The 72,089-nt window shown below is 38.3% G+C and overlaps 2 protein-coding genes, 1 long non-coding RNA gene and 1 other non-coding gene across 4 annotated transcripts; 1 reads left to right on the top strand and 3 right to left on the bottom strand.

Annotated features, from left to right (window-relative positions):
• Positions 1 to 5,911: 5,911 nt before the first annotated feature.
• LOC141597791 (small nucleolar RNA R71) lies at positions 5,912 to 6,020 on the bottom strand. Its single transcript, XR_012523006.1, has one exon. It is a non-coding gene; the product is annotated as a small nucleolar RNA R71 (small nucleolar RNA).
• Positions 6,021 to 28,569: 22,549 nt separating this feature from the next.
• Positions 28,570 to 30,155, top strand: LOC141596796 (uncharacterized). The gene is made up of 2 exons (XR_012522593.1): positions 28,570 to 28,682; positions 29,459 to 30,155. It is a non-coding gene; the product is annotated as an uncharacterized LOC141596796 (long non-coding RNA).
• A 4,188-nt stretch (positions 30,156 to 34,343) lies between these two features.
• On the bottom strand, positions 34,344 to 36,059 carry LOC141594325 (uncharacterized). Its single transcript, XM_074414419.1, has 2 exons — positions 35,602 to 36,059; positions 34,344 to 35,063 (listed from the first exon to the last, which is right to left on the bottom strand). The coding sequence occupies exons 1-2, from the start codon at positions 35,944 to 35,946 to the stop codon at positions 34,617 to 34,619; spliced, it is 792 nt and encodes a 263-aa protein (XP_074270520.1). The 5' UTR covers positions 35,947 to 36,059; the 3' UTR covers positions 34,344 to 34,616.
• A 7,322-nt stretch (positions 36,060 to 43,381) lies between these two features.
• On the bottom strand, positions 43,382 to 43,966 carry LOC141595128 (putative mitochondrial protein AtMg00310). Its single transcript, XM_074415101.1, has one exon. The coding sequence runs from the start codon at positions 43,964 to 43,966 to the stop codon at positions 43,382 to 43,384; it is 585 nt and encodes a 194-aa protein (XP_074271202.1).
• Between the last annotated feature and the right edge of the window lie 28,123 nt (positions 43,967 to 72,089).

Here is a 72,089-nt window from a genome sequence, read left to right as displayed (position 1 = left end):
CTTATACCTGAGTGGTCCTGGTAAGGCACTTGGAGTATGGGGGTGTTACAAATGGTATCAGAGCGACGATCCTGAAACCTGTAACCAATGAATTTAATGAATATAGGGAGTCAATTAAAATGAACCCGGGGTAAAGGTTGTAGGAGCTAATGCAAAGGCTTGGGAGACGTCCTAAAGTCGCGAACTCGCCCTACAATTTTGAACCGGTCACCATGGGATATGAGTCGGGATCGCTATGTGTTTATCTTGTGAATTGTGTACATATATGGTGATGTGTGGCATGAATCGGTGGATGTATGTATGTGGAGAATGAGGAATGTGTTGAAAAGATGGTGATAATGTGATTTCGTATGTTGTTGATTGAAAGCATGTTGCATGATAGTTGGTTTACAATGTTGGTTGGAATTGTTAGAAAAGTGTATGAGAATGATGAGTACTGTGTTGGAAATGGATGAATTGATTGGAAAAGATGGAGTAGCAATTGCATGAGAATATGAATTTTGTGATTATGAATATGTTTAGGTCACGAAGTGTATTTGTAATGTTGTTGTATTAGTAACATGGAAATAGGATTTATAATGTATGTGAATGTTGTGTTACGAAAAGTTATAAAATTTAAAGTATGCGGTTAGTACATGACTAATGAGTTAAATAATATATGTGCATGATGGATGTTGTTGCTTGATTTTTGAAGATAGTAACATGAGATTAGCAATACTGGTTTTATGTGTACTGAGTCGTTTTGTCTACCTTGTTATTGTTTAAGTCGTTTGGGGAGTAAAAATCAATAGTTGTGTTTTTCGTTTATAAAGAGGTTGTCTTTCAACTGTTATAACTTGAGATGCATAAATGATTTTGATGTGATTCTAATTGAAGGTGATAGCTTGTCCTTTTACGATTCTAACGATAGGTCACACGCCCAAAACGACTAAGAAATGAGTGAGTTATGACTGCATTTCTGGCGGAAAATCTTTGAGAATTGGGGTACTCGATCGAGTATCCTTGGTACTCGATCGAGTAAGGGGGCACTCGATCGAGTACGTTAGTTACTTGATCGAGTAGCCCTGGTGATTTGTTTTACGTGCTTCTGATCTTCACCTACTCGATCGAGTAAGTCACTTACTCAATCGAGTGGCCGGTACTCGATCTAGTGACCCCTGTTTTGGGTCATATGCTTATCTTTTGACATTCGTTGCATATTATGTTTAATTCAAAGTTGTTATATTACTTCTTTATGCATTGTTTTACATGTAAGTTGGTCTTGATACGTAAGTTACCCAATCTTATGGGGTGGTGAGTGGCGCCTTATGGTGAGTATGAGTTTGGTGGGAGGAGATGAGCTATATGTGGTTGTGCTGAGAAGTGGAAAAAGTAAAAGAATATTGATGAGTTGATTGAGGCATGGTGCAAGTTTTGGTCAGACGTGGTGAGTGATTTATTCGCGAAATTGAGTGATGTGAAAGTAAGTGAAAGTGGGTAAGGGATGATGTGGGTCTAAGGAACGTGAGAATGAAAAGATTGAAAGGAAGGTTTGGATAGTGGCAACTTGAGATGTGTAAAGAATTATGGAGTGAGATGGTTAGGAGTCGTGTGGGTCAAGAATATATGTAGTGAAAGTTCGTTTTAAAGGGGTTGAGAAGAGTGGTATATAGTGAACTTTATGGAGACATGTTGCGAGGTGGATTTGTAGACAGTGAGTGAGTTTGGGAGATTTGGTTTATTAAGAGGTGAAACTACGTGTGATTTCTTTGGGCCTTTAACGGCATGAAATGAAGTTGTTTAAACAGTGAACGTTGATTTTATGGATAGGTTAGTGACAAGTGTGAGCGATAGCATAATAAGAGAAGATCCATGGTAAGAAAGAGTGAGATGATATCGACATGAAATAATGGGATTTGAGCTTTGGCGGAATGAGAAGGTAACCGGAGCACTAAAGTATTAGATAGAAGTAATAAGGAGTTGAACTATTAAATGGTATTGTTGAGTATAAAGAGAAAAGAAGGATAAAAGTAAGTTGAGAAAAATGTTCACCGGAGTTATGTGACATAAAAGTAAGGAATCGTCGAGATGTATGATCTTTGTTAAGAGTAAGTAAGTTAATGGTTATATACAGGAGTGTCAGGACAACATGATTAATCATGAGTTTAGAGGAATTAAGGGAGTATGAAGTTGGTGGAGTATTTGCACGATACGAGATTTTTGGTGGAGAGTTAGATGATGATACAATTAAGGATAGTATTGGAAAGAATGTTGAGGTAATTTTGTTGATGGGTTTGATGTTCGTTGTTTGGGATGTTAACCAAACATAGGAAAGAAATCGTGATGTTTAGAGATGGGTGTAAGAGGTTTGATGACCGGACAGTGGTAGTGTTATGATTTGTGACTAGTGGTTAAGGGTGATGATATATTAGAAAGGTAGCAATCCTAAAGATGTTGATTTCGTAGAGACCAGATTGATATGTATGGTTGTGAGAGAGAGCATAGGATGTGGTTATATGAGGCGGTTGTTAGTAGTTGAGTATTAATGGTATGGTTATATTTGGCATGAGGTGATGGTTATGCGAATGAGAGAATGTGTTATGAGGGGCATACGAATTAAGCTCGGGTGAGAGGTAACTTTTATCCGGTGGTAACTTACGTGATCAGGATTGACTGGTTGGATGTGATTATGGGTCTGTGATATATAAATGTTTGTGTGAGGTTTTGACCTCACAAGACGTGGTATGGTGTGATTATCATAAAGTTGTTATTTGAATGTTCTGTAATGCATGTTGAGTACGCTAATCTAATTGAATGATATTCAAAAAGGTAATAATTTGAGTGATCTGGCATGACTGGCTATACTTGTATGTATTCATGATACATGTCAAACTGTGATATGATAAGAGGATGATATTCACGAGGTTATTATCTATTTAATTCATATAATATGTTGCTTGTGATTTAGTAAAGTGGATTTGAGTAAGTTTTTCTTGTTCGAGAAGTTATGTTGAGCCAGTACTTATGGGATTGTGTAAGTTATGATGACTATCGATGTGGTTGTGGTGCCTCGGGTGGTGATCCGGGCACGATATTTAGTGTTGTGATGCGGGTATTTTCGCTTGTGCGGTGTGGTGTTGGTGGCGGTGTTGTGATGCGTCACCGGATGTGGTGGAGTAGGCGGGATGTTTATGATTCGAGTTTGAAAGTACATACCGATTATACATAGATTGTTGTTTTGTTTGATGTTGCTCCTGCGAGTTTCGGTTGGTGCGAGATAGACAGTTGTCTTGTTTATTGATGTTTCTTACCGATTCGATTTTGGTATGAGAGTAGAGTATGATATGAAGAGAGTTGTATATGTTTTCGTTGTTGTCATGGTATAGTGACATTATGTTGATGGGACACGATCGTCGAGGAAGTTATTCTGATACTTTTGATCTTGTTTTAAGATGAGGCTTTAGACATAGTCATGGTAAGTGATCGGTGGAACATGTGTTGTATTGATGATCGGGACGCTGCAGTGGTTCATAATCGATTTTGGGACGGTGAGTGTAGGGTGTTGGGAATTAGTGTCATGTTAAGTTTTGTATGAGTTTTGCGGTAATAAAGAAAAGAACTTTAGGATCTAGTGTGAGTGTACGTAACAAGTGTGGATCGTGAGTTATGCTTTTGACGATAAGAGTTTTATGTAGTTTATATAGAGAGGTGTGTCATGTTGCGGTAATAGGGAACAAGTGAAGTTTTGGATTAAGTTAAGGATTTTGTGGTATAGGTTAGGTGGTGTGACGAGTGAAGTGAAGTATGAGAGTTGTTTAAGTAAGAGAGCCTTGGATATGTGCATGGCGAGTGTTTAGGTTCTAGGTGGTTATCTTTGACATGCGGTGGTGATGAGGATAATGAAACGATATATCTAGGATTTAGTATTAGTGAGTTACGAGGACGTAACATTTATCTTAAGAGGAGTAGGATGCGATAAAACAGATTTTGATGGTTGTACATATGGTAGTATATTTGGAAGTAGAGTGTTGGTGTAGCATAAGATATGGATTTGTATATGTTGTGGTTGATAGTGTTAAAAGGTCATGGACGTGCTTGTAGTAGTTCGATGTTAGGAATGCGAGAATACTTCGATAGTGTTGACAGTTGGATGATGAGGTTATGAGTGTGAGTAAACTTCGAGGATGAAGTTCCTTTAAAGGGTGGTAGAATGTAACATTCCGTTTGATGTTTATGAAGTTGGTTATGTATGGAGTTAGTGTCGGGAGAGTTTATGATGTAGTTGATACGACATCGTGAGCGAGGTGTGGAGGTAGGAATAGTTGGTAGAGTTGGTGTTAAGAGTTCATGGTTTCATGTTCTGTAAGTTGGGGTTTTGTTTTGAGTTCTTAGTAGCTTTGTTGCGTCTTGACCGAGTTAGTATGTTTGTTTTTATGTATGGGTTGAACTTCGGGGACGAAGTTCTTTTTAAGGAGAGAAGACTGTAATACTCCGTATTTATGAGTCCTTGGGTACTCTATCGAGTAGGCCTTACTCTGTCGAGTAAGGGTGAGTTGCGTTTTAAAATAGTTTCTGACCTGTTGGGTACTCGATCGAGTAACTACGATACTCGATCGAGTAAGGGGGCACTCGATCGAGTACCTTAGCTACTCGATCGAGTAGCTCGGTTAGCGGGTGATAATTCGACGGGTTTTGTTAATAACACGGATTAATATATAAATCTTTCCGTCACTTTCATAATACACTTTTACAAACCTAATAACATTAAAAGGGAGATTCAAGTTACGTTCTTCGCATTCATCCGTGTTGTTGACAAATCCCGGAGCTTGAGAGGTCGGATTCCATCGTTCTTTATACCTTTGTGATCCTTGCGTCGAGGGTAAGATCTGCATACCAATTTTAAAGTATTTCGTCAAGTTTCGTTAAACCCTAATTTTGGGATTGGGGGTTTTGTTGTAGATAATGATTGGTAGTGATTATGTGTTTGTATGATAGGAGAAGGATTTGTAGAAGAGGCTTTTTTTATACAATTTGTTGAGACCGTCGATTGTGTTCTTTGTTCCGGTAGGATTTCCTACTCGTATTAGTCCCATAATGGGATGATTATTGATGTGTTGAGATTGATTGTTTGATATAGTAATTGTATTGTGACGGTTGTGATTGTGATTGTGATTGTGATTGTGGTCTCGGGTTCTCGAGGCGTGTCCCTCTACCGAGTGAGGTCACTTGCGGGGAGTGGCTTCACGGCCTAGTTTCGCCTCGTGGAACCCGCCACGAAGGGATGTGCACATTAATGGACAGGGTTATCGCTCATTATGAGGAGCGGGGATTTGGTGGGTACGGCTGCGGTCCCCCATTGGCAGGGCTGGTCCAGTGGACAGTCGGTGATTGAGATTGTTGGAATTGGTGTGATTGTGTGTGTGACGGTTAAACTGTTTGTTTATCTTATTGTTGATATATATTGAATTGTGTGATTAGTGCTGACCCCGTTTAAATGTTTTAAAAACTGTGGTGATCCATTCGGGGGTGGTGAGCAGTTATTGAGTAGGTATGATATGACGCGTATGGGATAGCTGGGATGAGTCATCACGTGGCAGTTAGAAGTCTTCCGCTGTGTCAGACGATGTTTTATAACTTTGATAGTTTTAGCAGTAGACCGTCTGAGAATCTTGTATTTCTTTTATCAGTTTGGAATTGCTATGTAATCACTTTAAACATTATATACTTTTAAGTATGTTTCGTTATTGTCTTATGATTATCATTGCCTCGGGGAACCGAGATGGTGGCATCCTTATACCTGAGTGGTCCTGGTAAGGCACTTGGAGTATGGGGGTGTTACACCGCTACCTTGATAGGGTAGCAGCTGGAGTCACAGATTGGACATCTCTAGCATTAGCCTTTTACAAGAAGTACTTCCCGCTTTCAAAGACTGATGCCTTGAGGAGTAAAATTACAAATTTCCAGCAAGAAGCTGATGAGGGTTTTTGTGAGGCATGGGGACGTTTCAAAAGTTTGGTCCGAGCTGTCCCTCACCATGGCTTCTAGCAGTGGTATCTTTGCAACTTATTCTACAATGCTTTATATGATGATTACAAGGTCATCCTGGACGCAGGTGCGAATAGTAGGTTCCAAAACAATACCGGTCAGAATAGAGGTTGGAACACTATTGAGGAGATGGCGGTCCATAGAGCTGATTTTGGGAGCTCACGTGGAAATTCACGAAAGCAAAGTGATGAAATGAGTACCGTTGTGACACTCATTACTTCTATTACTGCCCGTCTCGAGGCCTCTGAAGCTTCCAAGGAAAGAGTTGAAATTCCTGTCCATAATTCAGATGAGACCGCGAAGTTGAGAGAAATGGTCCAAACTCTTTTGGTTCAAGTGGCGAATATAGAAGCAGCCGGGATTGAGTCCTCAAAGAATTTTGTGAAGCAGTTGGAGAATATAGAGGCTAAGCAAGTCGCCAATTCTTTAAGCAAATTTGAAGGGCCAATTGAAACGATTAATGCCATTAATCTCAGAAGTGGCCTCTCTTATGAAGGTCCCCACAAGCCAAGAGGAGACTCGGGAAATGATGAAGAAGCTTGTTTAATTTCTGGTGCAAAAACGAGCTCAATTGCATCTTTGATCGGGTCGATCGACCACTACTATTAGTCGATCGACTGGAGCGTCAGATGAAAAAGTTTCTGATCAGAAACTATTCACGCCCAGCATAAGCAGCCGATCGACTGAGACTCCTGACGAAGAAATCACTGTCCAGGAACTGTTCACACCCAACCAGTTTGGTCGATCGACCACTCCTATCAGTCGATCGACTGGGTCTCCAGTGCAGGACGCAAATCCGTCAACTAGTTTGCATGATTCTTCACTCATTGATGATTTGACGGAAGTTTTAAACTTACGGAAGCCGAAGGTTGCTGATCCTACGGCCATTGTTGCAGTCCCGTATCCGGAGCGTTTAAAGAACACTAAGCTGGAGCGCAAGTTTGGTAAGTTTTTGGAGATGGTCCAAAATCTCGAGGTAACAATTCCGTTCACTAATCTAATTACCCAGGTACCCTCTTACGCTAAATTTATGAAGGACATTTTAAATCGTAAGAGAAATTTTCGTGATGATGGTAATGTTGCTTTTGTGGAAGAATGCAATGCTCTTTCACAAATTAATATACCACCTAAATTGAAGGACCCGGGTAGTTTCTCTATTCCCTGCACTATAGGTAACCATGAAATTGGGAAGGCCCTTTGTGATTTAGGGGCCAGTGTCAGTGTCATGCCGTATTCTGTTTGTGAAAGGTTAAATATTGGTAGACTTAAGGTGACCGATATCACCGTTCAGATGGCAAATAGATCGACTCAGAGACCTATAGGAGTTCTAGAGGATGTACCCGTTCGAGTGGGTAAGTTTTTTATTCCTGTCGATTTCGTTGTTTTGGACATTGCAGAGGGCAGTCAGATACCTATTATTTTAGGTAGACCATTTTTACATACAGCTGGGGCTGTAATAGATGTCAAACGCGGAATCATAACCTTAGAGGTAGGGGATGACACCATTGAGTTCAGTCTTGCTCGCAAGGCGACTGAATCTGCTGATGATGATATGTGTTATTCCATTGATATTGTTGACAGGGCTATTAGTCATAATTGGAGGGAATCCTTAGCCAAGGATCCCTTAGCTGATCTAACTGGTTCAGATGAGTGTGCAGGTAATACAGTGGAGGATGCTGAGGAGCCTGGCCAACGAGAATTTGGTAAACACCTGCTATTCCATTGAAGTTGATTCTGTCTGTGTTGTAGAGGTAAAGGTACCTGAGCGTAAGCCACTTCCTCCCAATCTTAAGTATGTTTTTCTAGATGATACGGAGCAGTACCTAGCTATTGTTAGTGCTAAGCTTAATGATGACCAGCTGTCTGCTTTGATGTGTCTGCTTAAGAAAAACAGGAAGGCTCTAGGTTACTCTTTGGATGACATTAAGGGCATCAGCCCTGATGTTTGTATGCACAGGATAGAGCTGGAGGAAGGCCACAAGCCTTACAGACAGGGTCAACGCAAGTTGAACCCGAAAATGCAGGAAGTTGTTATGGCTGAGGTGATGAAACTACTCGACGCAGGTATTATTTATACAGTTGGCAACTCCAAGTGGGTTAGCCCAGTTCAGGTAGTTCCGAAGAAAGGAGGGACTACTAGGGTTAAAAATGAGAAAAATCAATTAATACCAACACGAGTAGTGACAGGGTGGCGGATGTGCATTGATTAAAGACAGTTGAATGTCGCCACCAAGATAGACCACTTCCCTCTCTCTTTTGTTGACCAAATGACTGAAAGACTTGCTTCTAACAAATTTTTTTGTTTTCTGGACGGATATTCAGAGTTCTTTCAGATCCCTATTCATCCGGATGATCAGAGTAAGACCACTTTTACCTGTCCACAAGGTGTTTTTGCATACCGTAGGATGCTTTTCGGATTGTGTAACGCCCCTGCTACCTTTCAGAGGTGCATGATGGGGATTTTTTCTGATTATATAGAGAACATTATGGAGGTATTCATGGATGATTTCTCAGTTTATGGTAGTGACTTTGATCGTTGTTTAGCCAACCTTGATAAAGTCATGCAGCGTTGTATTGATGTTAATCTTGTTTTAAACTGGGAAAAGTGTCAGTTTATGGTCAATGAGGGAGTTGTGTTAGGGCATCTGATTTCTGATAAAGGTATACATGTTGACAAAGCAAAAGTGCAGGTGATTGAGCAATTGCCTCCTCCCGTGAATGTTAAAGGAGTGAGGAGTTTCCTTGGTCACGCTGGTTTCTATCGGCGTTTCATTAAGGATTTTTCAAAAATAGCTAAACCACTTACACAATTGCTCCTTAAGGATGTTGTCTTTGAGTTTACTGATGAATGCCTTTTAGCTTTTAACGGGTTGAAGGAGGCTCTAGTTTCTGCACCAATCATTCAAATTACCTTTGATTGGGATCTCCCATTTGAGATCATGTGTGATGCCAGCGATTATGCAATTGTTGCAATTTTGGGACAGCGAAAGAACAAAGCTTTGAATGCCATATACTATGCGAGCCGAACTCTGGATGAGGCTCAAGTCAATTATTATACCACTGAGAAAGAGTTTCTAGCTGTAGTTTTTGCCTTAGACAAATTTCGGTCTTATTTGTTAGGTTCTAAGGTTCTTGTTTTTATCTTGACCATGCATTTGAAGACTCTCTTTCTTAAGAAGCATGCGGCCGAGGCTTTTGAGGTGGATACTCCTTTTGCGGGAGTTTGATTTGGAGATCAAAGATAAGAAAGGAGCGAGAGAATGTGGTAGCGACCATTTATCTCGTCTCACACGGTGACGTAAAGGGAGGATTCGTTACCTATTAATGATTCCTTTCGATGAGAGTCTCGTTAGCTATTACTACTTCAGGGTCTTATCCACCTCCGTGGTTTTTCGATTTTGCTAACTTTGTGTGACGGGTAGGATACCACCCGAGCTTTCATGGCAACAGAAGAAGCGGTTTGCTTATGATGCTAGACAATACTTTTGGGATGATCCTTATGTTTTCAAGGAATGCGCAGACGGTCTCATCCGGAGATGCGTGCCTCAATGGGAGGTGAAGGATATCCTAGAAGCTTGCCACTCTTTCCGCTTATGGTGGTCACCACGGTCCGTCCCATCTGTAGCTAAGGTACTCAACTGGTTTTTATTGGCCAACTTTGCATGCAGATAGTCGCAATTTTGTTCTTTGAGTGCGATGCTTGTCAAAGATCGGGGAATATTTCAAGAAGACATGAGATGCCACAGGTAGGCATTCTTGAGGTTGAGATTTTCGATGTCTGGGGCATTGATTATCAAGGACCTTTTCCGAGCAGTCAAGGTAATAAATATATCCTCGTAGCTGTAGATTATGTGTCCAAATGGGTAGAAGCTATTGCTACTCCCCATTGCGATGCAAAAGCCGTGATTAAACTGTTTAAAAAGATTATTTTCCCTCGTTTTGGTGTCCCTAAGGTTGTCATTAGCGATGGTGGAATGCATTTTAAAGAGAAACAACTTAGTGCTTTATTGACTAAATTCGGTGTCCAACATCGTAGAGGTTTGGGGTATCATCCCCAAACTAGTGGTCAGGTTGAGATTTCTAACAGAGAATTGAAAGAAGTTTTAGCTAAAGTTGTTTCTAAATCACGGAAAGATTGGAGTCTTAAGATAGATGATGTCTTATGGGCTTATAGAACCGCGTTTAAAACGCCAATCGGGATGTCACCATACCGATTGATTTATGGTAAGACATGTCATTTACCTGTTGAGTTGGAGCGTAAGTCTTGGTGGGCTATTTGTGATTTGAATTTGGATCCTAACCTCTCTCGTGAGAAACGCATGACACAATTTGAATGAGTTTGGAGGAATTTAGGGCTGGCCTACGATAATGCTAGGATCTACAAAGAGAAAACGAAGCGCTGGCACGACAAGAGAATCATTAAGCGCGAGTTCCATATTGGCGATAAGGTACTCCTTTTTAATGCTCGTATCCGTTTATTTCCTGGTACGCTGAAATCCAGGTGGACCGGTCCCTATACGGTCACAGCAGTTACAAAGTTCGGATCAGTTGAATTGGAGACCTCTGTTGGAGAAAGGTTTAAAGTTAATGGCCAATATGTGAAACATTATCACGGATCAGATGAATTTGTTGGGAAAGTCGAGGTATTGTACTTCGACCCGTTATCGGATGATGCAAAGTGAGGTAAAAAGGTCGTGCGGGACCTCTTAAACCAGCGCTAACCGGGAGGCAACCCGGGTTGTAATTAATTGTAATTAGGATTTTTATTTTGTTATTTCATTTAATTTGCAATTTGAGTTTTTTTGTTTTATTTATTTTCTTTTAATTTGCAATTTCTTGGTTTGGAAAATATGTGCGCCTTTGATAATTTTTGCAGGAATTTATTTTATGCAAAGTGCGTAGGTGGTTTACTGGATGTTTGTGAGAGAAAGACGGGAAATTATGATGGCAAAATGAATTTCTGACGATATTAAGTTTAATTGTTAGTGTTGGCAGTCGATCGACTAAGTTACTCAGTCGATCGACTGAAAAGGAACAGGTCAGAGGCTACTGTGTACGGAGCTTGGTCGATCGACTGGGCAATATAGTCGATCGACTGAAGGGAAAAGTCCAGAAGCTGTCTTAAACGAAGACTAGTCGATCGACCGTGCCAGGTGGTCGATCGACCACAGCGCGGGTTCAGAATGCATTCTAATAAGGGGAGTTTTCTCTCCTATCTCATTCATTCATTCATATTCCTAAAATCAGAAAATCAAAGGCAAAACCCTATTTTCTTCCATTTTCTCGCGATTTCCCTGCAAATCCCGTCTTATTCTCGAATTTTCTTGCTTAAATCTTCAAGTTCTCGTCAAAGGAAACAACAATGTCAAAAGGAAAGGAGCACATGTTTGAAGGGCAGTCTAGCCAGGGCGCTGCAAAGCGGCCGCGAGGTCCGCCACTGATGATTGAGGCTACTACGGATAGTCTACCTGACTATCCGCAGGTTATTTTTTCAAACTCTACTCAGCGCGCAAAGTTCGCTCTTTTTGTCGCGAGAATGAAAGTAACAGCCACCCGGTTTCTTCACAAACCTACTTTAGAAAAATTGGGTTGTTATGAGTCTGTTATGTCCCTGCTAAATGGGACGGGAATGATGGGTCTTGTGGACATGGCTGAGTTCACCTATTACATTTTGACCCTCGAGTTCTTTTCGTCTTATGCTTTTGACTCGGCCTCTTTCGAGGATGATAAGACTAGTGCTTACATCTCTTTTCGGCTATTCAATGTCAACTACTCCCTGACATTAGCCGACTTTGCTGGATTTTTGGGTCTTTATTTCGAGGGTAGAACCTCGGACACTTCTGATATTCACCGAGTCATGTGGTCATGTATTAGTGATTTTTACGGGTTTAAGAGGACGGGCACTTCCGTCCACTTGCCCTCTCTTCATTATTTTCTACGGCTAATGGGTAATACCATTTTCGGCCGTAAGGAGTCGAATAATGTGAATACTATTGAATTGTCGATTTTAGCGGGCTATCTGAACATTGAAAGTCGGGTAGCCCGTATTTATAATATAGCTTATTTGACTGCCGCTCACTTTCAGACTGTAAGTGAGGGCACTTTGACCACTATTGCTTGTGGCGGGTTGGTGACGCGTATCGCCAACCACATTGTTCTACTTTTTCCTCGAGAGGAGGCCCTTATAGACCCTGACCTACGCTTCATGGATTTTGCCTACGCGCAGTCCGTGAAGTGGATCGATAGTAGGAGGCGATGGAAGATCGATTCTTTCATCTGCGACCCCATCCCCGTCCTTAGCTACCCTCCTATCCTTCCCCTCACCACTGTTTCGGGGGCAACTCGCCCGCCCTTGCCTAGTTACAGGCTCCCTATTAGGGCGGGTACTGCTACTGCTAGCACTTCGAGGAGAGCTCGTGCCTCCTCTTCACAGGCACCCTCTTCCTCCACTCCTGCTCTCACCGGCTTCCCGGTCACTTTCCGTCCCCCTCCACCTACTGTTATCCCTCCGGTCATGGATCAAAGGGGGATGTCACGTGTGTTGACTGAGTTGTGCAGAAGCTTTGGCCAGCACCGACTTGACACGGCCTTGGCCCTGTACCCGGTTTACGAGGAGTACGCCCGGGGAGGGATGCTTCCACAGGGTGCCTGGACTCACCCGTCCTTCTTTGTCCCTCCGGTGGGCGGTTACCCTCGACCTGCCAGGAGACCTCCTACTACTACTACTACTACTGCCGTTGCTGCTGCGGAGGAGGGGGAGGAGAGCGACTCGGGGTCTAGAGAGTCTAGTGGTGAGGAGTACGACGGTGGCGATTAGAAGCTGGTGACCTCTCCGTTTTTGGCTGGTTTGGGGAGGTTTTCTTTTGTGAGTTTCCGATCCTTCTTTATTAGTTTCTTTTTATTTTGTTTTGCTTTTATTCTTCCCTATTTCTGCTGGTGATTTGCTGCTGAGCACAATGAGGACATTGTGCGTTTTGGTTTGGGGAGGGTATTTGCATATGTCTTTTACTTCTGCATTTGTTTTTATTGCATTTCAGTCACACGTTTACTGCATTTTAGCTTGCATTTGTGTTATTTCAAGAACAAAGGAAAAAAAAAATTGAAAAAATTCATAGAAAATCAAAAATATCACGTTTATTTTTGCATATAGTTGAGTGGGATTGGAGTTTATTAATGATGATTTTGCACTATTAGTCAAATATGCCATTCCTTGCCTTTTCATAGCTGCTTAGCAGAATTAAAAGTGATTTCTCAAATTTTGTTATGGAATTCATTTCGGGTAATTAGACTTGATTCATTACTTTTGGCAAACTACTTATACTTTCTGAGATATAGAGCCTATAACTGGTGACATTCATGACCGGTTAATTTAGGATTGAGAGTAGTACTCCCTTCATTTCATGTTTTGCACGTGTATGAGTTTTGATTGCTTATTGCCTATACGCATCGGTTTGTGGTCGGTATTGCATGTTTTGAGAACTATTGCATCTTCCCCTTTCTCATTTTACCCCATTAACTCCACTATAAGCTATATCTGCCAGTTGCCCTTAACTACATCCCATACTTAGCCTACCATTGTGCCAAGCTAGGAAGTAGTAGAGGAATTTGTCGAATTATAAGCGGTTTTGGTTCGTTTTGTACTGATGGAGTGAGTATTGATGAGAAGTGAAGGAGTTGCTAATGTGTCAGCTTGAAAGAAGAAAAAAAAATCAGAAAAAAAAAAAAAAAAAAAAAAAAAAAAAAAAAAAAAAAAGAGGATGTTCACCTGGGCAGAGAGCACTGGAATGCACAGGGTGGTCGATCGACTACCATCATTGGTCGATCGACCACAGCTCAGAAGTTGAAAACAAAAAAAAAAGAGAATGAAAAGAAAGAAAGAAAAAAATAATAATAAGAAGAAATTTGGAAAAAATATTAATTTGGTTGAATTGAGAACACGCCTCATGTGCTTATTTCATGAATTGGAGGTGTTTGTTTTGGGATATTGTGTTGCTTAGTCTTTTAAAGGCATGGTTTATATTTCGAGTTGGAGGAACGGGATACGGTTTCTGATGGTTTGTAAGGTGCTAGCTTGGCTCTTACCTTCACATTTCCATACTTGTTTTGCCCTTTTCTTCCCACTTAACCTCACATATCCAAATCTTGCAATAGTTCGGCATGTAGTAGTCCTCGACGGTGGTTATGCGTGTGTACGGTAGTTAGAATCATTATTCATGCTAGTCAAGCATACATGTTTTGTTGGTCGCAGTCTAGGTGAGAGTCTGTATTCTCCTCCCTCTCTTTTACATATATTCTTACCATTTGCTTTGCTGAGGGAAGAGTGACCCGGGAGAGTCCGAATTTATGAGTCTTGCAAGGTCGAACGCCCGATTTAATTCCATGATATGCATAAGTTTGTTCACTTGATTTGAGCTTTGCGGTAGTTGATAATGTGCATTAAACGGTTTGGCATTGACTTGTAGTTAGCTCTGAGATATACTCCTTTCCATTAGGTTTTTATATGGGTCATAGTGCTTGCTTGGGGACAAGCAAGGTTTGGTTTGGGGAGATTTGATACGTGCATATTCTATACACTTTATTTGCAGTTTTGGCACGTATTTCCATGCATAATTGTTAGCTTAAAGCTACTATTTCTCCCGAAACGGTTTACTTTGCATTTTCTATGATTTATTGTAGGAATGAGTGGAAGTGAGCTAAATAAAGCCTAAACCGTCCTCCGGAGGCAACTTCAGGGAAGCTTGGAAGAAGGGATGCAGATTCACTCACCTTGGGATGCGTGCATTGGAGTGAAGAGCTGATTTAAAGAGAGAAAGAAGCCACTATACAGCTCAGTCCAGTCGATCGACTATGCTATACAGTCGATCGACCGTTGAAGTTCAGCAGAAGCTACTGTTCTGAATTGCCCAGTCGATCGACCACGCTGACCGGTCGATCGACCAGCCTGCGAGCTGAGAATTAATTCTTCATGTTAGACTTTTAAAAGCCAAATTTGTAATTAACTTTTGGCATCTTTTATCAGTAGAACGCAGCTACAATTTTAGGTTATGCTTTTCATTATTGAAGAACTCAGTTTAGATCTAGTTTGGAGGCAAGAAAGAGGGACGAAAAATCCCGAATTCATTTTACTTTGTTCATCATTTTAATTAGTAAGTTTTATGCAAACTCTTCCTTCTTTAAGTTCTTGTTATTTCAATTCTTGTTTTACCAATTTAATTCCAGCAATCCATCTCTTGTCTTTTGTCTTTAATTCAATTCAATTATGTCAATCTTGTTCTTTGCTTTCAATTTTACAATTGTTATAGTTTTAATTATGCGTAGCTAATTTTATTGATTGGGAACGAGGTGAGCCATGGCATAAATTAGGATTGTTTTGTTAGCATGAATTCTTCCGTATCGATCTTGTTGTCTTTTGATAAACCTTGTTACTAGATTGAAAGATTGGTAATTTTATTTATCATTAGATTTGGAATTTCCCTTGAGCGAAAGCTTTGAGAAATTCTAGGGAATTATAAGATCGTAAGGTAGATTTGAGCATTGATCGAAATGCTTGCTCATATTCCCTGAGACCATATTGTAAGACCTTTGCTACATTATTGACCTGACCTTAGCCATGGTGAACCGAAGCTCCCGATCTTCTTTTTATCTTGTTGAGAAATTTCATATTTAGCAATTAGTCATCAGAATCAACCAATTTCAAACCCCCCCATTTAATTGTTACTTTTATAGACTGAAAATAGCAAACAAAATTAATCTTGTCTCTCTGTGGTTCGACCCTTACTATCACTAGCTATAGTTTTAGTTTGGAATTATAAATTTAATTTTGATACAAAACGACGGTATCACCCGTGAAGAAAAACGTTGCCCTTTAAGACTATAGTGGGCGGCTTGGGTCAGAATTATGGGCCAATTATCCTTGCCCTTACCCGCCCTTTAGTCAAAAGTCGGGCGGCCCACGGGCTAATGGGCCGTAACACTAAACTTTAACTGTTAATTACGTATTCGGCATAGAATGACTTTAATTTAAACTACATTTTATATGTCGTACCTTTATTTGAAATTTGAAGTTAGGTGTATAATATGTATGGATATTGAAGGATACATATAAGGGTAGAGGTAAAAATTCGATGTATACATTATTGTAACTTTTAATATACGGTAATTAGTGGTGTTTAAATATATGCGCCTATTGGAAAGACAGTCAAATTTTAATAAGCATGGAGATATTTGGAAAGTCAACGGTTTAGGTTCGACTTTATTAAATAAAAATATGCTTTTATTTTCTTTCATTAAAAAAATCATTATTTATGATATAAAACAATTAATATACACAAAAAATTGAAAATTTATTATCTTGTATTTTTAGTGGGCCGGGCGGGTAGGCCTGTTTGGAAAAGCTCGTATCCATGTCCGGCCCATTTACTTAATCGGGCCGGGCTTGCCCAGCCCACAATCCATTTTTTTAGAAACTTTTGTGTCCAAGACCGCTAAAAATAAGGGCCGGATGGGTCGAGTTACTGGGTGGTATGACCCATGAACAGCTCTAATATTGGCTTATGACGACTCAAGGAGTCGGGATATTTGAGGAACGGGGAGTCATGGCATGTTTGAAAAGTGTGTCTCATAATTAGTCCTATTTGATATGTTGTGTCGCATATTATATCTTGGTTATTGTCATAGATGTTGTGGATGTGGTAATGTTGGGGAGACGTAAGACGGTTTGGAGACCGTCTTACGCTTTAGTTTTGCCTCTTGGAGCTTCCCACTCCAAGAAGGATGTGCACATTAATGACTTGAGTACGGAGGGACTCGTGTGGTTGAGGCATGACGTCTAGCAAGGTATCCGATTGGCTTACGGATCCAGTACCACGGACGTGTCCCGAGTACCTGCTTGTGAGGTGTGGTGTCGTGGGCGTGTCTGTGACACCGGTGGTTGTGGGTACGTCTGGGCGTGTCCCAGTACCGGCGTGGTGATTGTATAATAGTGTCTTGTTCACATCATTAGCATACTGCATATTTACATATTATGTCGTGTGTCGTGTTTATTTATTAGAACTGACATGTTTGTTTGTGTGTAAATTGTCACCTATTTCCGGGGTGGTCTGTGTCGATCCATATGATATTTACGATCATATGGGGTGCAGTCATTTATAGGTTATATTCGATGTCACATGGGAGACGGGTCGAGTTTTAGACTTGGAGCCTAGTTTCATTTCATTAGAAGAGTATAGTAGTCATGAGTTGTACTATTTCTTTTAATTATTCATTCACGGTTATGTAATTCACTAAACGCTTTATTTTTATTAATTGATTCTTAATTGTAACTCCGATTCACCGCCTCGAGAAACCGAGATGGTAACATCCTCCCATTGCCTTGGCCGAAAGAAGGGGGTGTTAGAAAGTGGTATCAGAGCGACGATTTTGGAACCTTAACCAATGAACCAAAATTAACCTATGTGTGTCTAATAAAATGAACCCGACATGCATGATTACAATGAGAGATCGGTTTTGGACGAGTAGGCGCCCTCATATCAAAACTAGTGCATATTATCTCGGTTGGTCACTACATGGGTGGTTATGAGTATGGGAGGACGTTACGTGGAACGTTGCATGATTACATGTGTGTGTGTGTGTGTGTGTGTGTGTGTGTGTGTGTGTGTGTGTGTGTGTGTGTGTGTGTGTGTGTGTGTGTGTGTGTGTGTGTGTGTGTGTGTGTGTGTGTGTGTGTGTGTGATTATTTTTAAGTTTTGCATGATATACTTGTTCAAATGATGTGTGACCATGTATAGATGTTGAATACTTGGATTAATGTATGTAGCATGTTTTGGGAATGATTAACATGTGTTAGTATGGGGACAATAATCCCGGTCTTTGGATATATATTTCATGTTAGTTGAGTACTTGTTAATGTTATTGGTAGTGTATGATTAGTAATGGATGTTGGTAGAGTAGCTACTAGTCCTACGGTTGTGTATCAAAGGCAGTAAGTGAGATGACGTGTGAACTAACTCGGGTGAGTCACCGATCGCCGGTGGACTCCCGAACCTTCTCTTTATGTTGCAGGGACATCATCGTCCTAATTCGATTCGAAATTGCAAGTCGTAGGCAATCACTCTAACGAGTGCGAGTCAACACTAGGCCGAGTACAGTGCACTGGGCCGAGGGAACCTTGGTACTCGACCGATTGGACCAATTTTCTAGAAACTGGAAACTTTCTGGAAAATAAGGCACTCGACCGAGTGAACTCGACTACTCGACCGAGTGAAATTTCACTCGACCGTGGACTCGGCACTCGACCGAGTGCCTACTCGAGCTAAGAGTTACATGGGTTTAACCCCTTTTTCTCATTTCATCTCCTTTTCACCTCATAGCTTCAACACCCAAAAATATTTAAAATTAATTCCCAAACTTCATTTCATCACCTTGTTGTTAGATTCAAGAATTCTTACTCCATAACTCTTCACTAATCCTTCTTAATTAGCATGCAAGTGATTCATTCTTTCTCTAATTTTTTCCCAAATTTATTTTTCTAGATCTACACTAATTTGCTAACTTTCATGAATTATTTGCATGTTTTTGTTTAATTCATAGTAGTAGTTAGCATTCTACATCACTATTGTCGTCAAAAATCAAATTTTATATGTTGGAATTTTGTCCACCATTAGTGAACTCGAAAATGCATATTAGTGAGTCATAAGTTGCTTTTTGTGTTTGTTGTGTTGGGTTTAGTTGGACAACAAAGGCCTAACCTTTGTTGTTAATGTTGGATCTTGATTTACATATGAAAAATTCATCTTAAAATTTCGAAGTATAGAGAGGTCATGCCCAAATTTTGATTATTTTTCATGTGTAAAGCTTAACTTAATTGTCTTATAAGACTACTATCTTTACAAGTAATAAGGTACATAGTCCTGAAAACAAGGATTTCATCTTCAAAATTGACACACATTTTCGAAATATGTGGTGTATTTAACCAAGACTTGATTTTGTATCTTAAACATGGTTTAATTATGTCATTAAGTTATAGTCTTATGAGTGTTTCCATGAAATGGTTTAAGTCAAAAAATTTCTTATCTAAAAGGGAGTATATATTTTCGAAAACGGTAATACAAATGTTAAAACTTTGATTGTTATGCTCAACATGGTTTAAATGTTTCATGTAAGTGTTAAATTTTTCACCATGATGTCTTGTGTAGTCTTACAATGAGAAAATTTCTATCATAAGACCCTTAAAATTTCGAAAATGGGTAGTAAGTGTACCTGGATTTTTTTATTTTATTTTCATACTTAAATTCACACTTGAAGATTGTCTATTAATTTTTTTCACTCTTACTAATAGTGTTTTGCATTGATTTGAACTAGAAAATTTGCCTTCATATTTTTCACATTTCCGAAATATGGAAGTTGTAGATACCCAGTACGGCAATATCTGCACCTTCCAAAAACCACCCGATGATGATCGGACTACAACGTGTTTTTGATATGCGTGCGTGGATTGGCTATACATGATACGGTTTAATGCATTACTCGGATATAAAAAATGATTTTAAAATAGTTTTCTAACTTCATTTGCATTAAAACAACACTATTTAGAGTTAAAACCGTCTTCGAACCCAAAACCGACTCAAAACCCCGCAACCCGAGTCAATCTGAGTCAACCAGAGTCAACCTAAGTCTCGAATGTCAAAAATAATTCCATAAATGGTCTTATCATGTCATTTGCATTAAAATGACACTAATTAGAGTCAAAACCGACACCGGGCCAAAAACCGACTCAAAATTCAAATCTCGACTCAACACGGATCAAACCCGAGTCAAGCACAAAATGCCTACCCCAAATAACACCCAAAAATCATCTTATTAGATGCCCATATTGTTACACGACATCATATTTGATTACCACAAATCAAACCAACCAGACAATGGATGGAGCAAAGGCCACGTCCAAATTGAAAAGGACAGTACACCCCATTGGGGCACTAGGTGGCTCGCGCCTCTTTAGGCTTCCCGCTTAACCTCCAAGCAAACTCAACCGACCTACCATCCCACATTTCTCTATAAATACCAACCTTCACACACCATAATCTTCACGCGAGCGTCCGCCCCCTCACATCTCCCTTAAACTTCTAAACTCGACTTCCTAAGTCACAAAATCGACATGTGTTTTCGACCTACCGATCGAAAACACAAGCCTTACATATTTTGTTTGGTACCGTCGCCATGCATTCGACCGACCCATTCGACCAACTCAACATTAATCAATATGTTTTTCAACAACATATTTTCAACACATTTTCAAAACAAAATCCTTTTTTAAGGCACTCTTTTAAACTTCTTTGATCGTGAGTAGTCGCATATGAGAAAACCGTCTCTAAAGTCGTCTACCTCGCAAACATCATAACACGTAAGTTTGAGGGTGTAAACAACTCATTTATTTCATGTCTTTAATGTTTTCATAACTTTATAAACATGAACAATGCATAACACGATTCAAATATAGGTTAGATGAGCCAAAACCGAGTTTTGGCCTGAGACAGAAGCTCTTTGCTATGCAAAGAGACTCGCGCCTCTTATGGCTTCTTGGGTCAGACTCAAACATGTTTGAGTTCGTCTTTCCTCCATTTCATTTCTTATTTGCAATTAGTTTTACCATTTCAAATATTTCAAATCATTTTTATGACAAACCTTTTTAACCATAAATCATAATCACCCTTGGTTCCATATACCATGACGGTTTAATCCGTGACTCGGTGATATTAATTGGTTAATTACATTTTAAAGGAAATTCTTTTCTTTTATTTACCAATTTTTCTCATTTATTTACACTTGCAAACATATTAGTCATATTCATAATCATCCATGGTTATTTATACCATGTCGGTTTAATCCGAGTACGGTGATAAATATTGACTAATTACAATGAAATGATCTTAACATATTAGTTCAAATCAAACATTTTTCTTTCACTTTTATTTTATTTTATTTTCATCTTTGTCATGACCATATCATAATCATCCTTGGTTCCTTATACCATGTCGATTTAATTTGAGTACGATGATAAAACGGTTAAGCACACACATTTTACATCTTTATTTGCAAACTATACTTTTCAAACTTGCAAATCCGACAACGAATGTTACTAACATAATAGTAATTATTCCGAGTCATGCAAATCATACTTGCAAATCATTCATTACAAAAACTATTTTAAACAACCTTTTTAACAACCAAGAGGCACCTCTTGGCTCGCCCCATGGCTCGCACCCCAAGAGTCTGCTTATTTCCACCTTTCAAAACCCGGATAGGCCTTGTTCCCTCTCCAATTGGTCGGACTCACTTGGAGGTTTAGTTTTCGGTACTTGTCGTTAGGAGCACCTAGACCAAAACACAATTTATAACTCCACAAACAACTCTACAATTAGTAAAAAGGCAAGTAAAGGTCGGATCCTAAGGGACGGGAATTGAGATGAGATTTTCAATTGCAACTAGTGGTGTCTAAGGGTGTCACAATTTGGGGTTTGAAGTAGAAGATCACTAAACTAAATAGCAATAAAAGTAAACAAGCAAGATGATTAAAAAGGGGTGTAAACAATTGATAAAAGGCACTAGGGTGTCATGGGTCATAGGAGATTCATGGGAATTGATCATATAAACATATTCTCAAATTATAAGCAAGCAATTATTGTTGTGATGGATCGAGTTGGTTTATATCTTACAATCCTAGGAAAGTTTGGGTCCCGGAGCCGAATCGATTAGATTGTACAACACCTACAAGTCGAATTAATCTTCCCTACTCAACTATATGCATGGTCTAATGAGACTCGAGTTGGTTTATGTCTTACAAGTCTCATTGAAAAGATAGGTGATGGGTAAAAAATGCAAGGATTCATAGGCTCGCATTTCATCAAACATAACATGTGCATAAGTTGAGATCACAACAAGCAAGCAAATAAACTATGAAAATATATTAATTTAAGCATGAATCATCCCCCATGTTAGTTTCTCCTAATTACCTATTAACCCTAGCTAAGGAAACTACTCACTCATTATCATGTTGAACATGCTAGCAAGGTTGTCAATCATACCAACAAAGTGAAACATGATGAATAAATGAAGATAATTAATAATTAAAAAGGGATTAAGATAATTATACCTACTAATGATTCCAATAATAAAGCAAAGAATAATAGAAGTACTTGATGATTGATTGGAAGGTTGTCAATCTCCCAATAATAACCCAAATAATCTTCAATTACCCAAAATGAAAGATGAACCAAAGAGAGATTAAGGAAATGAAATTTGTATTAAAACTTGATTAAATGTTGATTACAAGATTAAAGAGAGATTTGATTGATATAAACTATACTAGAGATTGCTAAGAAAAACATGCTAATCCAATTAGACTAATGAGGTATTTATAGTGGGGATTAGTTATATAAATTAGGGTTTACTAAGGGCTTAAATGACGATTAAGTCCTTGAGGAATCGCCGGTCTCAATAGAGACTCCGGTCTCCTTTTCGCCGGTCTTAGAAAAATATGCGCATCCTTCATAAAACATGTAGAAGATGAAAATAGCTGTCACGCAATCCGGGCGTCCGGGGCACGGGACAGGCGGATTGCCTTCTTGTTGGACGAGCGGATTGTGGTGGTGGACGGGCGGATTGTGGTGTTTCTGGACGGGCGTCCAGCTGGGGAAGACGCTCGGATTGCCTTTGCTGGACGGGCGGATTGTGGGCAATCCGCTCGGATTGTCTTACAGCTTCTTCCTTTCTTCTTTTCTTCCTTTCTCTTCATAAAATCCTTGAGGATTTCCTCGGGGATGCAAGGATCTTTTCTCATCATTGCCCATCTACTATAGTATTTACAAAGGCCTTCTAGTCTTGTCTTCTCTTTGATGCTTGGTCATTGAATTCAATCAATTTAGCTCTATTTTGCCATGAAAATGCAAGGTTTGCACTCCTTTCCTACCAAGGAAACAAAACCTCAAAGAATATGCAAAATAAAGGACTAAAGACAATAAATGACCCAAATATGCACTAAAAAGCATGGGAACAAGGCTAATTCGGGGACTAAATATGCTCTAATTATGGTCACATCACCAATAGGCTCGCGCCTTAATGGGGTTGTCTGACACTGTTCTGTCTCATTTTGGTACTTGTCTAGGACGATCCCGATTACGGTTAACCCAAATACGTGACGGATCAGATTGACGAGTTTGCATTTTATACTTTGTCACTTGACACCCTTTTTCAAACAAATGGATTGTGTTAAGCATCATACTCTGAATTTTGTAAATAGATGTTTAATTTCCGTTTTCACATGCAAATCAATCTAAATCCAACTCGACATCATTTTATTGATATTTGGATAAACAAACCGACTTAGGAAATTCTCACATGTTAGGTTAAGCTTTTGGATACGCATTCATGCATTTAAACCGTTTTATCAACTTTTGCACTTAAACAACCATGGTCGATCAGTAGAGGTCGCTAAGCGGGCAGGATTGGGTGTTCGATTAAAGAGCTTCCCAATACATACCCTCACCCCTTACTCAGAACCTTTGGATAGTGGAGGCCTTATACAGGGCATACGAGAGTCATTCTAGCGATAGGATGCTAAAGGGGGACGAGTCCTTATCTTTAGTACCTATGGCAAGCACCGCTTTTTGCCTTTATTGACCTAGGTATAAAGTGGATTCAAACGGTTTCCAGGCATCCCATAATTTCTTGGTGGCGACTCCGAACATCTCTGCATCATTTCAAGACCTTGACCGAGATAAGACAAACCGATCTAAAGTGATCCGGTCGAAAGCATTTCAACGTCGCCGAGCGTGGCTTTCAAAAAACCGCTATACGTCCACGGATTGGCCCGGCGTGTAAGTGGCATGTCCACAGAAGTATGCCAAATAATTTTGACTCCTATGTTCATTCTTGAAGTAATGGTATTAAAGTGAATAAAAACTTTCATCATTTTAATTGTTTTGGAATGTGACATAATTTCACCAAGACTTCATTTTTCCTGAAAAACTTGTTTAAGTGAACCTTATTTGGATAAAAAGTTAAGAATATAAAGTCAAGCTTATTTTCAAGTGTTGGTTATCAACTTAAGTCACTAAGTGGATGGCACTTAGCCGAGTGGAGGTGCATTCGACTGAGTGCCACTGAACAGTACCTGATAAACACCAATTTCGGGATCTTACCTTACCTTACCTTATCCAAATTATTTCATTCTTCTTCCTTCTTACTCCAAATCCTATCCCTTCTCTAAAACCCTCAAAAATACCTTCCTAGTGAGATTAAAGCTTGGACTAAGGATTTGCTCATCTTATTCTTCTTTCCTCCCACCTTGTAAGTTGAGATCTACCCTTCTCTATTTAGTATGAATCTTAACTTTTGGGGGTTTTGTTTTGGGTAATTAATTAGTAATTAATATATGTAATATGGGTAATAATAAGGGGTTTTGTAGTGTATAATAGTGTAGGATGTATTTGTGATAGTATTATGTGGTTTATATAGGATGAGACGATTTCATGAGACGGAATCGGGTCGGATTCGAGTAGCTTATGAAGATATGCTAAAAGGTAGGTTTATCCTACTCGATTTCAATAATGTGTGTGTATATTTGTGTGTCTTTTACATCATTTCCATAATACAAGTCGTATTGCATCACATGATAGTATTCAAGGATCTTGGTGAGTATCTTATGTTGTCGGAAATGCATTATAACATGATATTGGCTTATGAAGACTCAAGGAGTCGGGATATTTGAGGAACGGGGAGTCATGGCATGTTTGGAAAGTGTGTCTCATAATTAGTCCTATTTGATATGTTATGTCGCATATTATATCTTGGTTATTGTCATAGATGTTGTGGATGCGGTGGTGTTGAGGATACGTAAGACGGTTGGGAGACCGTCTTACGCTTGAGTCGCCTCTTGGAGCTTCCCACTCCAAGAGGGATATGCACATTAATCTCTTGAGTACTAAGGGACTCGTGTGGTTGAGGCACGACGTTTGGCAAGGTATCCGGTTGGCTTCCGGATCCGATACCACGGGCGTGTCCCGAGTACCTGTTTGTGAGGTGTGGTGTCGTGGGCGTGTCCCTAACACCGGTGGTTGTGGATACGTCTGGGTTTGTCCCGATACCGGCGTGGTGATTGTATAATAGTGTCTTGTTCACATCATTGGCATATTGCATATTTACATATTGTGTTGTGTGTCGTGTTTATTTATTGGAACTGACGTGTTTGGGTTGTGTGTAAATTGTCACCTATTTCCCAAGTGGCCTGTGTCGATCCATATGATATTTCCAATCATATGGGGAGCAGTCACTTACAGGTTGTATTTGATGTCACGTGGGAGATGGGACGAGCTTTGGACTTGAAGTCGAGTGTCACTTCATTAGAAGAGTATAGTAGTCATGAGTTGTACTATTTCTTTTAATTATTCATTCATGGTTATGTAATTTACTAAACGCTTTATTTATATTAATTATTTTTTAATTGCAACTTCGATTCACCGTCTCGGGAAACCAGGATGGTAACATCCTCCCATTGCCTTGGCTGGGCAAGAAAGGGGTGTTACAACGCCTCCCTGTCAAGGTAATTTTTAAGCTCGTATCTTTTTATAATAACCCATATTCTTTTAATGAAAACCATCCATAAATTATAATTAATTGACTATGCGGATTAAATTATATGACGTGACTCGTGAGCATCATCTTGAAGAAATTGTTTTATCTAAAATTTCTAATGCATGAAGATAGTTGAAGCTCATATTATTTTTACGATAGCTCTTATTCTTTTTACATTAGCTCATATTCTTATCTTAATAGCTTGTAATCTTATGTGCTCGTATTTTTAAGTTCGTGATCCTTTTAAGTTCGTATTCGTTTTACATTAGCTTGTATTATAATCTTAATGACCCGTATTCTTATGTGCTCGTATTTTTTAGCCCGTATTATTTTAATAATAGCTTGTATTTTTTAAGCGCTTAATATCATTAAAATTTAACGTCTCGCAAATCTTGTTCAATATTTTTAGCTCGAGAAGTGTTTCAATTAGCTCGTGTTCTCGGATTCTTTTTATATTAACTCGTATTCTTACGTGCTCGTATTTTTAATCACAAAATTAGGGCTATAATTGGTGTAGAAATTTGCCTCAAAGTATTTTTAGATGCATTTTCCTTTATTGATGATGATGTAAATTGTTTCTCGTTCACCGAAATATTGTTAGATGCGTTTTTCCTCCTTGATGATGATTTCAATTGCTTCCCTTTCACCATTTAAAAATCAGAATTTGGGAGTAGAAAGTTTGGCGACTGTCGTTTAAGAGAAATTTAGAGAAGGGAAAGAAGAGTGTTTATCAAGGGAAAGAAATCAGAATTAGTAAAAAAAAAAGTGTAGATTTTATTTATTTTTATTGTGTAGGATCCTATTTGTGGTTCAAATGGTGCCGACTCAAAACTTAGGATGTTCTAAAACATTGCAGGGACTGATAGGACGGTACTGAGAGCTCTTTGATTGCGGCCTTTTGGTGGCGCAAGGATGTTCGTCATAGATCTATTCATTGGCTCTCTAGGGACTCTCTGCAGTTTCCTCGTGAACATGGAGGCCTTGGTCTGAAATCTGTCTCTTTGCTAAGTCAGACTTCCCTTATGAAGAATTTTTGGCGTATCCATCACCAGCCGTCTGGTTTATTATCAAAATTTATGATTCCCAAGTATAGGAAGGACCTACCGATTCCTGATTCGAAGTCAAAAGTCTCTCATCCTTCCTTTTTATGGTCTGGCTTATGTCGCACAGTTAATGCTTTCGCTCTTGATTTATACTGGAAACTCGGTAATGGTTCCTCTGTAGATCTTCTTATCAGTCCTTGGGTTAATGGGAATACCCCCTCTGTGCGACCTATTTCTGCTGATGCCCCGCCTGTGATTTCTACTTTGCTCACTACTTCAGGTAATTGGAATAAAGTTGCCATTTATCGTTGGTTTCAGTCTCCTTGTGCCAAAATTATTCTCGCTATGGAACCTCCTCATATAGATATTGACGATTTTCTCTATTGGAAATACACGGAGGATGGAGTCTACACGGTTCGATCAAGATATGATTTCTTGTTGTCACGCATATCCTTTTCTTGCTCTCCATCTTTTTACTCCGTCTTTCCGTGGAAAGTTCTTTGGGGTCTTCGCTGTTCTCCTAAGTTTCCTCTTCTTGTTTGGCGTATTGTTCATAATATCCTTCCCTCGTTAGAAAATCTATCTGTTCGAGGTATCCAGGTCAGTACTTCTTGTGTTTTTTGCACTCACATTCTGAGTCTTTAGATCATTTATTTCGATCTTGTACTGTTTCTAGACATGTTTGGCTTTCTTCGGCTCTTGGCATTAATTCTGTAGCTAACCCTGGGGTTTGCTTGCAACGATGGATTGGTGATTTTATTGGATACTTTAACAGGGTCACAGATGCAGTAGATCGGTGCCTACTTCGGTTCCTTTGTATTATAAAGGCCATTTGGATGGTTCGCAATTCGGTTATCTTTGATAACTGCAGTGTCAACCCGTTTCAGATTTTACATATGGCTGACTATCTTTTTGCTTCACACTCTCAGCTGCCTGTCCTTTGGCCTTCCTTCTTGAAGAACACTAACAAAATTTCCATCTTGACATTGGACGGTGATTTGTCTTTGTCTGCCGTCACTTACTTTATTCTGGTTTGCCGGTCATCTCCTCAGGATCGGTTCATTGTGTCTTCTTCGGATTCGATCTCTTGCACTCCCGTTATTCAACATGTGCGGGCTTCCTCTATTTTTGCTGCAACGACGAAAGGCCTACTTCTCAACATGTATCGAGCTCACTCAGCTTCGCTACCTTCCGTTTCTTTCCAAGTTACTTCGAAAAAATTATTTTCTGTTCTGGCCTCCACAAAGCCAGTCTCACTCAAATTGCGCCATTCTTTGTGCACAATTCGTAGTTCCTTAGTAGATATGTTCACTGGTCAGTAAGCTTGGCTACTGGCTGATGTTGTACATGTTCTCAACACTTTTGTTTGTTGGTTTTAATATATATTAAGTTCATTATTGTCACAAAAAAAAAAAAAACTTATAAGGCCTCGTTTGGTTGCTCACCCAATTCATGGGAATTCTAGAATCCCATGAATTGGGATTTTTAAAGCTTGTTTGGTTACCTCATTTTTTTGTAAAATGGGCGAGTTTAAAACTCCTAGGAATTTCCAACTCCTATATGATGGGGGAATTTAACTACCTACCCCCCTCATGGTCATTGGAAATTCCTAGGAAAGTAAAACTCCAACATGGCAACTAAACGGATTTTTTGTAATTCACGTGAATTTTAATGTAGGAATTAAACTCCCGTGCATTGCAAATTAACACGTCAATGTAATTCCCGTATCAACCCAATGAAACCAAACGAGCCCTAAATATGAAAAAGCCCAATTAATAAATTGCAAGGAGACGTTACGACGCCGTTTGTAGTTTGTCTTGTACTAGGTCTAAAAGACTACAAAATTAACATTCGGGTACTCTGATCTAATCCCAACCTAGGCTTCCCAATCTCTCTCTATCTCTATATCTTCTTGTTCCTCCAAAAAAAAAAAAAAAAAAATGCAGTGACAATCATCTCTCAAATACTCCAATTTGTTTCCAACTGGTAAATTTTATATTTATTTCATTCATTCTTCAGTTTAGTTATTGTTCAAGTAATTAGATAAAACATTTGAATTTGGTCAAAGTTATTACGTTGTCATGTTATTTTTCTAATTTCTATTGCTATAGATGTCGGCTAACTTAGCCGGTAAATCTATGAACCGGCAGGTATATTAGTGTCGGACACGGCTATTTAGTGATTAGGAATAATTTTATGTGCGAGGAGGGGTCATCTTGTGTCATGTTTATTGTTGCTTAGCTGATTATGTACGATCCCTATTACTGTGCAATTTGCGGGAGTCATTGAGACGTGGGGTAATGTTGTTGTAGTCGAGGAATTGAAATAATAGACCATCATTTTATAGAGGCGTACCCTCCTGCCAACAATTTAATTAGTAAATTTACTCTTTCTTTTGGATACAAGTTGAGGAGTGAGTGAAGCTATGGGAGTTATTTCCTTCCAACTCTCTCTTATGTAGGAAGGTTTCTTGCGTGTGTATTTTGTAGATTGGTATTGAACCGAGGTCATGAGTAATTGAGTACCATCAATTGCGTGTTTGCATAGGAAGGATTTTAATTTGCATTACCAAATGGGGAAAATGGGTTTCTACATCCGCTCCCCTTTCTTTCAATATTCCTCCTCTCAAAGAGTAACCCTTTGTGCTTAATGTCGTGTTTCAAACATTATTTAGAGATGTTCATTCCATTGTCTATAGAAGATAATTCAAACTCTGTCTAGTAATCTTGTTTCTTTTTGACATGTGGCTGTTGATTTCAAAGTTCGTGTTAAGGGGAAGGATGTGATGGTGATAAGTAAAAGGTTTGAGCAGGAAAATATTGCCGTGGGTGACCACTAACTGGAAGAGGGCCCCTGTCCTTGTACAAGTTACACTGCGACATTCGCAACCTCTTCTACAGCAAACAATGCCAGGCACGGGCCTCGGTTAACGGGTTGAATAAAAGGCATGGCTGCATTCTAGTATTGAATGCATGCCTAGACTTCTCCCATACATTCATACCCAGCAATGCTTCCTGCATTTGATAACAAATCTGTCTTCTGATCCTTCCCTCGAGATACCATATCCACAAGCTTTGTTGTATTAGCATTCTCTAATATCTAAGATTCTAAGATGATTCTTTGTTTTTGCCCTTAATGAACTAGTAAGTAGTATACGAGACGGTCTCGTATGTGAGACCAAAGTCCTTTTTTGATCCTCGTTTATTATTAGAGCAACTTCTTGGGGACATTCAAAGTTTAGCCTTCTTGGGGACATGAAACAAGATTGCAACCTTTTTGCCCATTAAAATGGCCAAGAAAGATTTGACTGATCAAGCAAACCTGGTTGGGCTAAGCACAGATTTGATCGACTCAAAAAGCAAGAGAGAGTCCATAGTGCGTAGGTTTCAAGAAAATCTGCTTAACATTTATGGAATTGTAGTAGTAAGGAGTTGACCCAATTGGCTGTTTTGGTGTAAACCCGTAGTATTGGGCCGCCTCCTTCGAGGTACTAAAGACAATTTAACGGATAGACCCATTCGAAAGTTGGTATTTTCATTCGCGAGAGGCAAGAGCAATGAATCTTAAGTTGATTTTTTAATTCACAACAGCAATGAGTCAAGGATATTCATTGTGAGGGGTAGTTTAGTCAAAAGTAAACTAATGATAGAGACAGAGGGAATAGTATAGTTATTATTAAATACACTCGAAAAATTATATGTTTACATATTCGAATATTAAAAATACTGGCTCGAGTTATTATTATGAAAGGATGCACTCGAGAAATTATATGATAATTTGATTAATAAATACATATTCGAATATGTTTCTCATTTAAATTCCTATAACTATATTTTAGTGTAGAATGTCTTCTTAAGCATCGTCTTAAGTTAAGGCACTCTCAAAATCCTCCTTTTATTTTTGTCTTATTTGAATCGGTTTTGAATGCCGTTTTATTTAGCACGGTCTTAACAGGAACACGTGTTATTTAAGTGCGAGGTTGGCCAAGTACCCTTTGACAGTCTATAGGAAAAGTATCAAAATTAGTCCCTTTCCTGATGTATGAGACTGATGTTTACAGAATTCAGCAGTCTTCAAAATGTGGGCTGATCAACATTGTAGTGCCCACAACAAATTTGTGTTGAATTTATGGTTGATTGATGTCTGGTCCCGTTATTTCTGTCTCCTTTTATGAGTTATGACTACTTGATGTTCACATCCTTGCGGAACTTATCTTATCCACATGAATATTTTCATTTTCCTTTACATTTGAGTATTTAAGTCTCGATGATTCTCAATCTTTTGTACTGCATATTGTATATACATAGACTGCATTTGTCATGGATTACTTCTATCACATAAAAATGGGGGACTTTTTAATGTATCATGAATAGGGATATAAAAGATCTAAGATAGTTCGTTGAGCCATCCGAGCAATTTTGCTCGAGCTCGATTACTACTCCGGCTCGATTAAACTGATCTCCAGTCCAACTTGGTTACATCCCTAATCCTGAAACATTGCTATAATGCTACTGTGCTACACTGCTACCTGTTCATTAATGCCTGATTGTCTTATAGAGCTGTTGGTGAAAATAGGGACACTTAATGACTGGTGCTAATCGGGTTTTGCTATTTGCACGTAATGTTTAAATCATAAACTCAAACCAATTTTCTTAAAATCTACACATTAATGAAAACCAGGGCCGGCCAATGTATTTAGGAGGTCCTGTTTCAAATGTAAGAGGAGTTGAGGCTCGTTGACTCCAATATATATATGATTGAGAGACAGAGTAATTCAATTAAGAATTTTCGTTTAAATAACAATGACTATTGCATTGAGTAACACATTTTGTATTAGGTTTAGTATGAGAAAAAGGGCCTCGAGAATTCTTTTTATTGGAGTTTCAACTTTGAAGCCCTTCCTATTATTTTAATTTGCATTACAAGATGGAATATGGATCTCTACAGTACTCTTGCTGTCATTTAGCGTAAACCCGGAAATCACATCCGCCCCCCTTCTTTCGATATTCCTCCGCCCAAAGAGTAACCCTTTGTACTATGTAGATGTTTCCTTCTTTTTATGCTAATTGTCTGATTAGTTTGCTCAGTATGCTAGAATTCTACGCACCTGGTAGCTAGCTTTTGTTGCTACTGTAATTGGTTATTGTCTGTAAGATTGAAATTGGCCGATATTTTTGGTGTGTAGCTCTGCTCCATGCTGTTATAGTATAGTTCATACTTCTCTTTGTATCATGTATGGCGTGTCTCTCTGAGTGTCGTGTTTCAAACATTATTTGGAAATGTCCATTCCATTGTCTATAGTTAAATCTACGTCCGTTTGAGCATTTTCCAACTGCTCAACATGGTGCAGGTCCTCCAACTTACTGTTGAAGCCTTGAAGGGTATGTGCTTCCTTGCTAGTTCTTATTTGGTGGTTTGTCTACCCGTATTCCGAGAATTTTTTTTCCAACTCTTCCTAAGTTCCATCATATATTGTGCGGTGGCGGAGGGAGGCGTGCAACTAAGGTTGTGAGTTGTGCCCTGGTAAAAGTTTTGTAATTGCAAAATTTCCATAGAGGATAATTCAAACTCTCTCCAGTAATCTTGTTTCGTTTTTACAAATTTACCTTTTCTAGTTCCCCAGTAATATTGTGGCTGTTGATCTCAAAGTTCATGTTAAGGGGAAGGATATGATGGTGATAAGTAAAAGGTTTGAGCAGGAAAATATTGTCGTGGGTGACGACTAACTGGAAGAGGGCCCCTGTCCTTGTACAAGTTACACTGCGACATTCGCAACCTCTTCTACAGCAAACAATGCCAGGCACGGGCCTCGGTTAATGGGTTGAATAAAAGGCATGGCTGCATTCTAGTATTGAATGCATGCCTAGACTTCTCCCACACATTCATACCCAGCAATACTTCCTGCATTTGATAACAAATCTGTCTTCTGATCCTTCCCTCGAGACACCATAGCCACAAGCTTTGTTGTTCTAGCATTCTCTAATCTCTAGGAATCTTCTTTTTCTATTAATGAACTAGTGAGTCTGGTGCGAGACGGTCTTGTACAGAGACTGAAGTCCTTTTTTGTTTATCATTTATTATTCGAGCAACTTCAACACCTGCAAAATTTAGTCTGTTTGGAGATGTGAAACATGATGACTACCTGTTTGTCCATTAAAAGCCGAATAAAGATTTGCTTGATCAAGCAAACTTGCTTGGCTAAGCACAGATTTGATTTGACTCGAAAAAAGCAAGGGAGAGCCCATAGTATGTTAAGTTTTAATCGCGAGGTTGTCTAATAGCATTGGCAGTCTATGGGAAAGGTATGAAAATGAGTCCCTTTCCTAATGCACAAAATCTCATTATAGACGGCACATATCCGTCTATAACTAAAGACGGGCTAAATACAATACCACATTCCTAATAGGACAAACAACAAATGGGGTGGTTGGGGCCAAAAATGTCAACACTTTCAAGCTATTTGACCCGTCTTTAGTTATAGACGGATATATCCGTTTATAGCAAGACTAGCTGTTCCTAATGTATGAGTCTGATGTTTACAGATTTCTGCAGTCTTCAAAATCTGGGCTGATCAACATTATAGTGCCCACAACAAACTGTGTGTTTAATTTATGGTTGATTCGTGTCTGGTCCCGTTATTTCTGTCTCCTTTTATGACTACTTGATGTTCACATCCTTGTAGAACTCATGTTATCCACGTAAATATTTTCATTGTCCTTTACCTTTATTAAATTCTTGTTTAAGACGGAAGTATCTGTCTTAAACTCTAGGACGGATCAAATATATATACGAAAGTTGCATGACAAGTAGCGTAAGAAATGTCAAATTTGTTGTCTCTATTATCACCATGTGCTGGTATTTGGATCCATAAAACGGATGATGTTTATTTAGTTTGTCCGTAATTAATTCTCGATGATTCTCAATCTTCGTATTGAACGTTGTTATAGATCGACTTCCGAATATATAGACTTTGTTGCTTTATGATCTTCATTTAATGTATTTATTTGATGTATTTTTAGTTGACATAATTTCACATCTCGCCTGAGTTGCCTCTCTAATATCGCCAATTTCCACACTCTCTCTTGTTGATTTTATAATTTTTATCCCCAAAGTATTAGTTGATTTTTCAGTTGAGATTTTATAATTTCTATCCCTAAAGTATTAGTTGATTTTTCAGTCGAGATAATATAATTTCCTTGATGGATCATTTTGTTTTGAGTTGTGAAAGAAAAATGCCAAAATGGAAACACTAAAAGCCATCATGGAAAATTTAAAACCGTATTTTTTTTTGTTTTAAAACCGGATTGGTCCCGGATTTTGAATACCGGAATATCAGATATCCGGTTTATTCGAATCGGATCGAATCTGAATCAAAAAATTCAAGAATGCTAAAACCGGATATCTAATCCGGATTCCAACTCCGGATCGAATATTTGGTTTTGCTGATCCCTACTAAAAATCAATCATTAGCCCATTCTCAATGTTTAGGGCCTAACTGGTACACACATAATAATTAAGGGAGAGATTTGTATGGGGAGATGATTACCCTGGGAATTAATTCTAGAGGAGATTATTCCTGGATGTTGGGATTTGGCAATGTTAGGAAATAATTACTGGCTGAATGTATCACCAAGTTTATAATTATTGGCTGAATGTATGACCAAGTTTGGTATAAGAGTAAAAGTTCCTGCCATTAGACATGCCAATATGAAACTGCACAAAACAAGTACAAAAATTCCCAAAATCTGATGAAAACATAAATCATACAAACTTCAACATCATCACAATTAACCACTCCAGAAAACTAATCATCTCATGTATATGTTCATAATCATAAACACAATCTAAAGCCTATTTAAAATCATGGCCAAAAAGTCGTATTTCTCATCTTCGTCCATTAAGTCACGAAAGACAGCAACGTCAGCACAAAGTCAGAATGTTCGCCCTTGGAATACCTTCAACCTTCCCCAACTCTTCACGTAAACCAACCTTATAATTTTTCGGTGCTTCTAACATAGTAGTGAGTTGAGCAATCTGAGCATTACTGTTTTCAAGCATTGTTCCCATTAGATTTTCAAAACTTTTTTGAACATTCAAGATCTCCTTGTTTTTACGAAGCCGTTTCCTACTTGGCCGCTTCAAACTTTCATCTCCATATCTTTTACTATTTTCGGAACCTTCAGTGAGTTCGCCACTTCGAACCTCTTGTTGTGCATTTCCACTTGTCTCATCAATTCCATCTTGGTCATCTCTATCAAGAGGCATATTACCCTTAGCACCCGTTGCCCTGTCTTTAGAGTAGATTTCCTCCATTGCATCAAAGAACGGAAATGGTTTCCGAAACATCCCTTTGGCATCTTTGTGACTCTAATAAACACAAAACCATATAACACGTCAACCTCAGGTATATAAAGCAAACCAGCACTTATATCGGCAAAAGTGTTGCTAGATCAGAGAGACAGATCAGAAAGTAGCATAAGAAACATCAAGTTATATGGCGTTTTCTGAAATATAGCTACGAGTATATTTTCTTTTTGAAATATGCAGTACCAATTTTATCATAGAAAATCGACAAATGCAAGAAATACAAGCTGAAATAAGCAAGTATGAGAAAACGTAATGATAATGCAGCACACAGTCATCACACTATTTGTATATAAACTATGCAGCCACTGCTCTAAGGGTCAGGAAGGCTTTCACAGGCTGCAGACTGTCCACAACACCAGTTCAACCAATTCTACAATACCTTCGTTTTCCGCAGATGTGTTACAAAGACAGATATGGGACTTGCTAACACACTTCATCAGTTTATAAGTATGTAGAGCCAATAAATGACAGTTAATAATGCAGCATATAAGTTAATGAACTACGATAATAAAAAAAAGGTAATAATGCAGATGAACACCTTACACCATTCGTCATACAATTTGCGGTCACCGGTTACCATCTTTAGATCATCATCCCATCCAAATCCGCTGCCCTTCTGTTTAATATCAAGCAATGCATTAAACCGTTCTCTGAGATAACCAAGCCTTGATTCGATGTTAGTTGCTTTAAGTCCAGAATCTGGCAGTTTTTCTGAAATTAACTTCTCCAAATGAACCAAATACCCAGACTTGAACCCACCCTCAGCCTTCCATCTTCCATCCACCTGCAATAATGACAACAAATTCACCAACACAGTATCTTCCTCCACAGTCCACCTTCTCGGACCGATCTTTTCAGTACTAGCTTCAGTTTCAGTCGTCATAAAGACTATGTATAATGTTTTTAAAGAGCAAACACACACGTTAAAAATTGTACTTCATTGAAAAACAGTTGAAAGTTTACAATATAATAGCTAACTCGTTAACAGAAAAATAGTTGAAACATCTAAAAAAGCAATCAAACATAATCTATAAACATCTAAGAAAGCAATCAAACATAATCTATAATAGCTAACTCGTTCACAGAAAAATAGTTACTGGGCTATACTTATTACTCTCATGCCAAACTTCCATAAACGGCCCATAATAATTTCGTTGGACTTGTTCAGGCCTATTACCCCTATCCCAGGCAGACCCTTAAACTTTATTTTTCCGTCATGTGCTTGTAATATGAACCATGTCGACTTGATGCTAATGAGTCTCAAATCTAAAGCAATGCAACCAGATTATATTAATGTATCTTCATTATCAGTAACTCAAAATCCACAATAGTATTACTCGTATTTCACAGTTGGTTTCACTTCAGACGACTCACTTTTGTCTGAAAATTTTAGACGGCTATATGTGATCCATTTACAGCCAAATGTAACCTTTTTTTGACAAAAAAATATCTGAACAACAAAAACTAGTTACAATATTTTATTGTTAAATGGTCACATTTTGCTATAAAAATCCATCTTAAACTTTCAAATGGACTAATCCGTCTGTCTTAAATGAGAATTAGTGATTATTCCATGGGCATAATTTCAAAAGGTACTAATTACTTACATTGGAGTGGTACGTGATTTATTATGAGTTGTTTGCTCTCCGTCCGTCCGCATTACTGCGTACTAAACAAAACAATTAGCCCATACCGCCCCATTAGTCTAGTGCTTATGAATTATGATGCTCCTCGAATATTTCACTCGTGTTAGTGCCTAATATACAACTACGTTTGACCTATATAGCATCTATTCATTTTAAATTCGTATAAGTGTTAATTTGTCCCCTTAACTTTGTCCAATAGTGAAATTAGGTCCTTTAAGTTTTATTTATAACAATCAAACCCCATAACTTTAGTGAAAAGTAAAATTAAACATCATTATTTGATTTTTCATGAAATTCCACCAAAATTCATTTAATAATACAATTAATCAAATACAAAATTTATTTTTTATAACTTTTATAAAATATAGTATAATTGTAATGGCGAGTATTTTCTTATAATTATACAATTGTTAGAAAATTTATTATAAATGTAAGAATAGTTCATGAATTTTTATCATTTTTTTATTTTGTTTATTATAGATGAATGCAAAATTATTCTTTAAATGAATAATTTTATATAAATTAATAAATTTAAAATTAATATTTTTTATGTATATAAACTTAAGGGGCCTAATTTCACTGTGGAACAAATTTAAGGGGGTAAATTGCCACTTTCGCGATTTTAAATCATTCTCACTAATATTTAATGGTGATAACTTAAGTTATTATTTTACGTTAAAATGGATTTTTTCTATTTCTTTTCTCTTCATTTTCTCTGACAAAATGTTATTATATTATATATTTCAATTTTCTTCATTTACTTTTTTATTTACATATAAATCTACAATCGTCCGATCGAGCCCAAATTTACGGGCCGCTGAGAAATAACGAACCTTCATTTCTTAAAAGAAATGGAGAGGTTCTTTACTAGTTTTACATGCATTCTTGTACCATGACTCACCGGTCATACGACCATACTGATATACTAAGGTCCTGTTCTTTTGGGCTTAAAGTCACTTAATTTAAGTTCATTTCAGATCCTATAAGTTCAGTTCAGATTCTATAAGTTCAGATAAATTCAGTTCGGTTCAGATCCTATAATTTCAGTTCAGTTAAGATCTTATAAGTTCAGTTCAGATCCTATAAGTTCAGTTCAGATCCTATACGTCACTTAATTTAAGTTTACTTCAGATTCTATAAGTTCAGTTCAAATCCTATAAGTTCAGTTCAGTTCAGATCCTATAAATTCAGTTCAGTTCAGATCAGTTCCAGTCCAAAATAACAAGGCCTTAAACATAAAACGAAACAAGATACTCTAAAACATAAGAGTATAAGACTATAACATTTTAGTTTTTACTAACAGAAAATGCACACGGTGCCCTTGAGATTTGTCATTTTGCACGAAATACCAAAAATTTTGATCCGAAAAACTTTAAGAGGCCATAACTCGTGTTTACGAGATCGAAATGTGACGGTTTTTTTTTTTAATCGATCGACTTTTCAAGTACTACGATTTGGAAAAAAAATTGTTGTATTTGGATCCCGTGGCTAGGAGTTTTTGTATGTCAAAGTTTTTTTGACCGAACAAACTTTGAGTGACCATATCTCTTGGTCACGAATTCCAAACTCGTTTTTTTTTTCAAATCGTATTTCTCAAAAAGACAATTTATTTGCAAAAAAAAAAAAAACGTCACATTCCTATCTCTTAAGCACGAATTATGACCTTTTTTAAAATGCAAATCAAAATTTTTAAGTATTTTGTGTAAAATGACAAAGCTCGAGTCCACCATATGTAAAATGACAAAGCTGCAAATGGTGGGAAAAACATATCGTACGGTTTAAAATAGATTTAAATTGCATACATGTGGACATGTGGTCTGGCCAATTGGTGATCAGTGGATATTCAGCAATACACGTCTCATAATCAAATTACTGGCTTAGCTAGAGAGTGAGATGTGACATGTGTTTTAATTAAGCTTTACTATTTATCTAATGGTTTACGCATTTTTAGCATTTGGGATGACAATTAGTCTCATTGTAAACGGTCAAATAATTTAATTTTTGTATGAATAGTAATTCCGTCATTCTACTTGTTATTTATCTTATTATGTAAATAGTCATATGTTTAATTCGTCTATAACTTTAAACGGATAGTCTCTATTTAAAGCGTGATTTTGTGTTGTGATGGACTTGAACATTGTACCATCTATACAATAATCTATAAATACTATTAAAAGGCTAGCCTAAAAATGTCACATAAACAATGCCACATTGGATGAAAAAAAGCCACGTATACAATAACATGTGACTTGGCAAACTAATATGACGTTGATTATCCAATTTATTATTATATTGCATTAATTTAATTCACTTATTTACTTTAAAAATCCATCCATATTCCATTAGATTTAAATTTAATTAACTCAAAAAAAAAAAAAACTACAATAAAAAAATACGCATTAACTATAAGTTAATAATTTCAAGATATTTCATATGGAGTACTATTATATGTATTCAAAATAAAAAAAATTGAATACATAAGAAATTAAGAACAAAGAAGAATAAATGAAGTTGAAAACAAAAAAAATTGTATTGTCACTAATTCACTACTTTTTTTTGAAAGGCATTAACTCACTATTATTGTTATTATAACTTTGTTGTATATAGAAGATGTTTTACAGAACTAATTAATCGACAAATAAGTATTAAAGATCATATAAAATATTTTCTTAGGAAAATGTAAAATATATGAAAAGGAAAATATTTATTTAATTTAAGTAATTTACAAACAAATTCCGTAAATACTTAAGTGAAATTAAACACTAATAATAGAATTTTAAAAGGGTAGAAATACCGTATTTAGTTCATGAAATTATTTCATGTAAAGGATAAGGTTTTGGAAAATATAAAATATATGGAAAAGAAAATATTTATTTAATTTAAGTAATTTACAAACAAATTCTGTAAATACTTAAGTAAATCTATACAATATAGTTAAAAGGTTAGATTAAAGCATTTAATTTAATTTCACATGGCATTAGCATTTAATATTTTATACCCCATTAATTTCCATTAATTTTTTATTGACTGTTTAATTATTATTTATTAATTATTATTAGATTATTGGTTATTTGATATGATTCTTAAAAAAAAATTGAATGATTACTAAAAGTCCTTACAAAAATATCATTACATATTGTGTAACATACAAATAAAGAAAATCAAAAGACATCATTAATATTCTTAAACTAAATGTATATATTAAATATTTGATGAGCTAAAAAAAACCAAAAAAAGATGTAATTTACCAAAATTCACATAAAAGTTTCATAATTTACAATTATATTTCACATTTTAATTGAAAATTTTGGAAGAGAACATAGATGTTAGTGAATCGGTTAAATTTTTTCATATTAACACAACTCATAAAATTAAAGTATATATTTATTTATTTCTTTAAAATCTATATAATAAATAGTATAAAAAGGCTAACATTGAGTACACTTTTAAATGACATTTGATATAACCACATGATTTCAAGAAGCCATATTACAAGTCTCATCATATCATCATTATTGTCTTTTATGTCCCCTAATATTTATTCTTACAATTACAATATTAAAAAAAATTAAAGAAGACAACAAACTTTTTTTCTTCTTCCACTTCAATACTTTATTCAATTCACCACAAGCATTTAACCATACTTTTCATATTCTTTCTCCATAACTCATTTCTCAAGTTTCTTTATAATGATTCATATTTTTAGTTTACCTTAAATCTTTTGATGATATTATAACATCTTAATTACTACTTTTTTTTTTTCTTGAGATGATAATATTTTTTCCATGAGCACAACAATAGACATGCATTTTTATTATAATTTTTTATCAGCCTACAACTCATTCGCTTTTCTCATGTTCTCTTTTCCATTATAAGATTTTACTATATTGGTCAAACTTATTTGATAATATTTTAAATATACCCGGTATATCTTATGCAATTTTGTATTTCGTTTACAATTGATTTTGGCATAATACTAATTTGTACAATTGATTGAATTTTCAGGACCATGACATACTTGGAGATCAATACGTGCAAATGACAATCGACAAGTATGTGGATTTTTTAAGAGGTAGCATAGTATTTTTCATTTTTTTTCTTGGAATTTCTTTTTTTTTGGGAGATTTTTCTATTTTAATTATTAATACAAAACTCATTTGATAATATTTTACATATACTCGGTATATCTTATGCAATTTTGTATTTTGTGTACAAATAATTTTAGCATAATACTAATTTGTACAATTGATTGAATTTTCAGGAGCATGAGCATGACATACTTGGAGATCAATACGTGCAAATGACAATCGACAAGTATGTGGATTTTTTAAGAGGTAGCATGATGTTTCTCATTTTTTTCTTGGAATTTCTGTTTTTTTGGGAGATTTTCCTATTTTAATTATTAATACATGACAATCGGTGAGTACAGAACACAATTTAAGAATTATCAATTTTTTTTATTTTAGATATTAGTTCAATATCAGTTAACACGATATTTGATGTTGGAGGATGTGTTCATATGGATGATCAAATCTGAAGCTCTTGAATGGAGTAATCACCATATTGAGGATGTATTTTTATGTCGTTGACATTTTAATTGATATTAGCCTATCTATTTTTGTTCCAATAATTATGCTAAGGTTTTTAGCCTATTAGTTATTCTTGGCCTTTTAGTTGTAGTGATAGTATCGACACAACATCGACGGATAATCTTACAAGAGAAAAAAAAAACCATCAAATGATAATTAAATTTGAAATGGAGAGACACGTATTCAATGTATTCAATTACTATATTAGTCTTACTTCATTCACTTTGTTAGACTATTTTTCTTTTACCTATTGAAGGAGAAAAACTTGACCGCCTTTGGTAAATTGGCGGTTAAGAAAATCTTCAATCTCCGGAGCACCAATATCTTGAAGTTACATAATACATAACCCATGTATAATTAAGTATTAATCATTGATTTCTATATAAACAACTTTTGTCTATATACATGTAATTAGACTATTTAATTTGAGTATGATGAATTGAGAATGCAAATCATTACTGAATTTACGAGTTAGCATAAATCATGAATCATCAGAGCAATGAGCAACGTCATTCGTTCAACATATACATTCAAAAAACTCTCTACTAAATGCCTAAATCCCATTAATTTACTAGGTTGTTAATAGAGGAGAAGAAGAGTTACTCATGATTAGATTTTTTTTTGTATTTGTTACAAAGACCCACATTTTAACGATAAATACAATGCCTCTATTCCCCACTAATCTCATATTATTATTGTTTATATTACCGTGTTATTATGTTCAATCTCATAATTTCCATCCTATTTTATCGTCTGCAATGTTTCCAAATCAAAATCTGTTTTATACAAGTAGTATTAATAAAAATAGAAAATTTGTATAGGACCCGTGATTTTTCACGGGTTTCAAAACTAGTTGTATGCTTAAAATGTGAAATAAGTGTCTTCTGACGCATGAATAATTTCAGCCGATTATTGAATTGTTTAGGGGCTTTATCTCGAAATCATCCCAATAATAAGTCATATCCTTGTACGAGTACTTTTTTTTTTTTGGAAAAGGAAATTTATATTAAATCAATTTCCGCCAATGCAAGAATAGCATCCGGAAAATTTTCAGAGTACAAAAGGTCCATATTCGCTGATGGTGACAACCTAGCGACATGGTAGCTACTGTATTACCTTCTCGCTTGACATGAGTAAACTTACACCGAGGTAACAAACGGGCACGACTACAAATATCCCTAACACAAAGACCAAAAGGAGTTCTAGCAAAAGACCTCGAGACCACTGCATCAACCACCACCTTAGCATCACTTTCGACAACCAGTTGCCCCCAGCCTCCATCAAGAGCCACTTCCAAGCCGAAACACATTGCCTTCGCCTCTGCCACCTCCGGTGTCCACCCCCAACCAATCTCCTCGAGCCCACCGAGAGAACCACTCCGTCCTCGTTCCTGACCACTGCCACTAACCCAACCTCTCCATTTTCAAAAATTGCTGCGTCTGTATTAACCTTCACCCACCCCTGATCAGGCCGACCCCACCCCATCACGGCTGACCCACCACCATTTTCCCCCAGAACCCGCCCCTGCACCTTGAAGCTCGCATACTCTTCTACCATTTTTATGAAACCCAACATCACCACATCCCGGTGGGGTTCAACTTCCTCAAAGATTAGGGTATTACGGATATGCCATATAGCCCACACCAAAGCCAAGTACCTCGGAAAAGCCCTTCTGTCTAGACGCTCTGCCATCCACGCGAACCACCCTGCACAGGAAGACCGCGGAGCTCCTTGGTGCAATTCGACAAACTCGCTTTGTTCCCAAAACTCCCTTGCCCACCCACAATTAAACAAGGCATGAATGATGGTCTCAGGAGCGCCAAGGCATTTAGGACAAAGGGGATCTTGCACACAGTGACGGAAAGCGAGATTTGCTCGAACTCCCAACAAATTGGTGCTAGCACGCCACACGAAATGAGCTAATTTCGGGGGGATTTGGAGCTTCCAAATCTGTTTCCACCACCCTGCAACGCCCTGCTCATTGTTTAAATGCTCCACTGGCGAAACCGATCTTTTCCCTAACCAATAACCCGACTTGACGGAGTACATGCCCGATCTATTTGGCCACCAAAATAACTGGTCATCAACCCGCTCTGCTCAACGGAATGCTCATAATAGCTTTGACCTCCTCAGACGTGAAAAGATCATTAAGAAGACTAGCCTTCCAACCTCCATTTTCTCTGTCGATGAGCTCTTCAACCAACATCTCGGGATTAGCTTCAATGTTTGGTGCTAAAAACCGTGTTCCCTCGCTGCCAGGTACCCACGCATCTTCCCATACCTTAATATTCCTCCCATCCCCTACTCTCCACCTTAAGCCGTCCATCAGTAATGATTTGGCGTTCCACAGGCTCCTCCATGTAAAACTCGGGTCAAAACCTCTCCTTGCATCCAAAATCGACCCGTGTTTGAAATATTTAGCCTTAAGGATCCGGCACACCAAGGACTCCGGTCTCACCAACAATCTCCACACTTGCTTAGCCAAGAGAGCCTGATTGAAAATCCGCATATCTCGAAACCCCATCCCACCAAGCGATTTTGGCTGACACATCTTCTCCCATGACCACCAATGAAGCTTGCGCTCACCCTCTTTCGATCCCCACCAAAACCGGGCTGCCACCGTGTGTAAGTCTTCAATAAGGCCCTCCGGAATCGCAAAAAGACTCATCATATAAGTACTTTATACTTCATTTTATTCAATTTTATACATTTACTTTATATACTTATATCAATTCTCATTTCCTTTTGTTCATATCTTTAGTTGCATATTAGTAAAATTATAAAAATTTGATATTCACAATGTACTCGGTAAGACAATTTAAACAAGATCTCACATGACTATCTTTTATGCTATATATTAGAGTTGTATCGAAGATTCTCCCCACTTATGAATAGTGTCCAAAAAGGCAAATATATATAATTGAATGAAATGGAGGAAGTACTTCCTTACGTTACTCAAGCAAACATAGTGTTATTAGGAGTGTGCAAAATTAGGTCCGAATCGGAAAAATAGACCGGTCCGAATCGGAATCGGAACTAAAAATTCTGACGGTCTCCGGTCCACCATTTTGTAGATTCCGGTTTCCGGTCCGATCCGGTCCGAAAAACCCGAATTTATTGGTATTTGATATTTTTTCTTAAAATATTCTTTAAAAAATATTGTAGACCTATTTAATCTGGTTCAACCGGTCCGATTCGGTCCAATAGACCGGAATTGGAAAAAGTGGATATGCAAAAATAAATTTCGGTCCAACCGATCTGGTCCGATCTTGGACCGGAAATTTTCCGGTTCGATCCGAGTTTTTTGTTGATTCCGATTTCAGTCCAGTTCGGTCTAATTCTGGACCGATGCACAACCCTTAGTCTACTGTTAATAGTTTCATAGTTGGGTGTCATACTATCACCTATTATTTCGTGAAAAATATACTTCTTTTGTCCCAGTCATTTGTTTGCCTATTCAATTTTGGGGTGTCTCAGTTAACTATTTGTCTTTCCATTTTAAGAATGCATTTGATGAGTAATTGAATCCCGGATCCTCACCGCTGAATTTGGTCAAGTTGTCAAATAATAATTGGCCTCCTCTTTCTTTGGTCTTTGTGTCAAACCAAAGGCAAACAAATAATGGGGATGAAGGGAGTATATATTTTCAAAGCAAAATACTAAAAGAGTTTTTCTATATAGTATCCCTATATTTTTGCGTTTCTACATAATAACCCTTCGCTTTTAGAAAACTCTGTGGTACCCCTAACTTTTTTTATTAACAAGTAACCGTAACCCTCATACTACTTTCCGCCAAATTGGTCCGTTAGTTAATGACATAACTGCATGTATGGGTTTGAATTTAAGTTTACACACTTAATTATCTAGTAATTGCATTAATTAACTTATATAATATAACCTATTCTAATATCCACTCACCTCTCATTCTCACACGCACCCTAACCTAACCCACATCTCATCTCCCACCTTAGCCCCATCAACACACCCTCTCCCACCCAAACCGACCAACACCCATGTTCCACCATCAGCCACTCTCATCCAAAAAGGGTAAACTTTTTTATTACCTTATTAGCCCGATCCTTCTTTTCCTCTATTTACAACACAATTACTTCACCTACAAATACCAACACCAAGTTAACCCTTATCAAACAACATATCGTTCCTTTAATCCACCCACTTATCGATATACGTCATAATGGAGAAGATGCAGAGTGAACGATGAAGGAGGGATACCTTATAATAAAAGAGGCGAAGTAAGAGAACAAATCGTTTGTTGAGAAATATAAATGTGTTTGATTGGGCGTGTGACGACCGCAACACCATCAAAATGGCGCCGTTGCCGGAGACGGTGTTATGTGATTAAGTTCTTACTTGTTTGTCTATTTTAATTGTGCTTTAATCTTGAGGAACTTGTTCCTCAAGGTTGTTTTTACCGTTTTATTGTAGTTTCCATGTTTGTATTTGTATCTTTATCTTGGCTATGATGATGACCCAAGACTTGGTACATGGAGTATGTGGTGGATCCTTTGAGTATGACTATGGGTATAGGGAGTTTGAGGAGCAAGTCAACACAAACCTACCTTATAACTCATACAATGAAAATCCTAACTACTACCCCAACTTTTCCCACCAAAATCCCCACATCCATTATCCACAACAACTACCCTTCCAACACCCACTTTACAATGAATTCCAAATGCCACAATACAACCATTTTCACAACCACCCACAAAAAGAAGATGAGCCCATTCAAAATGTGAATCTCCAAATGATGAGAGATCAACAAAACTTTTTCAAACAAGTGCTAGAGAAGAGCCAAAATAGAGACAATGTTCTTCAAAGCATTGTTACCCATGGTGAGGAGTTGGCAATTCAAATTGCCCAAATGAAGGAAGCCCAAGTGACTACTCCCCACCAATCCTTCAACATTGTCCATGAATGAGAGCTTGAAGGAGTGACCTTTGATATGGAAGACGAGAAGTGGGAAGAGCCAATCTCTTTGAGCTCTTGTGAGTACGAAAGTGTGGTATTTGATGAAGAAGAAGATATGAGGTTGAGTAAGCCAAATACTCTTAGCCTTTATTAGTATGAGGGTGTGTCTTTTGATGTGAATATTGAAATGGTGGAGGATGAACTATTGAAGAAAATTGAAGCCCCCATTTATGATTCTTATGAAGATAGCCATGACGACAAGACCGTGAAAGAAGCTTATGAGGAACATGTGTCTTGCAAGGACTTTTGGGATAAAGGAGAAGAATGGAGTTGTGAGATTACCTTACTCGAGGAGCCCATCCTTGAGAAATTTGAGGTATCCTATTACGAAGAAAATGAATGTCTCTTTCTTATTGCCTATGAAGACCATTTCGAACCCACCATGGAACCTATGATTGTTGGAGATGATATAGTGGACCTTCTCCAAAAAGTCAAATCATCAAATAAAGGGTACTTGGTGGAAAAGCTCAAGAACAAACTTGCAAATGAACTTGCTTGTGGAGATTTGGCACCCACAATTTCTACTCCTAAGGTATCCGGTCATCAATGTTATGAGAATTCTCCTTCTACTTTGGAAGGATTGAAAAATCAAAGCGCTATCATCATCACCAAAATTAAAAGAGAAGGTGGTAAGAGGAAGTCTCCGGATGAAAATAAGCCATACTTCATACCTAGTGTTGACAAGAATCATGGGCCTATTGGTTTGAAGCATTGTAAAGACCAAAGTGCCAAGGGCAAGGTCAAAAAGAGAATGAATGACAAGCTTTCTTGGCCAAACTTTATTTTGAATTGGAGCAAACCATACTTATGCTTATTCGGGGCTTGTTCACAAGCCTTTGACCTTCTTCTAAGAGTCTTGAGCTCTATGGACAAAGAATTTCGACAATTCAAACTAGTTTGGCGGCGTCCTATCTCAAACCACCATTTGTAATATATGCCTTCTCATACTTTTGCATTGTACAATATTGTATATACCTTTAGATTACTTGCATTTTCTTACATGAGAGTAGTGAGAGAGGGTTGCTTACCCATTCATTGAGTATATTTTCAGAAAACGATATGAAGGAATCATAAAAGGGTGCAAGAGAAAATAATTCAAATGAAATAAATGAGGGATTGACGAAGAGCATCACGGGACGCTCGTCCTGGCAGTAAGATGCTCGTCCTAAGCCTCGCTACGTGCATAAATCAACATTGTCTAAGAATCTGCCCGTATTGTCAAGAAGACGCTCGTCCCGACTAAGGATCCGCTCGAGTTGGCCTTGGGACGCTCGTCCTGGACAATGTTTTGAGGAACATTCTGCACTGGATGAGAATCTGCTTGGATCCTCCAGAATCCGCTCATCCCAGCAGAAGACACTCGTCTCCTCAGCAATCCGCTAGTCCCCAACTGAATGCAAAACACACGGACTCAGTGACTGAGAATTCGAGCGTCTCCTGAGCAGGACGCTCGGACTGCAGCTGCAAGACGCCCGGATCATCCTCGAGACGCTCGGATTGGCACAGTTTTGGTTGGGTTCTCAAATTATCCGCCCGAGCCCAGCCCTGGTCCGCTCGTCTCCCATCACTTCCTTGTTATAAACGCCCCCCACCATCCCTCTTTTTCCTTATCTTATCTTCTAAAAATCACATCTCATCACTCACAAATAATCCCCATCAAAAAAACAACCAAAACCCTAACATTTCCATCAAGAAAATGATGAACCTAAGAGGCAAGAGCAAGAAATCCGCCGATGTCGCACCTAAACGGCGCAAGGGTGCTACTTCATCCACCCCAAGGGAGGCAAGGGGCCGTCAAAATGTAGAGATACACGATGTTACACAACTTGAATACTTCCCCGAGGTACTCTTCACTAGCGATGACCACCACCAAAGATTTGAACAATTGTTAGGTAAGCACTACGAGCCTACTCAATTTATTGGTACCGATGTTTTAGAAGTTCTTGGCATAAGGTATCAAACCGAGATGTTTTTCAATGGTTTGGGTCTTAGGAAGTTATTGTATGCTCATGAGGATACTTACTTAAGTCTTACCCTCGAGTTTTTGTGTAGTCTCCGTATTGTCACTAATACACGGAGAAATGTTGGTTTGGAGTTCCGTCTTTGTAATCGAGACCATAAGTTAACCATAGACCAATTTGCAAGCATTTTTGGTCTTGTATTTCCGAGGGAAAATACCGATAAGCCCTCCGACTTCACCGTTAACCACATATGGATAGCCATTTCTGGGAGAGAACTCCATTCCTTTAAACAATGCTATACTTTTGCCATCCAACATCCGGTGATTCGAATCACCGAGCGCTTTATAGCCAGAACCGTCAATGGGAGGCTAGAACAAGATAGGTGCACCCTTCTTGACTTGACCTTGTTAGAGTCCTACTTGAATGTTCAAGGGACAAGGGCTTATAATTTCAACACGCCCTTTGAGATGCTTACAAGGCTCAATGACTATGCTCAAGGGAATTCTAATATCAAGACCTTTGTGATGGGAGGCTTAATTACAATGTTGGCCAATGAACTTTGCCCCGGGTTTAACCTTCATGGGAGCTATAAAAAGCTCAAAGGGGGCACTTTGATAGATGAGGATGCTATCTTCAACCACCACCGGTGGTGCACTTACAATCAAGCCGGAAGTGTAGAGTGGTTCACAAAGGGATGCTCTTCACTTATCCTCTTGGGGTGGAACATACCACCTACCGAGCCCCGGTTGAGTCGGTACTCACCTAGACCGAAATACCTCCTCCCCATTGAGATTTATAACAACCCAGCACAAAGAGAAGAAGCACCTCGTCAACCTCGTGAGTTGCCGGAATGGGGAGATGCACAACAATCCTATGTACCCATTCCACCCTACCCAACACCATGTGTACAATTCACTCCCCAAGATCCAAGAGCTCCAAACATGAATAATTTAATACAACTCATGCAAAATGTCGATCTTGGAGTGCATGAAGGGAGGGTCGACAACTACTTGGCCCAATACCCCTCCTACTACAACATGGCTCAACAAGGGTACATCAACCCTAGAGGCCCTCACCCATCTTGGGCTCAACCACACCTTTTGTTCCCTAACTATGGGAACCAAGAAGGGAACTTTGGTGGCCAAGGTGGAGGATTATTTGGCCAAGGAGGATGATATGACCAAGGAAGCTCTCGCGGACGTGGGTACCGCAATGATGATGATGACGAGTGCATGGCAAGAGGTGTTTAACCACACCACCTCCATTTGTCTGATACTCTCTTTCCCTATCTCTCATGTATAGTTGTATTGCATTTCAAATCATCTTGAATTTAGTTTACACCTTGATGCGTGCATTTTATATAGACTTTTTGTACCGTATTTGCACGCATTTCTACGCATATTACGTAGTATTAAGCTACAAATGTCCCCCGAATTGTCTACTTTGGTTTGTCTTGTATTATTTGCAGGTATGAACCGGAGAGGAGTAAAATCAAGCTTAATACATGTCCCTATGAATGCATTTAGGAGATGAGTTGAGTAAGACCTTGGCGACTACTATTTTGGAATGCGCAAAGAAGTAAGATAGCTAGGCGAGCAAGGGAAGAATCTCAAATTACTAGTGCCTAATTTGAAGAGCCATATTTCGAGTTCTACAACTTATTTTCAAGTGATTCTAATTGGAGGTGAAATCTTGTCCTCTTAGCTTTCCAACGCCACCAAAAACACTCTATTTGCCCAAGTAACGAAGAACTGGCGGCCATTTGAAGTTCAGTGCGCGAAGCAGGAATTATGCGCTGGAAACCACTCGATCGAGTACTATAGTGCTCAATAGAGTAGTTTAAGTCTTCGATCGAATGGCTTATTTTTGATAGTGTTCGATCGAGTACCTAAAGTCCTCGATCGAGAGGTTTTGCTAGAAGTTACTCGATAGAGGGATTTTAAAGTACTCGATCGAGTATTTTTCTTATTTACACGGGATTTTATTCCGTGATTAGTTAATCTTTTAGTTAATAAATGCTTCCCTATATAAGGTGAAGACGTCATTAGGTTAATAGAAGACTTAACACTCTATTATTCTGTTAATTACTCTGTTAAGCAGACTTCTTCTTTCTCTATTGGGGTTACGTTGCTTTTGTTCTAATTCCGGATCTCAAGCTTGTAATCTCTCTTTACTCTTACTCTTAATTTAATTTCACTTTGCTTTCTCTTAATCTTTACTCTTAATTTCTGTCTTATTGTTATTGTTATTATTAGTTTATGATTCCTCTTTATTGTTCTCATACTATGTCTCTTGCTTATTCATATATCATTGTTGTTAATTTCACCAATATTATGAATAGCTAATTATCTCTATGCTAGGACATAGGGGAGCCATGATTTTAAGGGAATTATGATTAGGTGATTAGGATTTAGCGCAAATTAGATCTATGTTAATCACTGCAATTAATTGTTCTTGTCTACTTGAGTCGACGCAATTAGATAATTAACCTTGGTACACCCTGACCTGGATCGGAATTTGTATTGACCTAAGACCCTAGACTAGATTTCTTAAGAATCATGGTGAACCGACTGTCTTAGCTGTTTCTCTCTACTTAGTAAACTCGTCAAATTTCTTCTTTATTCTCCTTTACTATATTTCTCTTTTAATCTCCGTAGTTTAGAACAAATATTCAAATCCCTATCTTGTGAGCTTAGGCAGACTGAATTAACGAGTAGATAGTGACCGCCTCCCTGTGGAGATCGACCCTACTTCCACTAACTTATGTTAGTAGTCTTAGGTATTCTTTTTGGTACTAAAACGACGGTATCAAATTTTGGCGCCGTTGCCGGGGAGGCGACGCTTTTTGCTTATTTTATTTTAAGTTTGTCTTTAGTGTCAAGGAATTTATTCCTTGAGGCAGTTCTTATCTTTTTCCTTTAGTGTTGTTTTGATAGGTCTTACAGGTCTAGCTAAACAGGATTTTGGAAAAATATCATCAAAAGGAAGGCTTGAGTACCTTTGATCCTCCACCTATGTTCCATCCCATGGCGCAGCAGGTGGTGTTTTGTGAGAGATGTGGTGCTGCGGGGCACACTGCTGCTATTTGTTTTGCAGAGAATGACCGAGTCTATGCCTATCAGCAATATAGGCAAGGTTATTATGCTTATCAAAGTGGAGGTTACCCAAACTATTCTCCATTTCCGCCGCAGAATTACTATGCGCTGCCACATCCTTATCAACAACGAGGCTTTCAAAAGCCTTCACATTCCTTACCGTCGCAACAGCAAGTTCCTCCCTCTACTATCAACAAAGAAGAGTTTGCTGAATTGAAGTCGTTAGTACATACACTTGTATTTCATGTGCAAGAATTAGAGAGATTTAGAGATGCTTCTATCAAGAGACTTGAGTTTTATTTGGTTCAAGTAGCTGCCGAGCAAGATGCAGATATGTATGACTCGGTAATTGATGATATTGTCGAAAATGAAGCGTCAAACGAAGACTTCAATGATGTTCTGTATGAAAAATTCGATCAAGCTAGCTTCAGTATTCGATCGAATGACTTATTTGAGGAGGAGCTCGATCGAACATATTCTTTTGTTCGATCGAACAGTTTATTCGAGGAGGACCTCGATCGAACAGTCACATAGACTGTTCGATCGAGCTTGCTGAGGAAAAAGACCTCGATCGAACAGTCACTGGGTCTGTTCGATCGAGCAGTTTGGGTGAAGAAAGCTTTCGATCGAATTTATTAGTTATGGACTGTGTTGATTCGTCATTCATGCCTATTCCGTATGACTTTAAGAAGGTAAATGAAGACCAATCCTATCCGACTAGAGGTATTGCTATTCCTTTAGTTGATTCCGATAAGATTCTTTCTATCCTTCCGTTAAATCATTTACTGCTGTTGATTTAACGCCTCCGCCCCAGTTTGGGAGCAAGTTGGAGGAATGTTGTTGTGTTTCTTCTTATACAGGTCTTGACAGGTTAGAAGACCCGGGAGGAGGATTTGAAGGATCTATCCCGAGTAAGAAGAAGGCGCGAGAGAAGGCTAATATTGACGTCTATGATGTTTTAAAGAACGCTGTTTTTCCGTTGCTGTGCTGTGGAGGCCGGAAGTAAAGCTGATGGACGCTGAAGCGACTGTATCCAGTCAGAAGCCTAGTTGTGGGCCATTAATTTTTGTTGGCGGATGAAGAAAGAAAGGTCGAGCTGGGACCTGTCTGAAACTAGCGCTGACCGGGAGGCAACCCGGAGTTTAAAACTTTTTGTTTGGATTTTTATACATTTTAGTTTTTCTTGTGTGCTTAATAATTAGCTTTCTCGACTTTAGACTGCGAAACATTTTAGACTTGGTTTTGGTGGTATTTTTGGTTGCTATTAGCATAATTGCAGGTACACCTGCATTCTTTCCTCGAATTTAGCTGATCCGATGCTGCTAGCTATAACCTCCCTTGTTGCTGGCTGGTTTGGGGAGGTCCGTCTATTTCGCGCTATCTTGTGAGTTTCTTAGCTTCTATTCTTTACTTATTTCCTTCAGTTTACATTTTCCCTTTCCCGTATTTGCTGTTACTGTTAGCTGTTGAGTGCAATGAGGGCATTGTACAGTTCGGTTTGGGGAGGGTATATGCATCCATATCTGTGTCTGCATATTGTTTTTATTGTATGTCTGTTTTCACGTTTATTTTCCGTATGCATTGTTATTTAATCCAAAAAAAACACACAAAAATCCCTTAAAAATTAAAAATTTCGAAAAATTCAAAAATTCACGTTTACTTTTGCATACAGGTTGAGTCGGAACGGTAGTTTTCAATAAGGAAATTGCACTACACTTTGTCTATTTACCTAAGCCTTGCATAATTAGCATCTTTTAGCATAATCTTTTGCATAACCTACGAGTTTTTGTTCTAATTTAGCTGAACGAATAGACTTGACCTGGGATTTTGGCAAACTACTTATATATTCTAAGATATTAGAGCCTTATAACTGGTGTCATTTATGACCAGCTCATATAGGATTGTGAGTAGTATACTCCTTGCATAGCATGTTCATTAATTTGCACGTATATGAACTTCAATTGCTTTTTGCCTACATACATTCGGGTTAGTGGTTGGTGTCACATGCAGGGAGGTGCTTACATTTACCCTTTCTTCCATTTTTACCCATTTAACTCCACATTTAGCCAAATTTGCCTGTTGATCCCTAACTACATTCAGATTTAGCCTGCCTTGTCAAGCTAGTTAGTGTATCTTTTGCGGTATATATTTTATCGATCAAAGTTTGGTTCGTATTATATCGTTCTGGAGTTGGTAGAAAAGAGAAAAAGGAGGATGGTGAAAAAAAAAAACTGAAAAGAAAAAAAACGTGAATCAAGAGAAAAAAAAAGAAACAAGAAACCGTGAAAAAGAAAGAATAAGAAAAAAAAATGTTTGGTTGTTGACGGTTTCACTCCTATGCTTTATTTATACTTTATGAGGAGTGTGTTTGGTTTGGTTAGTGAGTTTTTGTTCCAGATGAAGGGCACTTGTGCTTATTTCCATTTGAGTAAGAATCGGATTTGGTTCACTTGGTTTTGTAAGGTAGCTAGCTTAACTATTGCCTCACAATCCCATAAATATTTTGCCTTTTTCTTGCCCATTGCCTCACTTTCCCATAAATTTTGTAAGTCCTCGGCTATGACGGGACCTTGTTTGGTTGGAATGTGTGTATGGTAGCTAGAATTGTCTATCATATTAGCTGCATGCATGTTTATGTGGGTCGTAGTTTAGGTGAGTGAATATTTTTCTTCTTCTCTTACAATTCATATGCTTACCCTTTGCTTCATGAGAGAAGAGTGACCCCTGAGAGTCCATCATTAAAGGTCTTGCAAGGTTGACGGTTCAACTTTATTATAAACATCCTACAACTCATTTGCATTTGACAGTTTTTACTATAAGTATTAGTGCTTGCACTAAATCGGTTTAAGTGGACAATTTGTAGCTAGCTCTGAGTTTTCTTTTCCGTTCCATTAGTTTGCATTTAATTTTCTTGGGGAGAAGCAAAGGTTTGGTTTGGGGAGATTTGACGCGTACATTTTATATAGACTTTTTGTACCGTATTTGCATGCATTTCTACGCATATTACGTAGTATTAAGCTACAAATGTCCCCCGAATTCTCTACTTTGGTTTGTCTTGTATTATTTGCAGGTATGAACCGGAGAGGAGTAAAATCAAGCTTAATACATGTCCCTATGCATGCATTTAGGAGATGAGTTGAGTCGGAGCTTGGAGACTACTATTTTGGGACGCGCAAAGAAGTAAGATAGCTAGGCGAGCAAGGGAAGAATCTCAAATTACTAGTGCCTAATTTGAAGAGCCATATTTCGAGTTCTACAACTGATTTTCAAGTGATTCTAATTGGAGGTGAAATCTTGTCCTCTTAGCTTTCCAACGCCACCGAAAACACTCTGTTTGCCCAAGTAACAAAGAACTGGCGGCCATTTGAAGTTCAGTGCGCGAAGCACGAATTATGCGTTGGAAACCACTCGATCGAGTACTATAGTGCTCAATCGAGTAGTTTAAGTCTTCGATCGAATGGCTTATTTTTGATAGTGTTCGATCGAGTACCTAAAGTCCTCGATCGAGAGGTTTTGCTAGAAGTTACTCGAGAGAGGGGTTTTAAAGTACTCGATCGAGTATTTTTCTTATTTACACGGGATTTTATTCCGTGATTAGTTAATCTTTTAGTTAATAAATGCTTCCCTATATAAGGTGAAGACGTCATTAGGTTAAGAGAAGACTTTACACTCTATTATTCTGTTAATTACTCTGTTAAGCAGACTTCTTCTTTCTCTCTATTGGGGTTACGTTGCTTTTGTTCTAATTCCGGATCTCAAGCTTGTAATCTCTCTTTACTCTTACTCTTAATTTAATTTCTTTTTGCTTTCTCTTAATCTTTACTCTTAATTTCTGTCTTATTGTTATTATTATTATTAGTTTATGATTCCTCTTTATTGTTCTCATACTATGTCTCTTGCTTATTCATATATCATTGTTGTTAATTTCACCAATATTATGAATAGCTAATTCTCTCTATGCTAAGACATAGGGGAGCCATGATTTTAAGGGAATTATGATTAGGTGATTAGGATTTAGCGCAAATTAGATCTATGTTGTTAATCACTGCAATTAATTGTTCTTGTGTACTTGAGTCAACGCAATTAGATAATTAACCTTGGTACACCCTGACCTGGATCGGAAGATTGGAAGTGGGTAAGACCTGCAGTGAACATTAGAGCATTCTAATGAGGGCGAAAGATAAGTTAGTAATGTTTTAGGGCGAATAGCGGACCGGAAGGACATTTTCACTACTCTTTAGATCGAAGTTGCATTGACCTAAGACCCTAGGCTAGATTTCTTAAGAATCATGGTGAACCGACTGTCTTAGTTGTTTCTCTCTACTTAGTAAACTCGTCAAATTTCTGCTTTATTCTCCTTTACTATATTTCTCTTTTAATCTCCGTTGTTTAGAACAAATCTTCAAATCCCCATCTTGTGACCTTAGACAGACTGAATTACCGAGTAGATAGTGACCGCCTCTCTATGGAGATCGACCCTGCTTCCACTAGCTTCTGTTAGTTGTTTTAGGTATTTATTTTTGGTACTAAACGATAGTATTACACCTCACTTGCATTTGTATTATATTTCATATTGCATTTACATTAGTTAGTTCATATAGTATAGTTGCATTGTAATATATCTCATATGAATAGATTAGTTTGCATTGTCTCTTATAGTTAGTTGCATATAGACTAGAATTCATACATAATCACTAATGACCAAACCTCTCCATTTCTACACTAGAAATAGTGTTTAAATCGGTTTGGGGAGGTTTGATCATAGGTGACCCAAGCATCTGCATATAGCATGCATCATCTAGTGTAGTTTATTGCATTCATTTGTTATATATATCATATAGAATTGCATTTAGTTAGAGCATGCATTCATTTATATCATATCATTGCATTTTACTTCAATTTCCATAAAACTTTAAAAATCCAAAAACATGTATTTCTTTTTTATTCCTACTCCTACATATACATTGAGGATAATGTCCAAAATAAAGTGGGAGATGGGAATTTATATTCCAAAATACATAAAAATTGAAAAATTTCGAAAAAACTCAAAAATATGTTCTTTAATTTCATAAAAACAAAATCCATAAAAAATTGAAAATTGAAAATTCAAAAACATTTTATTTAATTTAGTAGTGTAGAATTGTATATAATTGTGTTTTTGTTCTCTTCTCACATAGATACAACACCACATTTGAGGCATTGTCAAGGGAATGTGAAGACCACTTGGTATGATCGCTCTAATCTCTATTTCCCTTCCATTTATTTTCATCATTCATATGAGGAGGATGAGCTTACATGTCAAGGAGGATGTGGTGTATCTTGTTATTACGGTTTGTGTATCTATGTGTTGTTAGCAGTTGCATTTAGATTACATGGCATACTAGTTGATAGAAGCATATGCATTAGAGTTGTATATATGTTAGTTGCATCATGGCATGTAGTTGCATGGTTAGAAAATTTTGTGAAAATGCCTATTTGGGAAGTTTGACAAGTGTATATAAGGCCCTTGTAGATAATTTTTCTCCTTGAGACTTTGTTTGCTAGAATACCCTCAAGACACCCTAGGATGTGTCATACTAGTATCTTTTGACCCATGTACTAAGGCCTAGTCAAGAGTACCTTGTGGTGTGATAACTCCTTGGCTACCGTTTATTCCAAGGTGACCTTTGAAACCATGCAACCGTTCTTACACTTCTATCATCATATTTTGTCAACAAAAAGGGAATGGGCACAAAAACATCAAATTGAGTTCAAGTAACAAAATCAAAATCAAATGTTTGCAATTGCATTAAATGAAATGAGGAGCAAAAATAGACTCCTATGCTTTAATAGAAGTACCCTTACTACAAAATGGGGTTACTTTGAAAAATGTTCAAAAAATGCAAAATTGAAAAGAATTGCCAAGTATAAAAAATGCCAATCATAAAAAATGGCAAGAAATGTTCTCCAAATGTCAAATACCACAAGAAATTGGGAGGAAAAACAAATCAAAAAGCAAACTACAAATGTGAAACTTAAACATCTTGATCCCTTTTATCCATTGATCTTATTTGTTGCATGGTGGAAAGGGGACGATCCTTCTTCTTGTCTAGGCAAGAGGGGGAATTCCGCGATCCTACAGTGTTTCTAAGACCATAAGGAGTCTACTCTTGACAAAAGCATTTAGAGATTGTGGACAAAAGGTACCCTAGTTTGACACAACTTGGAGGTGATTTGCTGGTATCCTCTTAGACTTAGTAGATTAGAGAAATAATATCTACAATGGAGTGTGTACCCTTAGATTGCTTCCCCTTTAGATGATTTCCGCCACTTAGATGAGGAAAGTGGCTATTGTTTTGTAGATACATCCATTACTTGTTTTGTGTGCTTAATGCTTGGATATATCGCCATTTGGCAAGCCCCACCTTGCCTTGCAAGGAGGCATCTTACCTCATAGATGTCTTGTTGTGAGTTGAAGGGGCGGAGTGAGACCCGCTAATTGTCTCACATCGGTTATATTATTAGGATAGTTTAAATAAAGGTCTAGTTTTAGTTACCACTTTACTCGGGACGCGTAGAGGTTCGGTTTGGGGATGTTAGATGTGACTCTTAATTGCGCACATTTAGTCCCCTAATTGAACCTATTTTGCATACTATTATAACATTTCATGACCATTTTATCCGTCAAATCCTTTCTACTTTGCTTTCCTAGTGCATTTTATATGTTTTATAGGAAATGAGATAGTGAGGCGGAATTCCCGTCTCCCGTGCATATTTGGAAGCTTGTTGACGATCTTAGATGGACTAGTATGAAGAGGAGGTAAGAACGAAGACCAACAAAGTAAGAATAAAGAGTACACATAGATCGTAGGCTTTGAAGCAAGAGGATGGAACACTGTATCAAGATCCGTGCATCCTAAACACCAGACGGGCGGATTGCCATGTCCTGATCCGAGCGGCCCGAAGACAAGATGAGCGGATCATGGAGCTTTGATCCGGGCGTCTTCCTTGCGATCCGAGCGAGTCCCTTTACAGAATCAACCGTGCCTCAAGCCAGGTCGGGTGGATCGTGTTAGGAGTAGCAACCTAATCTGCGCATTTCCCTCGGCACTTGCAATTCTCTAGCCAACACTTAGCATTATTATTTACTAACCCACCCTTGCTTAACCCAATGATGTAATACTATATATACTCCATTTGTAATAATCAAGGGAATTAAGTTTCCTTAGGAGAAACCAAGTTCTTAGATTAAATCAAGCCCTCTTAGAGGAGGCAAACCTTCCTTAGATTTGATTAGGAGTAGATTAGAATAGATTAATCTAAATCATTTCACAAAATTACACATTAATATTTCCATAATTATTGTTCAAGCTTTATTATTATTGGGGAATTGAAGATTATTGGGTTATTATTGGAGAATTGACAACTCTTCATCAATCAATCAAGTTTTCTTCTATTATTCTTTCCTTTCCATTTATTCACCTTAAGTTTGGTATAATTCCTTTACTCTTTACTTTTTATTGTTTATTTCCTCATTCTCTTATCATGTTTATACTTGTTATGATGATTGACACCATTAATGACATGTTTTCCATGATAATGAGTGAGTAGTTACTTAACTAGGATTAATGGGGGATTTGGGGAGTTAATCATAGGATAAGTTTATGCTTAATGAGTTCATTTGTATGATTGCTTGTTCCTCAACTTATGCACATACCATGTTTGATGAAATGCTTGATTGACAACCTAGCATGTTTCTCTTATCTTTTCAATGAGGCTTGTAAGATATAAACCAACTCAAGATTTATTAGACCTTGCCTATTGTCGAGTAGGGAAAACCCAAATCGACTTGTAGATGTTGTACAGTCACAAATGACTCGGCTCCGAGATGTAAGTTTCTCTAGGATTTGGTTTATCATGCATGTGGTTTAATAGGAAGAATTAAGTCGACTTGTAGGTGTTGTACAGTCACAAATGACTAGGCTGCGGGACCCAAATCTTCTTATGAATTATAAGACATGATCTAACTCAATTCCAACAATAATAATTGCTTGCATCCACATAACTCATTTATGCTATCTTACCATGATTCCCTTATGATCCCATGACATCCTAGTATCTTTATTAATTGTTTACATCTCTTAATTTATTGTTTGTTTTACTTTATTGCTTCTATTAGTTTAGACTCACCAACTCCAACCTAAATCAATTGTGACACTAGCATAAATTGAGATAGATAGACTTAGAACTCAAAGCACACCCTCCCATGGATCGACCTCGACTTACCACTAACTAGTTGTTTGTTGAGTATTATAAATGTGTTTGATTGGATGTGTGACGACCGCGACACCATCAAAAATACCAATATAGTGTATAAAGTTTTACTTAAATGAAGCTAAAAATCGTTATAGTTTTATGTTGTAATAGATATGATCCACTTCTTTTAAGCTGATTTTGTGTAGGATAAAGTAAATAAGTAACATTACTTCATATTAGCCATATTTTCTGAAGTTATAGAGGCCCGTTAAGGCGTTAATATACTAAACTTTTAATGCATGCGTAAATTTAAACAGTGTAAAGAATCAAGTGAGATTAATTTTATCATCAAAGTCTAGCACAACAACAAATATTAGTTCTTATATTAGAGGATTTAGAACTCATCATTAAGTTGACAATTTGACGCAAAGATTAAGAGTTGTATTCTTTCATGTCTATCAACCATAACAACATTTTCATCTACTGCCAATATTACAAAAGCTACCCATAGAAGTTGGAAGAAGGCATACGAGACAATAAAAGTGGGATAGAGAGAGTAATATATACTTCGTAATACTTTACATACAAAATGTTATTGCATAAATGTGGAGCGAATCAATAGTTTTACAAGTGAAAGACAACAAGATTTTATATAACAAAATTTAAAAATTTAAAAGCTATGCGTAGTTGGTGAAAACAATTTTGTCATATAAATATTAATAATTAGTACTCTTTTTTTCTTTGTCAATTTTTTTACCTTTTACATTCATCGTAGGGGCTTATTATAATAAAAGATAATAAAATGATTGAGATAAATAGAGTAATTTTGATGAATTATAAAATTTAGGAATTTTTATTTTTATTTAAATTGAGAAATTAACTTTTTTTTTATAAATATGATTTATATAACATATACAAACTTAATTTACAAACCCTAGAGAGAGAAAGCGATGGAAAACTAGAGAGAGAAAGCCGCCATTGATTTTCGAGCCTATGGCTAGGAAATCGAACCTACAAAGACAGAGGGAGATGACACTAAGAGGACGGAGTGTTCCAGGCACAAAGTCTCCAGCACAGGATGAACCAAACACGGAAAATGTGGAAATATCAAACCCTAATGCAGCACAGACAAGACCGAATGTTGAAAAGGAGGGTAAGACTAGGAATATTCATGAGATTACTGGAATTCCTGAATTAGTAGTCGAAACCGACGATGAAGAAGAGGAATATGATGAGGAATATACTGAGAATGAGGAGGATGAGGAAATAGTGGTAGAGACTGTAGAACAGGGGAGCCCTAATGTTAAAGATGCTAAAAAAACAGAGACTGACATTGAGAATGAGGAGGACGAGGAAATAGTGCAGGAGACGGCAGAACAGGGGAACCCTAATGTTGAGAATGATTCTAAAACAGAGAATGATGACATGTTACAAATACAGATGGAGGATGTTGAAGAGGAAATTGAGTTTTAGAACCAGGCAGTAGTGTGCTTCATTCTAGGGGCAAATCCGCCATGGGAGGTGGTTGAAGGTTTCATTAGACGTATTTGGACGAAGTATAATATTGACAAAATCTCATTTATGCCATATGGGATATTTTTGGTGCGTTTTAAAACCATGGAAATGAAAGAAAAGGTTTTGAGCTCAGGGCACTATTTATTTGATAATAAGCCTATGATAGTGAAGTCGTGGACAAGAGATTTATAAATGACAAAGGAGGATGTAAAATCGGTTCCTGCTTGGGTTCAAATTCATAAATTACCCCTGAAATTTTGGGGTAAAGGATTACCTAAAATAACAGGTTTGATAGGGAAGTTTATAAAGAGTGATGCTGCCACTGAGGAGAGGACTAGGTTGGGGTATGCTCGTGTTATGGTTGAACTTGTTGTTGATCAGGAACTGCCTCCACAGGTTGCATTCAAAGATGAGAAGGGTTCAATCATAAGAGTTGATGTAGAGTATGAATGGCGCCCGATTAAATGCAAGAAATGTATGGGTATGGGGCATGATTTGGAGCACTGTAGGAAAGGTACACAGGAGAAATTTGTTCAAAAACCAGTTAAGAAAGTATGGAGGCCAGTGGTGAAGCAGAATGCTATTGTTAAACCTCAGGAGAACAATGTGATTGTGACCACTGTTCAGAAAGTTCCGGTTGTATCTGGGACTGTCACTCCACGCAAAAGATTGGTTAGGATGCATAGACAGAAGGGGGATAAGAGTGGATACAACACTGAATCATTTGGAGCTCACTCTTACAAGGATGTCTTGGCCTCTCCCTCAAAAATGAATGGTGGTGATAATAGTAATGGTAAATCTTCTCCAAATTCTTATGAATAAAATAGGATTTTGGAATGTGAGAGGCATGAATAGAGTACATAAGCAGAAATTTATAAATTTTTTCTTGCAAAATAAGGGAGTAGGTTTATTTGGTTTGTTGGAAACAAAAATAAAGAGTAGGGCTTATGCTTGAACTGTAAATAACTTCAATAATTGGTGCATATCCACAAATAATGGGTATCACAATAGTGGGAGAATTTGGGTTTTGTGGGATCCTAAGATATTCAGGATACAATTTCTTGAGTATAATTCTCAGTTTATTCACATGAAGGTTGAGACAGTGGTGAGTAGAAGTGTCTTTTATCTAACAATGATCTATGCTTTCAATAATATTCATGAAAGGGCTCCCCTATGGGATCATCTAAAGAGAATTGCAGGATTGGTTGATGGTCCTTGGGCCATAGCAGGAGATTTTAATTGTGTGCTATCTGCAACTGAGAGAGTGGGAGGCAATACACCTACTGCTGAGATTGATCCCTTTAGGACCTGTGTTCTTGATTGTGGAATAGTGGATATACCTGCAATTGGTTCACTTTTTACATGGAACAATAAGCAAAGGCCGGAAGATAGGATCTATAGCAAGATTGATAGATTTATGACTAATAAAGCTTGGAGTGACCATTTCCCTGATCTATATGCTAACTTCCTGCTTGAGGGCATGCTTGATCACACCCCTTGTCTGATCAGTAGCTCAACTCAGGTCCAGAAAACCAGAAGCTTCAAGTATTATAACATGTGGGGAGCATCTAAGGAGTTCTTGCCTACCATAACACGATATTGGAGTAATAATATTCATGGCACTCCTCTTTTCAGGCTAACAAAGAATCTGAAACTTCTGAAACCTGCATTGAAGGCTTTGAACAGGGAGAAATACAGTGATATTGATAATTCTACTGCCATTATGCAAAGACGGGTCTCTGAATTGCAGGAACTGTTTGGGAAAGATCCTACTAACCTGCAACTAATCTCTGAAGAGTTTGAGGCATCTAAAACTCTTAGGGAGATGAGTGCTGCCAGGGACATCTTCCTAGCTCAGAAGGCTAAAATGCAGTGGTTGCAGAAAGGAGACTCTAACAGTGCATACTTTCATTGTTTGCTCAAAAAAAGAAGGAGTGGTAATAGAGTCATTAGGATTGAAGACAGGAATGGTAAAATGAGTGATACCCCAGAGCAGGTGCACAATGCTTTTCTGGATTACTACCAACACTTGCTTGGGGATAATCAGGAAACCAAAAAGGTTCATAGAAAAATCATTGATCAAGGTCCTAGGTGTAATGCAGACCACTATGTGCAACTGGCTAGACCTGTCACTGGCAAGGAGATCAGGGACATCCTGTTCAGCATATCTGACATAAAGTCTCCAGGACCTGATGGATAAACGAGTAAGTTCTTCAAAGATGCATGGGAAGTGGTAGGTGGGGATGTTATCAGTGCTGTCAAAGATTTCTTTACCCAGAAAAGACTTCTTAGGCAAATCAATGCAACAACTCTTACACTCATACCCAAATGTGAGAGACCCCAAAGTGTAAAGCAATTTCGTCCAATAGCTTGCTGTAATGTCATCTACAAAATTATCTCAAAGCTTTTATGTGCTAGACTAGCAGAGGTGTTTCCTGGTATTATTGATCAGAATCAGGGAGCTTTCATTCAGAATAGGAGCATCCAGGAGAACATTCTGATTTGTCAAGACTTGATCAGATTATATAAAAGGCCAAATGCTACTCCTAGATGTATGTTCAAGATTGATTTGCAAAAAGCGTATGACACAGTAGAGTGGTCCTTTGTTGAACAACTGTTGGATGAGCTCCTATTCCCTGATGATTTCAAAGCTATGGTTCTGCAGTGTATCAGCACTGCCAGTTTCTCACTCTCTTTAAATGGGGATATGTTTGGGTATTTTCAAGGCAAGAGGGGTCTTAGGCAGGGAGATCCACTCCCCCCCTACTCTTTACCTTATGCATGGAATACTTGACAAGGACTCTGAAGTATGCAGCTAACAAGTTTGATTTCAACTATCACCCTTTGTGCAAAGAATTAAAACTGGCAAACCTGATGTTTGCAGATGATGTGCTACTTTTCAGCAGGGGTGATGCTCATTCCATGATGCTCTTGTTAAAGTCTTTCTCTACCTTTTCTAATGCGTCTGGGCTGAAGGTAAGTGCCACCAAGTCAAATGCCTATTTCCAGGGTGTGCATGAGCATATAAAACAGGATATTTTGAGGGTCTCAGGATTTGTTGAGGGACAACTGCCTTTCAAGTACCTGGGGATGCCAATACACACCACCAGGATGAAGAAGAGTGACTGTGAGTGCCTGGTTGAGAAGATTTGCAGCAGGATCCACAACTATGGGGTAAAGAAATTCTCCTATGCGGGGAGATTGGGATTATTCAAGGCTGTCCTTTCTTCCTTACACTCGTATTGGGCTTCAATGTTCATTATCCCCAAAGGGATCATTAGCAGGATTGAAGCCACATGTAGGAACTTTCTGTGGGATAGTAGTACAGACTACAAGAGGGTGCCAATAGTAGCCTGGGAAAAAATATGCAGGCCAAAAGAAGAGGGAGGTTTAGGACTGAAAGATCAGGGAATAATGAACAAAGCTATGATTGGCAGGCTAGTGCACTCGATAACTGTAAAGAAAGACTCTATATGGGTGAAGTGGGTGCAAAAGAATTATCTAAAAGGGAGGGATTGGCTGGACTATACACCATCTACTAGCTCTAGTTGGGTTTGGAGAAGGATATGCAAGGTAAAGGAGGAAATGCTCCCTGGTTATGCTGCTGGTAAATGGAATGCTCAGTCAGAGTATTCTCCTAGTGACTGCTATGAATGGCTTAAGGGCAGAAACCTAAAGGTTACCTGGTATAATTGTCTTTGGAATGATCATGTGATACCAAAGCATCAGTTCATAGGCTGGTTAGTTGCACATGGAGCATTGAGAACAAGAGACAAGCTGATTGGGTATGGTTTGGATATTGATGATAGGTGTTTGCTTTGTGAGCAGGAGACTGAATGCATTGATCATATACTGTGTGAATGCATTTACAGTAGAAGAGTCATAAGGCTATTAGTCAAAAAATGCAGATCAACTTCCCAGTGAATGATATGATTGTATGATGTACACAGAGGACAGGTACGAAATTGCAAAAAGGAATACAAGCAGCTCTGATGTGGGGTGTGATCTATCATGTTTGGCAGCAGAGAAATAAAAGCAACATGGAAGGGGTTCTACTAAGGCCTGAAAGGTTAGCAGACCAAGTCATTGAAGAAGTTAAAGCTAGAGTGCGAGGAAGGGATTACAAGGTTTTAACAAAAACGGACTTAGACTGGTTAAGGCAGAAAGAATTGTATGTGTTAGATGATTAATTGATGCTTGCTCACCATTTGTAACCTTGTTTTATATCATAATATAAATATCTCACATTTTACCAAAAAAAAAAAAACATATACAAACTTACCGTGCGAAGCACGGGATGCTACCTAGTGTACCAAGTATTTTTCACATATCTTTTCCATTTTCTTTTGCCTTTGTACCAGAAAAAAATATGAAAAAAATAATCTGATAAAATAATACCTGACAAACAATTATGGGTCAACTGCCCAAAATTTTACTTTTTTTTTTTGGCAGCCGTACAAAAAATTTATACAGATGTCATTTGGCTCACTTGGTCAAATACATTTATTTTACTAATAGCTTAAACTAAAACAACAAGGTAACTACATCGGCTAACAGTAGTATGTTGATGGTGTACGCCTGGCTACACACGGAAGTCAACTTCAACATCTACAACAATCTTGAAGGGACGATTAGAGCTGACAAAATGTTCAATCACCTCATTACTCATCTTAACTGATAGAGATTCATAGAAATAATTACAACAAGACACAAAAATGTGTTTCGGAGAATTCACCCCCTTGGCTGTGATAAACAACGCCAGGAGACCAACGAGACTCTTGAACCATCAAGAAAGCACAAAGTGCACTTACGCCACTAGGACGTAGAAAGGAAAGACGGAATGCAGACCAAGATCTGCCTCCAAAGGAGAGTAAACTCCTACACTTTGGGAAACAATCCCTGCAGACAAGAAACTTGTAGCTCTGAAAAGCGCGTAAGTAGATAGCAAACGACATAGAAATCAATCTGGACAGTCCCCTAACCAAAACCAACTCAAAAGACCAAAACGAGATGGACCCAACACAAGCCTGATGCAAGGTTACCATTTTCCTTATTAGCATTAAAAAGAAAATAATACGATTCACCCCAATGATTAAGGGACATGACGCCCTTAACCAATGAGAGTTTATTATTAAAATAAACAGGGAAATAAGCAGCAACATGAATGATGCTGTAGATACCCAGTATCTGTCAAGTCTCCAACAAACACCCGATGATTACTGGATTACAACAGCTTAGGAATCGCGTCGTTTAATTGACAGTTTCGTACAACTATACGCCGTAAAACTTAAAACGATTTCGAAAATAAAACATTTCAAAACTTTTCAAAAGTACGTGGAGTGTTTAATGCATGATGACGGGGTCACAATGATACTAACTAGAGTCAAAAATGACACCGGACCAAAAATCGACTCAAAATTCAAATCCCGACTCCAACAACGAGTCAAACTGAGTCAAACACAAAAAAACAAAAATTTTCAAGACTTCCATATTAAGTATCTCCGGAATACTTCATGGTCAAGTAAAAATCATGTAATCCAAAACATAGGATAGAACAAATCATGATTACAATTGCGTGATAGTGACACGACACCTCGAAGACCCGCAAAATGGCTCGCGCCTCTTCGAGCAGCTTATGCGGCCACGTCGCTCAAAACGCATACAACAACCCATTTCTCTATAAATACCCCTCAAATACCACCATTTGAGATTATGAGAGTATCCGCCCCCTCATTTCTCCCTTAAAATTATAGACTCGACTTCTCAAGTCACAAACCGACACGTATTTTCGACCTACCGATCGAAAATACAAGCCTTACACATTGTTTGGTACCGTCATCGTGCATTAAATCACTTGACCGACCATCTCGACCAACTACGCCACCACTAAACTTAAAACACTTTTTTACATTGCTAAAACGGTTTTGAAACCGAGTTCTCCGACCAAACAAGTTGATACACTTTCGTCGATTTCTCGTCTCAAGCCTAGCATGTAAGTACGAGGGTGTAAAAATCCTCTTCTATCATGTTTTTCATCTGTTTTATGACTATAACATGCTACAACATGCACAAAATGATTCAAATATGGGTTAAATGAGCCAAAACCGGATTTTAGCCGGAGACAGGGGCTACTTGTATAGCAGACAGGCTCGCGCCTAAACCCCCTCTCAGGCCTTAATCCAGCCGTTTTTGGTCTCATTTTCCTCTTTAATTCATTTTTTATTGTAATCGGTTTTTAGCATTTCAAATATTTCAAATCATTTTTCATGATAAACTTTTAACCGTAAATTATTTTTCACCCTTGGTTCCTAATACCATGACGGTTTAATCCGTGTTCTGGTGATAATATTTGGCTAAATACATTTTAAAAGGTATTTTAAAACCTTTTATTTCATTTCTTTACATTTTCAAGAACAAGCATATTAGTCACAAATACAAAATCATCCTTGGTTCTACATACCATGTCGGATTTTAACCCGAGTACGATGATAAGCATTGACTAATCACAAACAAATGAACTTAAAACAATTAGTTTATAATCATTTTCAAAACTATTCATGTCAAGCTTGCAAAACCAAACCCGACATCGAATATTGTCAATACAATGACGATTTTTCAAGTCTCGTTCTTCATACCAACACAAAAGCGGTCTCAACGATCTTTTCAAACCAAGACGGGTTCAAACACCCTCTTTTCAAACCATTTTATAAACCTTTTAATGGTCATAAGACGTTCCTTCAACCGTCTGTTGACCCACGCCTAAACATGCTAATCATTTTCCAATTTTCAAACCAGGACATGCCTGTTTGCATCGCCTGATGGCTCGCGCCTATATAGCCTGATGCAGACCCTAATTCCTTCCAGCATTTGTCTAGGATGATCCCGACTTCGGTTAACTCGAATACAGGACGGATCAGACGACGAATCTGCCCATTTTACATTGTATTTGCAAAACGTCTTACTAAGACAAATGGATTACAGTTATGCACCATAAACCTAACTCGGTAAAAGGATTTTAATTTTCGTTTTGCATGCAAATCAATATTAAATCCAACTCGACATCAAATACTTGATACTTGGATTAAACAACCGACATAGAAAGCTCACATGTTAGGTTCAAACTTGTGGATGCGCATTCATGGATTTACCCGTTTTATCAACTTTTGCATTTAACCAACCAAGATCGATCAGTAGAGGCCGCTACCGCGGGCGGGATTGGGTGTCCGATTAAAGGGCTTCCCAATACGTACCTTCACCTCTTACTCATAAACTTTGGATAGCGGGCGACCTTATTCAGGGCGTACGAGAGTCATTCTAGAGATAAGATGCTAAAGAGGGACGATTCCTTATCTTTAGTACCTATGCCAAACACCACTTTTTGCCTTGGTTGACCTAGGTATAAAGTGGATTTGAACTGGTTCCAAGCATCCCACAAATGCTTAGTGGCCACTCCGAACATCTCTTGCATCGTTTCGAGACTCTTGCCGAGACGAAACCGACCGATCTAAAACGATCCGGTCGAAAGCATTTTTACGCCGCTGAGCGTGGCTCTCAAAAGACGGCTATACGCCCACAGATCGGCGGGGTGCATAGGTGGCCATGTCCACAGATTGGTGACTCCGCTGGGGAGAACTAGGATACTTGTGTCTTTGTGATCCCTAGATGGTGAGACTCGAACGAGGTCTTGGTTGAAATGCATTAATTGATATTACAATCATAGTCGGGTTCCTTGTCCGGGCCCACAATCTAACCCTTTTCGACCAATTGGCTCGTCTCGTCGGCGTGAGTTTTCTCATCCCCGCGTTTCGAATCCTGATTGAATCAAGAATACCCTTGACGTTACACATTTCTGTTTCGTTAAAGGGCTTTCATTTCCTTTGAGGACGAGGCTAGGGCTTACACATTTTGTTTGGATTGGTATCCCTCTCGAAAATCGGGGTTTGATCGCTTGGTGTGTAACCCACTCTTTTAAGGCAAAACCCGTGTCAGCATTATGCATAATATAATGAAACTGCGAGTGCTTATGTGTTATGTGATCATAAGTCCTTCTGTGTCATTTCAAACTTCCGAAAAAAAACCTTTTGCGCCGTTGTAATGGCCATTTCAAACCTCGGTCTTTCGCCGACCGTCGCATTTCAAAAGCACGCCTTTCTAGGCCGTCGTAATGACGATTTTCAAACCCGGTTTTCTACAACCACTTCAAAAGCACGCCTTTCTAGTCCATTATGATGACAATTTTCAAACCCGATTTTCTCTAACCATTTTAAAAGCACGCCTTTCTAGGCCATCGTAATGACGATTTTCAAACTTGATTTCCATAACCATTTCAAAAACACCTTTCTACGCCGTTATAATCGCCGTGTCAAGACACGGATTTTAATCCGTCTCGCGCCGACACAATGGCTCCTTTAAAACCCGAGAAAGGCACACACCGCTTTTTTAAAACATTTTAAAATCCCGAGGACCATACACCGTCCCCGATACCTTTTCAAACCTTTCAAAACTCGATTTTGAAAACATACAATTTTGAATTTCAAAAGGAAACCGTCTTTGGAAATAGTACATTCTTTTCAGAGCCCCCTCAACTCACACTCGAACCGTCTTTTGAAAACAAACTTAAGACAACTTTTAAACTAACCGACTTTTGAAGATCCCTAATCTTCGAGAGCCGTCCTCAAAGCGACAAAAGAATCTTTTGAAAGCCTCTATTTTTGAAAGCTTCAGTCCACTATTCCAATTCCGCCTCGTGTCTATCAAGTCGAAGCAAGCATACTTATGGGTCTTTATTTATGAGTCGTCTCACCCCGATACTCGTTCAACGACGTCACGCCATTACGTTGGATGCGAGTCAAAGTCCGGTCAACACCGTCACGTTATAAACCAAGTCAGCACCGAGGCACCACACGGTCGTGCTCGTCTTGTTGAGTCTGATTTGTGTTTCCGTCTCTCATGTTATCTATGTTTAGTCGTTAAACCGTGTCGGATTGAGATGTAATGTGAGCCGTTTTTCTGCCTCAGAGCCATGGCCCCGTCTTCAGCTTCATCCAAAAACAACAATGACAATAGAGATGTCACAACTGCTAAACTAGCCAGCCTGCTCACCGCTCTTAAAGTTACCCTGGACCGCATCGACACCCGTATCGACACCCTGGAAAACAAGGAAACCGTGGAACACAACACTCTGCCTTTGAGTGGCGAGAAAAGGCTCAAGCACGGAAGAACAACTCCTAGCCCGTGGTAACAACATCCACCTTGAGAATAATCGAATATTCGAACCCGTTGGGGATCAACTACCCGACAACTTTACCTTGACTGATGTACCCAAGTTCAAGGGAGTGGAGAACCCACTCAACCACATTCGAGCCTTCAAAGATTACAAGGCCATCAAGGGGGTCAAACAAGAACTCTTCACCCAGATCTTCCCTGGAACCGATTCCTCGCCAATGGTACTATTCCCTCGACCCAAAGAACCTTACTACTTGGGACGAAGTCGCCGTTGAATTTGTTATACAGTAGGCTGACAATGTCAAAATCCAAGCCAATACCCGCACTCTTGAGCTCCTAACTCAGAATGATAAGGAAGGGTTCACGGAATTCTTAACCCGTTGGAGAAGAGTAAGCATTCAATTGGTCAGTAAGCCGAGTGAATCAACTTTGGTGGAAAAATTTATCAACAACCTCCTCCCGGTTTGTACCAACCTGCTGAGATATCAAAACATCAAAACGTTCCAGGACCTACAGATCCTCGGGACCCGCATTGAAGACGACCTCCGCAAGGGTGTCCTATCCAAAACCACTGGTAGAGGCTATCAAGGATCTACATAAACCGGATCTCGCTCTTATGGTCAAACAAACAAAATTGATGAGGTCAATCTCCTCGAACCAACGACAAAGAAAACTGAGCGTCCCCAAAGGGTATTCACAAACTTGGGGTCAACCTATGCCAGTGCCTTAAAAAGACTCATGGACCAAAGGAAACTACAACCAATTGGGCCACTCCGGACCCATCCGAGGCTAAGAAAACCCGTTTTTGGAATCCCAATGCCTATTGCCGGTATCACCAAGGAAAAGGTCATGACACAGAAGCCTGCTTTAAACTAAAGCACATCATCTAAGATATAATCGAGAAAGGAGAACTACCTTTACATTCACCCACAAAACCAAACAACATAACAAACCCCTGGGAATCCATGCTATCTCCGATGACGAACCAACCTTGGATTGCTCACACCTCATCTTGCCAATTCATGACGAGGTGAATGCCTTGAAGATGGATACCCCGGACGGGATATTCGTATTCAGCGCCGCAACCATGCACACCATGTTCCAACAAGTTGAGGAGGCCATAGCCAGTCTCTCAGAAAGGATTACCCAACTTGAGGACGCCTACCACTGGTTGATTTTCAACCCACCAACACCAACACCGTATCCGAGGGAGGGTTCTATAATCTCCCAAAACTACCCTCACCAGAAAGGATTGCTGCCACGACCATTCTGGCATGCACCCCACAATAATCAACCCCACAAAAATGACCCTCACAAAAACTTCCCCTACAAAAACTATCCACCGAGGAATACCCCTCCAAGGTACTCTTGAGATCCCGAAATTAAGGGTATATAGAGAGACGATGCAGAGGATGTCTATATGGTTCCGGGAAAGGGCAAACAAACAAAAGAGATCGGTCATCTTACCCGGTCCGGACGCCCCTACCAAAACCCGAACAATGCAACGGTCATTCCAACAACGAATGACCAGGTTGTCCCGGACACGGACACCCAACCCAAGGCTCCCGAAAACTCGATCCTTAAACAACTACAAAAAGCAAAGGCTGAGATTTCAATTTGGCAATTGATCGCTACATCCTTCGAACATCGGCAAGTTTTGCTACAAGCTTTGGGAAAGTTGACAGCTCCCTCTACCTCCTCTCCAGAAGAAGTGGTAGAACACATGACAAGGGACGTCCCCGACCTGAGCAACCCAGTCATCTTCTCT

This window comes from Silene latifolia, chromosome 8 (genome assembly GCF_048544455.1).
Source record: "Silene latifolia isolate original U9 population chromosome 8, ASM4854445v1, whole genome shotgun sequence".
In the NCBI taxonomy this organism is placed as follows: Eukaryota; Viridiplantae; Streptophyta; class Magnoliopsida; order Caryophyllales; family Caryophyllaceae; genus Silene; species Silene latifolia.
This window is presented reverse-complemented; position numbering and strand designations above follow the sequence as displayed.

What these genes read in the sequence shown, in the direction of transcription:
- LOC141594325 (XM_074414419.1), bottom strand. Translation starts at nt 35,946, where the DNA reads ATGACGACTGAAACTGAAGCTAGTACTGAAAAGATCGGTCCGAGAAGG. An exon ending in TGTATGACGAATGGTGTAAG is followed by an intron (nt 35,064 to 35,601) that starts GTGTTCATCTGC and finishes TGTGTTTATTAG; the next exon opens with AGTCACAAAGATGCCAAAGG.
- LOC141595128 (XM_074415101.1), bottom strand. Translation starts at nt 43,966, where the DNA reads ATGAGTCTTTTTGCGATTCCGGAGGGCCTTATTGAAGACTTACACACG.